The sequence below is a fragment of the Eulemur rufifrons genome, chromosome 4, assembly GCF_041146395.1.
Source record: "Eulemur rufifrons isolate Redbay chromosome 4, OSU_ERuf_1, whole genome shotgun sequence".
NCBI lineage: Eukaryota > Metazoa > Chordata > Mammalia > Primates > Lemuridae > Eulemur > Eulemur rufifrons.
The window spans coordinates 83246990-83319078 of record NC_090986.1 but is presented as its reverse complement, the minus strand read 5'-3'; the positions used below and the strand labels follow the sequence as shown (position 1 = coordinate 83319078).

Genomic DNA, 72089 nt, shown 5'->3' with positions numbered 1-72089 from the left:
AGTAATATGTGCTCCTGTGTGACTGACTTCTTTCACTTAGCATAATTTTTCAAGATTTATCTATATTTCTGCATGTATACATACTTCATTCTTTTTTCATGTGGAGTAATATTCCATTGCATGGATATGCATGTTAAAAATCTGTATATGGGCATTGGGTGGATTTCCTTAATGTCTACTGGGAATAATGCTTCTGTGAACTTCCATGTCCAAGTTTTTCTGCAGATATGTTTTATTGATTGTCTGAGCTCTGAGTCAAACCAAACATCCACAATACACTAGGAATGGAGATTTTTTTCAGGTAGTTGCTAGTTTGGCCCAAGTATTGACTGTCCTCTAGTGATATTTTGTTTGTGTAACAGCTTTACTGAGACATCATTGACATATTATAAAAACATATATTTAAGGTGTACAACTTGATGTGCATTGTAAAATGATCACCATCATTCATAATTAACATATATGTCACCTCAACATAGTTAGCATTTGTGAGAGTTATGAAAATTTAAGGTCTACAATTTTAGCAAATTTCAATTTCACAAGACAGTATTATTAACTATCAGTACCATCGTGTACATTACATCTGTGGTCCCCAATCCCTGGGCCGAGGGCTGGTACCAGTCTGTGGCCTGTTAGGAAGCAGCACACACAGCAAAAGGTGAGCAGCGTGCGAGTGACCAAGGCTTCATCTCTATTTACAGCTCTCCCGATCGGTCACATCACCACCTGAACTCCGCCTCCTGTCAGATCAGTGGCCCCATTAGATTCTCATAGGAGCACGAACCCCAGTGTAAATTGCATGTGCAATGGATCTAGATTGTGCACTTGAATCATTCCAAAACCATCCGTCCTGTCCCTGGAAAAATTGTCTTCCGTGACCATTCCGTGCTGCCAAAAAGTTTGGGGACCGCTACAGTAGGTCACAGAATTTATTCATCTTGCATAGCTGAAATAAAATTAAATAAGTAAAATTTGATGGCAGACATGACCGTGGAAGGAGTGGCAGTTGCACTCCCTGTGTGACCTGACTCGCCTGCCCTTGGCCTTAGTATGGGACTCCCCAAGCCCCTGAGCTGTGTGTGTGTCAACCCCAAGGGTGCCACCCATGGCCGTTCATCCTGGAGTCAGTGTGGCAGCTCCACTGGGCGCTCCCTACCCGGCCACCAACACTCCAGTCCAGGAGATCTTCCCACAGCCGTGGTAGCAGCTCAGCCACTGCTGCCTCGAGGTGGTCCCAGATGTGTAGCAGGCCTTTGAGTTGGGCCAAGGGCCCTGCACCTGATCTCTGACTTGGGTGGCAGCTGCCAGACCGAGGGCCTGGCCTAATGACTGGCCTCCTGGTGCCCCACAATTGCTCTATGCTGGAGGAGCTGCCTGCCGTAAACCACCAGAGCCCAACCCAAGGCCACGCTGGTCCACCCTACCTGGCATTTCTCATGATGGGTACAGCCACCCCACTGCTCCAGACGCTGGAACTGTGTCCAACCCCTGCCTCCATGCAGCCCGCGGACCTTTGCTCATGAGTGGCCGGCACTGTGTGGAGCGCAGCAGTGGAATTAAGAGGGTAAGAGGCAGTAGCCACCACGGGCCCACTGACCATAGCCTGTCCACCTGGGTTGTGGCCACAGGGCTGGGGATGGAAGGGGTGAGCAAAGGCTGCCGCCTGGAGTGCAGGATGGGGACAGCAGGCATGAGACCCTGCCACACACTGCTGGTGCTGCACACGCCCAGCCACTTGGGGGCTACTAGAGCACGTGTAAGGAGGAGCCGGCCCTGATTGTAGGAAGGTTTGTTGGGTTTCCAGGCCAACTGGTCTAAAGTGGTTGCAAGAACAGCAAGGGGAAAAAAGCCTTCTCTAGAACCAGAAGATGAAGTTGGGCCCCCTAAGATCAATGGAGAGGCCCAGCTGTGCATGTCCTGACTCCGATGTCCTCATTTGTGTCTCCTCTGCCACCCACTGCCTCACCTAATTCCCACTGGATTACACCCCCTGATGCAGCCCAGAACGGCCACCCCTGATGGCAGCCCTGACCTCAGTAGCAGACAGTGCAGGGGCAGTCATGCCTTGACAGCTGACCCCCAGGAGGAGTAGCAACAGTCTGCCTTCTGGGTACCAAACCGGACTGGGCCCCAGAGAAGTGGGGGACCAGGGGAGAGGGAGCACAGAGCTGGAGCTAGTTTGCCCTGCCAGCATCTCCGTCTGCTCTCTGGAAATGCGTGAAGGGCACGTTGCCAAGTGGGCACGAACCCGGGAAATACAACCAGGTTTACCCAGGAACATTATACCCTTAGAGGAATAGGAAATATTTCAATTTTGGATCTCTGTGCTGTGGCCCTCTGTCCCTTCACACAAGTTCTGCTTCCTTTCCTTAGACCACAAATCAAATTGCAGGGAGCTGGTAGAGAGGTCTATTGTCCCAGCAGAGAAAAATGCCCTCTTGTGGGCTCCAATATCCACTGGACCTTTATGCAGAGGAATTTTCAAAAATTATTTTTGAAGATTTGAAAGTGAAAAAAGAGAGGCTTGTAACTTTCTGGTTTCAGAAAAACCCAATGATTACCCTTAATTATCATTGCTTGAATTGTACATGAATTTCCATATATATGTACATATCCAAGACAAGGGAAATGCAGACTTCATATACACCACTGTATAATTTTGATGCCTTTTATGAGTACATCATACTTCTATATTTCTTACAAAAGGTATGTACTTATAAAGGCATCTTTGTGTTTTTTATCCTGGTGGCTGATACCATTCTATGTAGGCTGTAACTTGAGACGTTAACAGTACACGACACATCAGAAATGCAACTTGCTGTATTTTTATGCACTTATTTTATAAAGAAAATAAGCCAAATACATTTTCTGACATTGTAGGATTGTTTACACTGTTATTCCTTATTGCTGAACACTTTCTCAGGCCAGAGGGAAACTGGTGTAGAAGGAAAGGAAATGAGTGAAAGGGAGGGGCACTGGTGGGAGGCAGCCACCGAAAGGTGGCCTTACTGATGACCCATCTGACAGAGGAAAATAAACTCTCTCTCAAAGAGAAATAAACGCACAGCACATAATTGCCCCTTTGAAGAGAAAACTCACAACTACCCGCTTTGTTTGTTTTAATGAAAACACCTGTGGCTCTAAGAGTTTATTTCTCAGCCTTGAAGAGCCCCAAGGAGACAGGAGGGATGTGAGCTCCCTGCGCCAGCTCTCTGCCTCAGTTCCCAGCAGAAACACATTTCAAGAACACAGATAACCCAGCCTCACAGAGAAAACAGGAAAAATAAATAAATAAAGAGCACCTGCAACAGCTTTGCAGCCACTTCTGTTATCAACATATAGAAAAGAAAAAAAAAACACAATCACTTTTACCTTTTAAAAGGCACATCACCTTTTCTTCAACTACTGGCAACTTTCTACCTTCCTTCGTGCTGTGCTGTTTTTCTTCTCTCTCCCTCTTTCTTTCTCAAGACAGTAAATAAACTTTTTACATCTCTGTATCATAATCTTTCTCTGAGAAATCTTTCCCTGCCTGCATGTGAATTTCACACCCCTGCGGGCATCCCTCTGGGAAATGCAACCAGGTTTACCCAGAAATATTGTCCTCTCAGGGGAATAGGAAAATAGATTTTGAATATCTTTTGTTCCTAAAGTTCAGTTCTTGAGATATTGCTGACTGTCTGAGAGGATTTTCAAGATTGTGTGGTTGTTTGGGGAGTATTTTTTGAAAACCAAGTTGACTGCTGTTCTCTGTCCGCATGATCAGTTATGGGATTGCAATGCTGCATGGTAGTTGGTTAAATAAGACACAACTGCAGTGACAGAGGTGATAATGCCAAACCATGGTGTGGAGAAGATGGCAAAGCCCTCTCTGCAGATCCACTTTTTTTACACACCCTAGTGCTGTTTGTTGTTGCTGTTGTCCTTTCCTTTCAAAGGACAGATGAACTTGGAGATTGTTGGAGTGGTTTTGGTTCTGTTTTGTTTGTTTATCATTTCCCTGTACTGCTATTGCTTTGCATACAACCATCTACCCTCTTTTTCTAGAGGGTGCTAAATACTCCGGAATAATGAGAGGAACAGCCACCTTGTGCTACCAAGTCTGCCCATGGGCACAGCAGTGACAGCCCAAATGTGGGTGAGACAAACATGTAATTTAGTTCTTGTATGTCTTTGAATTATACTGTTCTCCCAGGGAAAAAATAATAAACTAGTGAAAATTAAAGAAATTAAGGGTTTTGTATAATAGGCCCATGTCCTAAGCTATTTTTAGAAGCCTTTTGTAAACTAATTTCTTTTGATCACCATTTTGCATTAATAGCATGATTTTTTTTTTTTTTTTTTTGAGACAGAGTCTCACTCTGCTGCCCGGGCAAGAGTGCCGTGGCGTCAGCCTAGCTCACAGCAACCTCACACTCTTGGGCTCAAGCGATCCTCCTGCCTCAGCCTCCCGAGTAGCTGGGACTACAGGCATGCGCCACCATGCCTGGCTAAATTTTTCTCTATATATTTTTAGTTGTCCAGGTAATTTCTTTCTATTTTTTTAGTAGAGACAGGGTCTTGCTCTTGCTTAGGCTGGTCTCGAACTCCTGAGCTCAAACGATCCACCCGCCTTGGCCTCCCAAGTGCTAGGATTACAGGTGTGAGCCACTGTGCCCAGCCAATAGCATGATTTTTAAACCAATAAATTATCAGTTATTAGAAAAAAATAAAATATGATGAATAAAGTGAGTGACAGTACGGAGGTGTCTCTTCAGCCAATAGGAGAGAGCCACACCCAGCTGAGAGGCTTCTACGAGGCAGGTCCAGCAGAACCCACACTCTGAACATGAACATGTGAGACAGAAGACCTTTCACTTTAGCTTCCACATGGAAATGGCCAGTGAAGCCCCTAACCCCACTGCCCCTCCAGCCAAGGCCCCACTGACCAACCCCCTTTCAAACAGATCTCTTTTACGGAAAGGGACTTAGATGAGGAGAAGAAACCATTTGAAGAAAAAAGCAACAAACTCTCTTCTCATTCCAGTGAGAACTACACCCAAAGGCAAGTCCTTGGGATGTTCCCATGGAGGCTGGAAGGAGGGTGCAATCAGGGTTACTGAGCATGTCTTTGCTAGGGTTTCATTCTGAAATTGGGGATGGGAAATGGCTTATAGCTCTCAGGGGGTTTGAGAAATGTGGCAATAATCTCATGAAATAGGATCCTTCGTGTTTATTCTTGACACTGGATAAATAGCTTTGGTTGAGAGAATGACCCACAAATATGGCTTAGGGATAGACTTGGGGCTTTGTGCCTAGGAAGAGGTAATTTACTTAAACTGCATTTTGGTCCGTATCAAAGCCCAATCCAAATTAGAAGAATTCCAAGGAAATGAAGCTCAAATACAGAAAATAGGACTGCTAGATTAGGTAAGATTTGAGTCTTCCAAAGTTAGAAAGGACAGAGGATGGATGATCCCAGTCTCCCCTGGGAAGGCAGCTGGGAACTTTTTAGCAACCAGGGCCTCTCAGATCTTGCACTCTGGAGAATGGAAGAGAACAAAGTATTGGTGGCAACCTCAGCTCCTGAATATTCAGGATGGACTAGGGATTTCAAGGTGTTTGGTTGGAGGCACTCACTCAAACTGCATTTTACTCTGGGATCATGCAATATTTCGTCATAAAAATGTAATTAATTGTTATGTTGGGAAAATAAGAGTATTTGGGTGTTTCTTTTGTTGCTTGTTGTAAAATTTCCATATTACATAGTGATGAAGTAAACATTAATGTATTGTAATTTAAATTTCAGATAATTATGCTTTTTATCCATATGGAATTTTTTTTTTTTTTTTTTTTTTACCACGTGTGGCTTAGTTAGAGAGCTGTATTCTCTTCACATCTGGTTCATCTCCACCCTGACCTCCACAGACCCCACAGCTGTTATTTTAGTTGGTAGATAGCAGATTATCATTCCACTAGGTGGGCCCAATTCAATGATAACATGCTACAAATCAGTTTAAAACCAGGACATGCCTTCAAAGCATACTAACAAGTGCCTGCATATGTACTGTAATCACTACAAGTTGCAGTTGGGGAGGGACACGAAACTACAAAAGGATTATTAAAGTAAATTAAAATGGAGACACATGTTGGAGACTCCATAAGGAGACAAAAAGTCAGGCCTCGTAAGTGACCTCAACCTTGCTTGCTTGGCAAACATAAGAAAAATTTAACTTGAGGTATTTCAATTTCTTGCAAAGGTGTATATTAAAGAATAACAGAACGTAAGCTCAAGCATTCAGTGATATCCATCGAACTTATAATTGTATAACTAGAGACTTTCCAGCAATGTAAACAAAAAAGAATCAAATAATTTTGTAACTTCAACCAATTATTTTACCTCTGCATTTTCCTAATCAATACTTGCCTCTGGTACTTTGTCATTGAAATACTAATCCTCTTTCATTGCATTGTTCTACAATGCATGAATTCCTTTATACTCAAATAAACTCTTACAAATTTTGTTATGCCTCAGGTTACTTTTTAAAAGGACAAAATAAAATAAATTACCTAAGAATAAATCTAACAAAAATGTTCTGAGGGGCCCAGCAGGTGCCTCTGGAAAGATTTCCAAGTCCTGGCTGGGGGACACATGGAGGATGTGTGTGTGTCTCTCTCATGTGTCTGTTCCATGAGCCAGAAGATGTCCCTGGTTTGGGCCCTCAGGCAAAACACTTCCAGGGTCCCCTTCAGCCCTCAGGGTTGTGCCACCATGACGGAAAAGGCAGAGGTCCCCAGGGTTCCACTGGTACCCTCAACCTGTCCTGGGCTGAGAAACTAAACATGAGGTGAACCTGGATGAGGCCTTTTTGTGTCCTCCAGCAAGGTCCACTGATGGCCTGGAGAGACTGTGCCTGCCTGTGATGGTGTCGTGTGCTGGGGAGAGTGGGTGATGGAGTGGGGGAAGGGCTGGGGAAGGCATGAGCAGCACCGGGAAAGTGACAACTGACATTGTTTCCTGGGGTGCTGGGTAGGGGCTGAGGTGTCAGGTGTGGGTTGTAGAATGTGTTGGCATGTCCTGAGGTTTTACCAATGGTAATTATTAGAAATATAAAAATAATTATTATGAAAAATCTAGTATATATCATTTACAAATTAATCATATTTATAAATATATTAATACGAACACATAGATAATTATATAAGTACAAGCATCAGTTATTGTTATAATTGTTATTGTCATAAAGACACTGAATAAAGATTATGTACAAATATTGTTAGTTTGAATGAAGATGACTAAGGGGTGAGATTTTCTATCCGCAGCCTGGAAAGGCCTTGACCCGGTACCGTTTTAGCAAATAGTCTGACCCCCTACACCTCTGCAGCCATCGGCCCCCAGTGGTCAGGACTGCACTGATTGCTTCCCTAATTTTTGTGGCAGCTTCCAACTTAGGACTAACGGAGCAGGGACAGCTAAACACACACCCTCACCCACCAGGTAGGGTGCCCCTCTCTAGCCAGCCCACCTCCAGCTTCCACAAGCAGACAACACCCTCCCATCAGGACCCTACTTCCCCACAGCTCCCCCTCTCCTCCACCTGCCTGGAAGTCCCTGCCAGAGCAAAGCAAGTGGTGTTGCCGGTGGTGGGGGCGGCAGAGCAAAATCTCTTGCAATATGTAGGAAGCTCTCCGTAAACACACTTGTTCTCATTGGGGTGACCTTCCTTTATCTCCTGAGAGGTGAGTAGCTTGAAAAGCAAATGAAGCACTCAGAATAATACCTGTGGCCTCACGTTAACACCCTCTCTATGTCTCTCTCTGATCCTCTCTGCCTCCTTGACATATGACTTACATACTAAAAAAATTCACCCTTGTAACAGTGTCAATGTAGCATTTTTTTCAGTCTATTGACAAAACTGTGCAGCCATCACCACCATCTAATTCAGAACATTTCCATCGCCTGAGAAAGAGACACCCCAACTGCACCAATTAAATGGTCACTTCACATTTGCCCTTCCCCAATCCCCTGGCAACCACCAACCAGCTTTCTTTTCTAGAATGTGACTATCTGGATATGTTATAGAATCGAATCATACAGCAGGTGGCCTTTTATGACTGGCTTCCTTCACTTAGTGAGATGTTTCCCAGGCTCACTCATGTTTGTATGTCTCAGTGCTCCGTTTCTTTGTCTGGCTTCATAAGTTTTCACCATAACTTTTTAAAATGGAATTGTTAATCAATTGACTCTCACATGGTACCATGTTTCTTTTTTAAAATTTCAAATTATGGTCAAAGAAAACCCTTAAAGAGGAAGAAAATTCTGACATATGTTACAACATGGATGAACCTGGAGGCATTATGGTGAATGAAATAAGCCAGTCACAAAAAACTATCTGATTCTATATCTGTGAGTATCTAGAGTCCTTAAATCTGTTCAGAAATGGAAAACGCAATGGTGGTTGCTAGGGGATGGGGGATGGGGAAATAGGGAATTACTGGTTCATTGGGAAGAGTTTCAGCTTTACAAGATGAAAGCGTTCTGGAGATTGCACAGCAATGTGAACGGACTCCACACAGCTAAGCTGTGTACTCTCAGAAATGACTAAGATGTGACAAAGACTCTTTACTTGACCAACCTAATATCAGGCTCCTACACCTTCTACTAGGCTAATCTGTGGACTTTTACATAAAATTTTTTTTTTTTTTAGACAGAGTCTCACTCTGTTCCCGGGCTAGAGTGCCGTGGCGTCAGCCTAGCTCACAGCAACCTCAAAGTCCTGGGCTCAAGCGAGCCTCCTGCCTCAGCCTTCCCAGTAGCTGGGACTACAGGCATGTGTGAGCATGCCCAGCTAATTTTTTCTACATATATATTTTTAGCTGTCCAAATCATTTCTTTCTATTTTTTAGTAGAGACAGGGTCTCGCTCTTGCTCAGGCTGGTCTCAAACTCCTGACCTCGAGAAATTCTCCCGCATCGGCCTCCCAGAGTGCTAGGAGTACAGGCGTGAGCCACCGTGCCTGGCCTACATAAAATCCTGATTTAGCAAAGAACCCTGCTCAGTCTAGCAAGAATCCCCTGCTCAATATCTGGTCAGTTTCCAGGTCTCTGGGAAAAGGATGAGGAAGAGGTGGCCACTGCTTCTGAGTCATGGAGGCCCAAGCCTGGGGCAGAGCAACATCATGTTCAGCTCTGATTCCTCAGATGTTTCATAAAATCTGACAGCAGGGCGTTGCCCCTGAAGTCTTGTGGCTTTATTAGGGTGTGCAGAGGGGAATGGTATGCAGCCTCCAGCCACAGCACAAGACTCTCCTCACCAGTTAAGAGAGGGGTGCCCAGGCCATGGAGGGCCCAGAATGAGGATTTTAAAAGGCCTGGCAGGGGCTAGAACCTGAAGCACAGGCCAAGTGGCCTTCAGGGCACCAATGCCTCCACCTGCACCAAGGATTCCCTGAGGAGGAGGCCCTCTGAGCCAAGGTGGCAACACTCAAGTCCTTGCAGATGGTCCTGTGACCACACCTGTCTCTATCCTATGGGTACAGCACCAATCCCAGTGGGTTCTGGCTGTCCTCATTCCTGGGATTTTACACTCAAGATAGATGGGCTTGATACTTACCAAAGTTTGTTTTAGGTCAGGTTCAAAGGCACCCTCAAGAGATCAGGAAATCCATTCAGTTTTCACAAAGCTCAGATTCTCCATGGGAAAACCACATTTGTCCAAGTGCTGTAATCCTCATTATTTCAACTTTCTTATTATTAATTGCTAGAAGCTTGTCATGCATGAGTATAATAACAAATTTTTTGAAGAGAAAGATTAGACTAAGTTGGAATCTACATAGAAAGGAGGTAAATTTATATTGAAAAACTTCTCCCAAGTCATATGGAGAAGTTCATCCAAGTGATAGGGGATTGTGCTGTATACATATACAAAGAATATACTTCCCAAAGTGGCAACTGCAGAAAGTAACTTTAGCAGGTTAACCACTCTGCTAGGGTGTGTGGGTACATCAGGAGAAAGACAGGAGACATGTGTGCAGATGACATGGGACGACCCAAGATTTTCTGAACATTTCCCAGACCTTGGACATTCTCAATATATTTTACTTATGGGGTGTCGTAGGGCAAACCCTCAGAGCAAGGTGGAAGGGCCAGGCCAAAATAACCTTGGGAGGGTGGTGGAAGAAAATATTAAGGTGTCAAGGGGGTAGCTTTTTCGATGAAGGGTATACCGAGAGACTTCTCTCAGTCCCAGGGCATCTAGCTGCCCTCCGAGAAGCTCCACCCCCAAACCTCAGGTTGTCCTCTGGAAGGAGATGGCCCAAGGCTGATACTCACCGGATCTTCCAAGAGACATGGCTGCTGTAGTCATCTTAGTTCATCCCCAGACAGTTCTACAATTCAGGACCAGAAAAAGACCAGAGAGTAGCTTGTGGACACATCACCCTGTAAAGTTTCCAAAGTGAAACCTCAACCTGAAGAACTTCTGATAAAGTCTCTGTACCTAGAGAAGATAAACGAAGGAGGGGCACAAATATTTTTTATAGTTGAGTGTTAGGGGATTATTCTCTGCTATCTCCTCATGTGACATATTTACATACAGAAAACAGACCTTTAAAAAAGTGTCATCTGCTCCTCTGTGGAAAAAAATGATTTAAATACCGTGTCTAAAATGTATAATAGAGAACAAATAGTCCACAATGTTATGACTCAGAGAGGGGAAGTTGGCATTCAGGAATGTCCAAATGGAACAGAAAATTTCAGATTCTTTTGCAAGCCTGAATTAGGCTTGGGGAACCGGGTGGTAAATTTGAGAGTCTTCTTGCCATACCTTTGGAAAATGCAGGGAAAAACTAGTCCCCTTGTGGAGTGTTAAAATAATTGAAAGAAGGCAATTAGACTGAAATGGCTCTAGTGCCCTGGGTTCCTATGTAACTAAAGATCCAAAATCTAAATTGCATTTCTTGTAAATTACTAGCTTAACGGGAAACAAAATTCAGGCTTGATGAACTACAAACCTGCAATTAATTTCTGATTAAACAACCAGGAAATTTCCACCTGGATAGGCCAAAGGCGACAATTTAATTATACCCAATCAACTATTTAAATTGATTGATTTAATTGATTTGATTATTTAATTATTTAATTTGGTTTCCTCGTGCACTTTATAAAAGCCTTGCCCTCAAGCCCCTCTAGTGAAACCGCAAACCACAAACCATGGCTGGGGGATTCCTCATTCATGAATCGCTGTTTGCTTAAATTCCATCGGGCCTCAGTTTAATTTCTAACAGGAGAACGGAGGGACCGAGCGAGTACCCGATAGCCCACAGGAAGCCTGCACACGGCGTGGGGATTCTTCCCCGAGTACCCTCTCGTCCGCCGCACACAGTCGGGAGACACGGAGCTGCCGGGCAGAGCTGCCCAGAGACGGCTCCGGGCCGGTGGGAAGTCACCGCATAGGGACGGAACAAGACGCCCAGGGTGGCAGCTCCGGGCCCGCCCCCCGCACCGTGGCCGGAGGAGACACAGGGCAGAGCTGCGACAGCACGGACCGACTCCGGAGCTGACCGCGGGGAGGACCCGGTCCCGCCACAGCCGGTTCTGGCCGGTTCCAGCCAGCCCCCTCCGAACTGGGGAAAACCAGCCCCTGACATACAACCGTTTTCTCGGCTTGCGCACTCTCCCAGCGTCCTCCCTATGACCTCCAAGTACCTGCAGGTCACAGGGTGACAGAGGCTGTGGCGGTCACCTGAGCCTCCCGGAGCAGAGGAGAAAGAACAGCGGAAACTGAGCCGAGTCTGGCGGACACGCCAGGTAAGAGACAAAAGCCCCGCCATGTCAGGGAAGGCCGTACTACCCGCTTCCTCTGCGGCGCCTGATTGGACAGTTCCCAACTCAACACCTCTGATTGGATAAGGCCTCACACTCCACCCCTTAGAGCCCTGAGTGACAGCTGATGAGATCCCACAAATTCATGGCTGCGTCCAGGGTTTGCTCTGTGCTCTGGGACCTGGCTTGGGGGACATTTGCATTCAGCCTTGTATATAAAGTGATGTCCACTTGTGAGTAATATATATGATATTCAAAATTGGAAACAGTATAATGACAATTATTTTTAAATTTCACATTTCATAACTTTCATGGCTACTGTTCTATAATGAGGCAGCCTGATTTTTTAAAAGAGAGAAAATCCTCTCAGGCTGTGATGTAAATGGAAATAAAATATAAGCCACGTGTGTCACTTTAAATTTTCTCGTACGAATATATAGAAGAAAATAACACTTGAAATTATTGTAATAACTTATTTAACCCAATAAATCCAAAATATTATTAATGAAAAAAAATTTGGGTACGAAATCTTTCACAGTCACTTTGTATTTTAAGTTTCTAGAACATCCCAATTCAGACAGCACAACTGGATGCACGTGCCTGGTTTTCACACTTTTATTTATATTAAGATTGATCAGTGGATCCAGGGAATGTCTGCTTGCTATTTCTGTTAGGTTTGTTCCAGGTGGGAACCCGAAAAGTATGTATAGGACACAATGTGGTTAATGCAAAACTTAGGCTTGTAAAACAATAGCTGCAAGTGTGTAAATCTAACAGACAGCTGCATCTTGTATTCCTTCCCCCCCCCCCATAGAGATGAAGTTTATCTCTCTCTCTCTCTCTCTCTCTCTCTCTCTCTCTCTCTGGGGACCACCCAGGAGCTGAAGGATGGATGTGACTGAGGCAGGGGTCCTAGGAGCTGGTTGTTTGACAATTTATTACAAGCAGCTGTTCTGGCCCACCTACTCCCCTGGAGAAACTCTCTATAAAACTGAAGGCTCTCTCCTTTTCTCTTGTGGATACTTTTTTGCCTCCACCCATCTGCATCCAGATGCTCAAAATAAACAGCATTTTGCTACACAGGAGGCATTTAGTTGAAAACAAAGTAGGTCAGATCATTACTTTATGGCTAGTTTTTACATGAAATAATCTTAGGTTTTATGGCTTGCTTTCAGAAAAAGAGGTTCTGGCTTTTATGACCTGTCTTGGGGAAAAGGGATTCTGATTTCTATGGCTAGTTTCAGGAAAGTATGGGACAAAGAGGCAGGAAGACAAGGGAAGAAGGTCTGAGAACTTTTGTTCCTGAGGCCTTTGTTTTAGAGTAGTTTTCACCCCATAAACATGATACCACTTGACTTTAGACTCAAGAAAAGGTTTAGCACCAATCCTTAGTACCTCAAACAATGACACAAAGTTGTAACATGTTTTCTTACATGAAGATCAAGATTAAGCTGTTTTAAAAATAATCTAAATAGTCTCAAAACATTTTCCAACTTGGGGGTACTAGACCCCCAAAGAGAGAAACTGAGACATGTAAGAGGGTGGAAACAACTCAGTGGTGAAACACTGTGGAGCCCCACCCACAATCAACACACTCTCATTCACTACACTAAACCCTAGACTATAGTTCAGTTGCTTCTTTTAAAGAAGAATGGGGGCCGGGCGCCGTGGCTCACGCCTGTAATCCTAGCACTCTGGGAGGCCGAGGCGGGCGGATCGCTCGAGGTCAGGAGTTCGAGACCAGCCTGAGCAAGAGTGAGACCCCCGTCTCTACTAAAAATAGAAAGAAATTATATGGACAACTAAAATATATATATACAAAATATTAGCCGGGCATGGTGGTGCATGCCTGTAGTCCCAGCTACTCGGGAGGCTGAGGCAGTAGGATCCCTTAAGCCCAGGAGTTTGAGGTTGCTGTGAGCTAGACTGACGCCACGGGCACTCACTCTAGCCCGGGCAACAGAGTGAGACTCTGTCTCAAAAAAAAAAAAAAAAAAGATAAAATATTTCCAAAGGGCATGAAAAATATGGATTTAAGAAAATATATACTTATATATTCCTTTGTTAAAAATTGTTATTTATCTTTTTCTTCCCCATAGTAAGCATTTCAGGTCTGTTCCTTCCAGGGGGTGATTTCAAACAGAATCCCAGGGCTTAGCTTTAGGAATGCTGCCAGGCAAAAAAAATGGGGAAAATCTGTCTTCCATTATGGCTGTAAAAATTATTATAAATATGTTTCCACAGGAGAGTGTGATAGATGAATTGGTGAATTATGTAGGTTCAGGAAAATATCAGTTTCTGGGTTTATTATATTTTCCTGGGTTGAGAAGTTGTGATAGTGGATATCTCCTTTCTGTAACCTGTTACCTAGATGTCTGAGTTTAATGCTAAATTTTTTTTTTTTTTAGACAAAGTCTCACTCTTTTGCCCGGGCTAGAGTGCCGTGGCGTCAGCCTAGCTCACAGCAACCTCAAAGTCCTGGGCTCAAGCGATCCTACCGCCTCAGCCTCCCGAGTAGCTGGGACTACAGGCATGCGCCACTATACCCGGCTAATTTTTTCTATATCTATATTTTTAGTTGTCCAGATAATTTCTTTCTATTTTTTTTAGTAGAGGCGGGGTCTTGCTCTTGCTCAGGCTGGTCTTGAACTCCTGAGCTCAAACAATCCTCCTGCCTTGGCCTCCCAGAGTGCTAGAATTACAGGCGTGAGCCACCGTGCCCAGCCTGCAATTACCATTTTATCTGTACTGGCCATGCTGGTACACACTAGTGGAGCTGAGACTATTTGTGAAAAACTCTGTCTTTGTCATTAATCCCCCAAATAATTGTAGGTTCTTAATCAGCATTTCCAAGGACACCATTGGAGTATGTGGAAGAGGCTCTTCCTTTTCTATCATTCTTGGAGGCAGACAGGCTGTCATGTGGGAGGGAGCAGGAAATGCTGAGGTCCAACACAAGAGAGGGCCTGGCAGTGAAGCATGTGTTGTACACTGGACTGTGCTGCCCTGAGAAGGATTTTTTTTTTTTTTTGAGACAGAGTCTCACTCTGTTGCCCAGGCTAGAGTGCTATGGCGTCAGCCTAGCTCACAGCAACCTCAAACTCCTGGGCCAAGCAATCCTCCTGCCTCAGCCTCCCGGGTAGCTGGGACCTAGCAGAATTTAACCTGCATTACTTATAATTTTAAATCATCAAAATTACGCATTAGTAGATCTTTTCAAACTTGTCAAAATGTTCTTTTTCACACTAATGAAAAACATGAGGGATATTCCTACTATTTGCAGAAACAGTACTAAAAAGCACAATATTGCTTATAGTATTCATTAAACTTTTATTGAGCTTTATCCAAGGCATTTGAAGATGGCAGAAGAAATAAAAACAAACATGTAAGAGTTAACTTGCAGATGATATATGTCTGGAAACAAAATAATTAGTAAAAAAAACCTAATACCACCCTGAGCAAACAAACATAATATAGCATCAATACACATAAATGGTAGCCTTTCCATGTATAATGCACATTTATAAATAAAGTATGAGAAGGATACAATAAAGATATAATATAAATATTTAAAAGTAAAACAAAATGACCTAGAACAAATCTAATGAAAAATGTGCAAAGTCTGTATGAGTAAAATAATAAAGCATTCTGTTTTTTTTTTTTTTTACCTGGAGCCATGCCCAGGAAGCCTTGAGCAGGTGGACTCCAAACATTCCTGAAATATGTGATTGAAGACTTAAACAAATGGAAAGTTACCTCTTGTTCTTGGATAGAAAAACTCAATAACATAAAGAAATCATTTACCCTAAAGCTATCTTCGACATTGTATGTTATCTCATAATAGACTCTCTCAGTTCCTTTCAAGGTAGCAAGGATTTTGTGACGTGTACATGGAAAAACAAACACATGGGAATAGCCAAAATCCCTAAAAAAGAAACACAATGAATACTTCTGTTGTTACATGACATTAAAACACATTAACACATTCTATAATGAAAGCAGTGTGGTGTTGATGCAAAAACAGGCAGGCAGACTGGGACAGTGAAAAATTCAGAAATCCAGCAAACTGGATAAAAGAGGTTACACAAATAAAAACTAGAAAGGAGGAGGCTTTATCCGTAGTGTTTGAGAACTGGATGTTCTGATAAAGAAGATAATAATTGATTTTTTCTTTATGTGCTAGAGTAAGATGAAGTACAAATAAAGAAGACATGTAAATGGTAAAAAATTGGAAACCTGCAAATAGCAGAAGAAAACATTGGTAAATATTTCTACAAGCTGTGAGAATAAATCTGGCTTGTGACTCAAATCAAGAAATGTTAATAAAAATAAGTTTGATACAGGCTTGGGCAGAGTTGGTCTCTCAGGGGCTGTCAGGGCAAATCCGGAAAGGACGAGGACTGACCTAAGACAGGGCCGCTTACCGTTGGCGCAGGGCTGGCCACAGAGGGCTGTGTCCGGGCACCATGCCCAAGCTCACGTGTAGCTGCTCTTGTTCTGATGAACGTTTTCTGCCAATCCTTCATGTGTTGGCGGAGAGACTCGGACCCAGAGAAGCTCTTTCTGAACCAGTTTTCCCCCACTCTTCCCCACTGGATCAGTATTAAGCTTTATTTGTTGTTTTTCCCCTCCAGTAAACTAAGAGCTGCTTTGGGACGAAAATGACTTATGTATCTGTAAAGACCGGACTCAGTGCCCTGCCCATAATAGTTACTAGCATTCACTAATTCAACAAATATTTATTGGTATTGCTTCTTAAGTAAGCTTTAGTAGTTTACAGAAATATCTAAATTGTTTATTGCAAATCTGTTAACAGTATTTCTTTATTGTCCTTTTAATATCTATAAAATTAAAATCTCATTACTGAAATTGGTAAAAAAAAAAAAAAGTTTGATAAAGTACACAATATAAAACCCGGATATGGTGCATGGGAGGAAACACTATAAGTCAGATAAAAAGGAATATACCAAATAGGACATCTATTTGTAAATTGTGTAAAAGATGAAAGAAAACATGCATATGTGTTTGTTCCAGAGAAAAAGAAAGTTCTCAAAACATGGTCTCATGGCACAAAGACACAGGAGGCAATGTGAAGTGTCCTTCACTGACCTAAGATGGGACAATTTGAACTCAAAAATAGATACAACTGCAGTGTACTGAATGCTATGAAATACACAAAAAGAATGTTAGGGAAAATATTATTTATGTGTCTTCCTTGTTTGCTGGGGTCACTTCATCATTGTTATGACAATGGATAAAAAAAGAATCAGGCCGGGCGCGGTGGCTCACGCCTGTAATCCTAGCACTCTGGGAGGCCGAGGCGGGTGGATTGCTCAAGGTCAGGAGTTCGAGACCAGCCTGAGCGAGACCCCGTCTCTACTAAAAATAGAAAGACATTATATGGACACCTAAAAATCTATATAGAAAAAATTAGCCGGGCATAGTGGCGCATGCCTGTAGTCCCAGCTACTCGGGAGGCTGAGGCAGTAGGATCGCTTGAGCCCAGGAGTTTGAGGTTGCTGTGAGCTAAGCTGATGCCACGGCACTCACTCTAGCCTGGGCAACAAAGTGAGACTCTGTCTCAACCAAAAAAAAAAAAAAAAAAAAAAGAATCAATCTGGGTCTGGCAAAAGTGAAAAATAAATAATTTAAAAGAAAAAGAGGCCGGGCGCGGTGGCTCACGCCTGTAATCCTAGCACTCTGGGAGGCCGAGGCGGGTGGATCGCTCGAGGTCAGGAGTTCGAGACCAGCCTGAGCAAGAGCGAGACCCCGTCTCTACTAAAAAATAGAAAGACATTATATGGACAGCTAAAAATCTATATAGAAAAAATTAGCCGGGCATGGTGGTGCATGCCTGTAGTCCCAGCTACTCGGGAGGCTGAGGCAGTAGGATCGCTTAAGCCGAGGAGTCTGAGGTTGCTGTGAGCTAAGCTGACGCCACGGCACTCACTCTAGCCTGGGCAACAAAGTGAGACTCTGTCTCAACAAAAAAATAAAATAAAATAAAATAAATAAAAGAAAAGGAAAATAATTAAAAGAAAAAAAAAACGAATCAAGCTTTTATCCTTCCTTTCCTGACAGGTTAGATTTGAGTGTAATGAAGAGCTCATGAGAAAATGCAGTTCTTAATAGAAGAATAAGAACTACTACATGCAGAGGATGATATAACAGAATTAGAAAACTAATATTTTGCAGCCCTCAGTGAAATTAGAAAAATACTAATCTATACATGATAAGCAATTATATGAAAGAAATAGGTAGACATTGCCTGGCTCCACTGGTCAACTGTAATATAAATAAAAGTGGGAAAGTCAAATATATACATCCAAATGTCCAGTCTTAATTGGGATGTTCTGGAAACTTAAAATACAGAGTGGATTTGAAAGATTAAGTACCCAAAACACTTTATTAATAATATATTGGTCACAAATTGAAATAATATTTTGGATATAGAGTTAAATTATTACAATCAAATTCATATTTGTTTTTCTTTTCTTTCACTAGTTGAGTATTTAAAATGACACACGAGACTCCTACTCTAGTTGTAGCAGGCGTTGCTGCCTGAGAAGATTGCCTCCCTTTGGAAAACTCAGGCTACCTCCTCAAAAAACCACAGGCCATGAAAGTTATAAATTATTTATTTCATTTAATTTTTTATTTATTTTAGAGTTTTTTGAATTATTTATTTATTTATTTTAGAGACAGGGTCTTGCACTGATGCCCAGACTGGAGTGCAGTGGCATGATCATCGCTCACTGCAGCCTCCAATCCATAGGGTCAAGGGATCCTGCTGCCTTAGCCTCCTGAGTAGCTGAGAATACAGGCATGCACTACTATACCTGGCTTTTTACAAATTTTTGGTAGAGATGGGTCTCACTATGTTGCCCAGGCTAGCCTCAAATTCCTGGCCTCAAATGATCCTCTTGCTTTAGCCTCCCAAAGTGCTAGGATTACAGGCACAAGCCACAGTGCCGAACCCAAAGCCTAAATTTTTTTTTTTTTTTTTGAGACAGAGTCTTGCTCTGTTGCCTGAGCTACAGTGCCATGGCGTCAGCCTAGCTCACAGCAACCTCAAACTCCTGGGCTTAAGTGATGCTCCTGCCTCAGCCTCTGAGTAGCTGGGACTACAGGCACATGCTACCTTAGGCAGCTTGGCCAGCTAATTTTTTTTTTTTTTCATCTTGCCTGGCTAATTTTTTTTTCTACTTTTTAGTAGAGATGGGGTCTTTCTCTTGCTCAGGCTGCTCTCAAACTCCTCACCTCAAGTGATCTTCCCACCTCGGCCTCCCAGAGTGCTAGGTGTTAGGGTGGTCTTGAATCTCCTAATTTTCTAGTAACGCTAAAGATCAATCTTGAGCTGTCCCTATTCTCTTTGCTGCTTCTCTCCCAAACTAGCAGGCAACCTGCTGGGAAAGACAATGCCTGCTTCCCAATCTTTGTAATTTTTAATTTTTTCCTTTTCTCATACCTTGTCTTTCCTTTTCTTACACGTATATAATAAAAAGGGTGGAATGTTAGGCTTAAAGAGCTCACCTTCCCCAAACTTTCTTCCAAACCTCCTATAAAACCCACCCGTCTCCGTAGGGGTGTTCGAGGCACAGAGCCTTTGCCAGACCCCTAGGGAGATAGGGAATGAAACGCAAAAGGGGAACTTACTTTCCTTATCCCTCCTGATAAGGACTATTTTTATGCCTCCAGGCTGTTACCCTTGAGAGATAAAGGAATGGAATGCAAGAGGGGTACTTACTTTCCTTCTCTCGCCCGGTTGTTTGAAAAGAATTTATTTATTCCCCCCCCCAAAAAACCCTCTGTAAAACCCAAGGCTCTCCCCTTTTCTCTCATGGACACCTTTTTCGGCCTCCGCCCATCTGCACCCAGATGCTGAAAATAAACAGCATTTTGCTACATGTGAGCCTTCGTGTGTCTCCCTCTCGCCTCCAGACCTAACACTAGGATTACAGGTGTGAGCCACTGTGCCTGGCCCAAAACTTGAAATTTTAAAATATTTATCATTACAAGTTCCAATTTTCAATATTATATATATCATTCATAATGGGTATAACATTATATACGAGGTTAAACGCGAATGGTCTCCAGGTAGTGCTCCACCCCACTAGGAAGACGAACCCTGGTTGCAGCTTTGAATAGGCGGGATCCCATTAGCTGTCACTCAGGGGATTGAGGGGCGGGGTCTCCTGTTCTATCCAGTCAGGAGCGCTGGGGTGGGAACTGTCCAATCAGGCTCGAAGCGGAAGAGGAAGGGGCGGCTTCTACCATTTGGCCGGGCTTTCGTTTCTCTCTTCAGCCCGCCAAGTTCAATCAGTATTTGCTGCTCCTTCTGCTTCTCTCGGGAAGGTCCAGGTTTCTCTGCCGCAGCCTCTCTCGCCCCGTGACCTTCAGGTACTGCAAGATCTGTAAGCAGGATGCCAGGACAACACGGAAGCCGGGGAATGGTGAGTGTGTGTGGCTGGTTGTCCTGGGGAGCTGGAACTGACCAGAGCCTGCTGCGGCGAGTCCCGGGCCTCCCAGCGTGGGCTCCAGAGTCTGCGGACAAGACTCCCTGCTGGTACCTCGGCCCTCAGACCCCTCTGGCCACAGAGTGGGAACTAGAAGCACAGCCAGGACCCTGGGTGTCCTGACCCTTCCACAGGTGACTTCACATGGCCGGGAGCCTCTCTGGGCAGCTCTGTACCCACAGCCCCGCCTCTCCAGATTGTTCAGTAAGGACAAGAGGGTCATCAGGGGAGCATCCTGACTCAGTTGCTGGGTCCATGGGGTCACCAATCTGTCCTTTCTCCCGTTAAAAATTAAACTAAGGTAACATTGAAATATTAAAGGGTTTACTAGAGCAAACAGTGTATCACGAGTCAGGAATTCCCTAGCCATGGTTTGTGTTTGGGGGTCCTCAGGAGTGGATTGAAGGAAGGGCTTTTGTAAGGTGCACGAGGAAGCAAACCAAATTCAATAATTGATTTGTTATAATTTTGTAGTCGCTTTTTTTGGAGTATGATGGTGGCTATCTTCTGGTCATGTAATCATGTCACAGTTCAGTCCATATTGTGAGGAATTGCAAGTCTTGGCCCTGTGCAACGGAGAGAGATGGCAGACACTCAGCAAGTATTCATGAATAATTTATTCGAGTAAAGTTTAAGGGTGCAAAGTGAAAAGTACATTTCCTAAGGGGAAATGGGTCTGTCTCAACAAGTGGAGAAGACACCATTTCTGTGTTTTTCCTTTTATATCTTAGGTTTAGGTAAAGGTTAGTTACAGCTATTCATAATTATACGTCACTGTTTTGGGGACTGTAGTCTATGTTTCGCCATAACTTAAAGGTTATGTTCTAGTAATTCTTTCTAGTATATGTATGTTGGGGAAAGTTCCATAACTGTTTATAGTGTTTTCTCATTCCCTGGTGGTCAGGTGTTCGATGGCCTAATTACCCCATTCTTTAAGGCTGAAATAACTGTTTCCTCTTTTTATTTTTTTGCAGCCATTTCCTCCTTACAGTTTTTCTATAAATGTTTTCTCATTTTTGTTGTTTTGATTTCCATTATCTTTCACTTGTTTTTCTGTCCCTAACAATCAGAGGTTAATTGGTAGTTTGTAGCTGGTTAAGCATAAATTTTGTTTCTAAGTTAGTAATTTACAAAAACTGCATTTGCGTTAGATTTCAGTATTCTTAGGTAGGAAGCCAGGGCTCAAGAGTGAGTTTAGTCTAATTGCCAACCATTTAGTATCGTAACACTCCACAGAAGGACTTGTTTCTCCCTGCATTTTCAAAATATATGGCAAGCAGAATCTCAAATCCACCACCCTGTTCCCCCAGCATGACTCTCCTAGGGCTTGCAGTAAAATCCTAAATTTCTAAGTTTCTCCCCCTCCACATTCCCAAATATCAACTTCCTTTCACCAATTCACATTATCCACTATTGGTCCTTAATTATACTTTTCAAAGAGCTGGAGTATTTTAATTGTTTATACTTTTTCACAGAGCAGTGGGTGGTTCTTTTAAAAATATTTGTGCTTCTGAACATTTCACATGAGAAAATCAGAGAACATTGACTGGGCATTCTGGTTTAACAGTTCTTTGCACCTCTCCGTCTTATCTTCCCTAGGCACAGACATCTTAGCAAAACGTCTTTGGGTTGAGGTTTCTCTTTAGAAAGTTTATAGGGTGTTGTGTCCTTAAGCACCCTCCTGTTTTTTTCTGGTCCTGGGTTTCACAACTGTCTGGGGATGACACAGCAGCCTTGTCTCTTGGAACGTCTAGTGAATACCAGCCCTGGGTATTTATTCTCCAAGAAAATAGCCCGAGGTATGGGGCTGGAGCCTGTCAGGGGAGCGTCAGGATGCCTTGGGGCTGAAAGGATTCTCCTGTTATTTTCTTCATCTAAAAAGCTAAGTTCTTGAGACATTAAGATTTTCTTTCCCAAATCCCAGTTTTCATTTTTTAGAGGCATGCCAATTGGGTGCTGGCATTGAGGAAAAAAGGCAAATGATTCCTGCCCTCTGGATTTTCTCACACTTGTGAAGGGAGAAAAACTGTCCCAAAGGATGAGCAAAACAGACCCCTGAGGTGGTGCAAGAACCTGCAAAGCAAAATGCACTTCAGACACAAAGGAGGGCACAGTGCAGTGTCTCCTGGGAGAAGGGTCTTCTAGTACTTCAGTGAGTGAGATGTGGGGGGGTGAGCAGATGTGCCAAGAGATGACACTTGAGTCACACATTTCTGTGTTTCTGTCAGCACGGCCCTTCCCTGGGTTTGTCATCTAGAAAATATTTGTTCACTTATTTCAGCTTCAGTTTTTCTTTAACTGTAAAATGAATTTTAGCAGTACACCTGGAAAGATAAGAATATTTTCTTTCCTCTCTGTCTTATATTTTGGGGAGAGTTGGGAGATGGATTTAATGACCTTATTTTGGGCCATCTCAACTCACTCAGCCTGGCAAAGCCCTGGGTGTGGTTGGGAGGGTCCCGGAGGGGGCATGGAATCTGGATTTGGCTTCCTCTGCTCTGGTCTCAGGCCTGCTCCCCTCTGGGGTGAAAACCTCTCTCGAGAGAATACCTTCTCTCTGTCCCTGAGCGGATCTGGAGCTGAACAGAAAAGTATGACTCTAGCATTGGGGGTGGGAGAGCCATTGTGGTGTGCTCAGGAGACCAAGGAGAGTGAAAATCTGCCCTGGGGCTGGGGGCTAAGCCTGACAAAATATTTTCAAAGAAACATGAAAAACAGATCTCAGGAAAAAAAACAATCTGATCATATATTCCACTTGTTAAAAATTCTTTTTTTTTTTTTTTTTTGAGACAGAGTCTTGCTTTGTTGCCCTGGCTAGAGTGAGTGCCGTGGTGTCAGCCTAGCTCACAGCAACCTCAAACTCCTGGGCTTAAGCGATCCTACTGCCTCAGCCTCCCGAGTAGCTGGGACTACAGGCATGCACCACTATGCCTGGCTAATTTTTTTCTATATATATTTTAGTTGTCCATATAGTTTATTTCTATTTTTAGTAGAGACGGGGTCTCGCTCTTGCTCAGGCTGGTCTCGAACTCCTGACCTTGAGCGATCCACCCGCCTCGGCCTCCCAGAGTGCTAGGATTACAGGCGTGAGCCACCGCGCCTGGCCTTAAAAATTCTTATTTACCATTTTTCTTCACCGAGTGAGTATTGTAAGTTTCTAAGGTCTGTTTTTTATTTGGAGGTGATTTGGGAATTCCAGGCCTTAGCTTTAGGAATGTTACCTGGGAAAGGAAATAGAAGAAAATCTCTCTTCAATTTTGGTTGCAGAAAAATGAATACATTTTCACAAGACAGTAGAGTAGAAAAACTGGTGAATGACAAAAGATTCACCAAAACATCCATTCCTCTCTTTTTTGCAGGGTAGAGGATTTGTGACAGTGGATAACTGTTTTGTATCCTGTTCTCTGGATGTTGGAGTTTAACCATAAATCCTATGGGAATTTGGCAACTCCTAAATGTGTTTACCAAGTGATTTATCATGCAAATAATAATTAAATGACCTGTTTATTGATTAAAAGGGATACATACTTTTATTTTTCCTCTTGAAGTATGGCATTTTAGTGCCTTACAATTTCTGCGATATTATAATAGATATATTTTGATTTTTTTCCCCATGATTCCTGGTGATCAGCTCCTATAAGCTTTGTTATTTCCTAAGTGATTAGAGCAATAAGAATATCCTTTGTTAGATTGTTTAGTCTTTTGTCTTTGGTTTCTGAGGTAGCTACTGACCTGCACAGGTGAAAGATAGTCTTTTGCTATTTATAACAAAGCTATTTAAAACCCTTGAGCTTACATTAATAAGGGGATTTTTGGAAGGCCCCTAGAACTCACTGGATGGGAGGCTGGCTGCCAAGGGAACCAGACACATTCCCAGAGGAATGGGATTTTTAGTTCTATCCCCAACCTCCAGGGAGGAGAGGGGACTTAAGATTAACTTGATTACCAATGACCTGTGATTTATGAAATATGTCAATGAAATGAAGCTTCCATAAAACTCAAAAGGATGGGGTTTGGAGATCTTCCAGATAGCTGAACACCTGGAGGTCCTGGAAGGAGGTGAGTCTGGCAAGGACGTGACTGCTCTGAACCCATCCCCCATCTCCAAGTAGATAGTGTTGGAATTGAACTGGGTTTGAGGACAACGACTTGATGTCTCCTCCAAAACTGATTGCTTGCTTCTTGATAGGGAAAGGTCTCCTCACCTTTGGTTACAGAAATCTTCCGTGTTGACTGTTGTGTTGTGAGAGCAGAGGAAAAACGCTTATGGTTTGAATTTTTCTCTCTTAGAATTTCCTCTTATTCTATAAACATAAACACAGAGTTTGAGTGAGTCTGCTGTCTTCTTTAAATACTGTGCATTTTCTTATATAAAATTATGTAAATAATCCTGACCTAAAAGTCGAGGCCTGAGCCCAGTGACTCCACGTTAAGGCCAGTCTTGAGCCTGCCACGGGAGGTCGCTGAAGGCCCAGTTAGTTCTTCCTGGGGGGCCACACTGCGGGTTTCCCAGCCTGCTCAGGCCAGCCATGGGAGGAGCACTTTATAAAATCTTTTTGTGGTATAATTCCTGTTTTCCCAAGTAATTAAGGATTTTATTCCATGGTTGGAGTTTAAGCTCTTTATTTTCTTGGCTGAAAATATGAGTGTGCTAAGTGACATGGTCTGAACAAGCAAAGGTCATTTTTGAAGTAAGTTGTTTGTTTTATGCTGAGCTAAAAAAATAATGTAATCACGCATGAACTCCCACACTCCTGATTCTTTTCCTTTTTCTTTGTAACTTAACCATCTATTTATCATAAAGCAGTGCTTCCCTCAGTTTTGCTTCTTTTGAGTTTTCAGTACCGTAATGTTACTATTAATATACCATCAACATTATGCTGAAAAGGTGTTTTTATGGTTTCTGTGCCTCATGCTGTTGCACAAATGCTGCTGTTTGAGTCTGTGGGTCACCCAATATATTCCCCCATTCCATAGACTTTAAGCCTTGAGTTGTTTCAAGTTTATGTTTTGATGTTGCTAATAATGTCCTTGTTGGTTTTATTCTCAAGTGCTATCACTTTATAAATTTGTCAACCCAAAGAAAGAAACTAAAGCACAAAATATATTTTTAAGGTGTTTACTTGAGCCAAGTTAGGGATAGGTGCCTGGAAGGCTCAGATCCAAGTAACCTTGGATATGAGCTCCATTCTTGCTTTATTACAAGTATGTTTTTCAAGGAAAAAAGAATTGGACCAATAAAAAAGTTATTTGTCAAGAATTCTCACTGGTGTGCCCAAGCATTGATTAATGATTGGCGGTACATTGTTGAACTATAAGGTATAAGTTATGTTGTTGAGGAAGCAGCATTGTTAATTTATAGCTACTTGTTTTTTTTCGTAAGTCTGGAGTCCATATAGTGAGCACCTTTAAGAGATTATTACTTAGCTGAAGGGTCGGAAGTGGAGTGGGACATGACTGCTGACTCTTTCCTGTCACTGTCTGGGCTTTATAACTTAAAGGAGGCTTGTATTCCTCAAAGAAATAAAAAAGTTTCTTTTCTTTCTCATGTTCCCCTTTTGATCAAAATTCTTCTTTTGAAAGCATTGATGATCAAAGTGTAAGCGTCAGAGTAAGCTGGTCATGGAGAGCTAACAGCTGGTCAGTGCTTCCCCAGGTAGGCTTATTCTCTCTGCTGACCCACACAGGCAGCCTGTGTGTCTTCTGTTTGGATCACCATGGGGGCATCAGTGTGTCACTAGGGCTTTCTCTATCTTTATTTTTTTGAATCAATCTTGCTCTGTTTCCAAGGCTGGAGTGCCATGGTGTCACCATAGCTCATAGCAAACTCAAACTGCTGGGCTCAAGTGATGCTCCTGCCTCAGCCTCTGTAGCTGGGACTACAGGCATGTGCCACCATGTCCAAATTTCTTTTTCCATTTTTAGTAGAGATGGGGTCTTGCTCTTGCTCAGGCTGGTCTCAAACTTCTAAGCTCATGGAATCCTCCCAGTTTACCCTCCTGGAGTGCTAGGATTACAGGCATGAGCTACCACTCCCAGCCACTAGGGACTCTCTTAACAGGATCTGGGAGACTTTGACATACTGGGGATGTTCTGTGCAGAGTGGGTTTAGGCTGACAAGGTTTAATCCTGATTCCATCTCAGAGGGAGAGAAATGAATGAACCAGGGTTTGTTTCTCTCCTCACAGAAGGAATCTCCTTGGTTGGTGCCCAGATGGGAGTTACTCCGATGTCTTGGTACTTGGGTAAAGAACAAGGAAGTGGTCTGGAGATGCAAACTGGTAGATAAACCAGTTGCCTTTGTTTCAGTGGCCATGAGAAAACCAGATGAAGCAGCCATAGTTTTGAATGTCCAGAAACTTTCATTGTAGGAAAAAACAATAAATGCTTGCACTTAGCATCTTGTGTTCAGCACCAAAAAGGGAGGTTTACAGGGAACTTGGGCTTTATTTGCACCACTTTCCCTTATGTTGTCAGTGCTGATGTCACCACTGAAGGGCAAATCATAGACAGAAGAGTTATTATGGTTATTGATCCTATTGTCTTTACCTTGTTAAGAATAAATATTAAGCTTCTAATATAATTTTCCTAGAAAACCCTATATGTTTGGGTTAAATTGTTTGTTATTGTATATTACAAAATAAGGATAGGGTTTAAAAAATTAAAATCAGGCAGGGTGCAGTGGCTCACACTTGTAATCCTAGCACTCTGAAAGACTAAAGTGGGGGACTTGCTTGAGCTCAGGAGTTGAAGCCCAGCCTGAGCAAGAGGGAGACCCTATCTCTACTAAAAATAGAAAAAGTAGACAGAAGTCATGGTGCACAACTGTAGTCTCAGCTACTCAGGAGGCTGAGGCAGGAGGATCACTTGAGCCAAGGAGTTGGAAGTTGCAGTAAACTATCATGATGCCCCTGCACTCTACCTGGGGTGACAGAGTAAGACTCTTTCTTTAAAAAAAAACAAAAAAAACGGAAACTAAGCCCCCGCTCCTCACTCCCTGTTCATATATAAAACTACTTTAAAATGTAACTGGGCACATAGAATAAATGGAACAAAAACTGAAAAAAATAAAAGGCTCAGGAATGATAGCTTTTATTTTAGTTAGTATCTTTGTGTGTGCTGTGGTCTCCGTAGTATGTTTAAAAATCACTGACATATTTTTAATTTTTTACAATGATATTTACACAAAATGTTCTGCTCTATGACTTTTAATGTGTATATAGTTAACATTTATATGTATTTGTATGCATAAAATGTAAGCATTATTTGGTCAATTTTGTTTTGCTGCCTTCTTGTTTTCATTAGTCTTATCGCTTAGGAAATATGCTCTGATATTTGGTTGGGGTTGTCTCTGTATATTGGCATGTATGTCCCTTTGAAATAAATTTTAGGTCAGATAAACTGGGGTAAAACCAAGTGCTACTGTTTACTGGATAATTGGCAAAATATTCTCATAAAAGATGGGTACTGTGCTCGCTTCGGCAGCACAGATACTAAAATTGGAACGATACAGAGAAGATTAGCATGGCCCCTGTGCAAGGATGACACGCAAATTTGTGAACCGTTATTTAAAAAAAAAAAAAAAAAAGATGGGTACTGTTGTTTTTGTCATAGATTATTTTTGTGCTTTTAAGCACAAATGTTCAAAAAGGATTGCTGCGGCTGGGCACAGTGGATCATGTTTGTAATCCTAGCACTCTGGGAGGCCAAGGCTGGAGGATCACTTGAGGTCAGGAGTTTGAGACCAGCCTGAGCAAGAGTGAGACTCCATCTCTACCAAAAATAGAAAAAATGAGCTTGTACCAAAAATAGAAAAATTTAGCTGGGATGGTGGCATGTGCACCCGTAGTCCTGGCTACTGAGAAGGCTGAGGCTGGAGGATTGCTTGAGCCAAGGAGTTTTAGGGTGGGGTGAGCTGTGATGGCACCGCCACATTGTACACAGGGTGACAGAGTGAGACTCTGTCTCAAAAAATATATATATAGGATTGGTGCTGTGATTGCTATTATGTTATACTCTGTATATTTTATAAAACTCTCAATTCCATGTCTTCCATAAATTCTTCCCCCAGAGTTCTACCTCTGTGCTGTTCAAAGTTGTGGCTTTTAGACCTGAGGCATTGACGTCCCTGGTGAGCTTGTTAGAAATGCAGAATCTCAGGCCTCACCCAGATGTCCTGAACCAGAATCTGCCTCATAACAAGATCTTCGGTTCATTGTTGTACCCAGTAAAAATTGAGAAATATGCTTCTAACTCACCATGGCTTTTTCATCTGAGGAATACATACAGGTAATTCTGTATGATGTAAATATAGCACTAAAAGATGTATATTTTTGTGTTGATGCTGTATTTTATATTTCATATTCTATATAAGCATAGCATCAACACTAATTTTGTGGAATCTGTGTCATTCTCTTTGCACAGAGGTAGAGAATACCTTAAAAATATTACTGTGTTTAAACATATCTTCTTTTGTAATTCAGGTCACTCATATATGTCAGAGCCAGTAGTCTTTTCTTTTTTTATTTTATTTATTTATTTATTTTTTGTGTGGCAGAGTCTTCCTCTGTTGTCTGGGGTATAGTGCCATGTCATCAGCCTGGCTCACAGCAACCTCAAACTCCTGGGTTCAAGCGATCCTTCTGCCTCAGCCTCCCGAGTGCTAGGATTATAACAGGTGTGAGCAACCACACCTGGCCCCCGTAGTCTTAACTTCCTCATTTTATCTTGGGTCAAATTAAGAACCCTACCCATGGCCACATGGTTGGTTGGTTGTTTAATTTATTTCAGGGACTGTTGATATTTAGTTATGTGGGCATAGAATTCTCTCTGGAAGAATGGGAATACCTCTACCCTAAGAACTCTGCCCATGGCCACATGGTCAGTGTGTAATTTATTTATTTATTTATTTATTTATATTTCAGGAACTGTTGACATTCAGGGATGTGGCCATAGAATTCTCTGCAGAGGAGTGGGAATGCCTGGACCCTGCTCAGCGGGATTTGTATAGTGATGTGATGTTAGAGAACTACACAAACCTGGTCTCTGTGGGTGAGAATAACTTACCTCCAGAATATGTAATATGCCTCGAGGGATTTTATTTCTTTCCTTTCCAGCATGTCTCTTGGGAGTTTGTGCTTTGTATGAATGAGTTTCAGATTCCTGCTTCCAAGAGAAAAAAAATTAAGGATTTGTTAATATAAAAAACATCTTTTATCTTTGACCTCATTATTCACCTTCTTTCTTGAGGTGATTTGCAAGTTTTACTCTAGTAGTGATTCCAGGAATTCAGTGATGTAAAATATTTTTGTCTACACCTTAAAATCCAATTCTTTTTATTTTTGATTGAATCATACTTGAAAGTGAATGACAGGATCCACAAATTTACAATGCTTCTTAAATATTCTACAATGGCTGTCAGGAAATAGTATTTTGTAAAATTATTTTCTGCAGTCTTCTATAATAATTCTCTCTTCTCTGCTAAGTACAGCACTAAGTTGAAAATTGAACACCAAGCAAAATTCATGTGCCTTTTTCTAATAAAATAGAACTTGCTGTCTCTAAGCTGGACCTGGTCACCTTTTTGAAACAAATGAAAGAGCCCTGGCATGTGAAGAGAGAGGAAACAGTAGCGAAATACCCAGGTAGGTGCCAGTGCATGAAGCAGATGACACAGGTGATAGGTCCAAAGGTCAAGGAGGAAGCCAGACGTTAAAGTGTGGATTCAGAAGCTCTGGCACAATGAAACTACTTTTTTTTTTTTCTTGCCCCAAGTGTGTTCACAGAATGAAACTACTTCTTGAGAACCCTAGGTTTATTTCTCTTGCTCTCACAGAAGGACACCATCTTTCTCATGTTCTTTAATTATCTGAGGATTGATTCTTATTAAGATGGTGAAAAATATTATCTGAGGATTCCCTTTGCCCTTCAGTCATCTTCCATCAGATTGACTGGGAGAGCCAAAATCCTCTCCGTGGTCTGTGAGGACCTACATAATCTACTCATCCATTCCCCTTGGAGTCCTGGAAAAATCTGCATATTTCTGACTACCTCTACGTTAAACCATTTTTTAAGTTCTGTTTTTACCTCATGTCCGAAGTATGTGAACATAGTAGTGGACGTAGTAGTATTTGGTTCAGAAGTCCCAGGAATACTGTAGACAGATGTGAAATATTTTGTTGTTTCAGTATCCAATCCTATAGAGGTTTCAAAGGTGTTTCTACAGAAATTGAGACTCTGTAAATTCATCAGAGTACAAAGGATCTCCCTTTGCGTTTGTGGTCTAGTGGTTAGCATAGCAGCCTTCCAAAGTATCTCCCTTTAATTAAATATCAAATTACGTATTAAATATTAAACCTTTATTAGATATTTAATTTTTAAATATTTATTTTCTTTCCCCATTCAGAGCAGATTGGAGAACCTGATAAATGTTTATTTTAATATCTAAACATATATTTTACTTTAACAGTTCTTTTTTCCTAACCTGAACTAAGATTAGAAATTTAAACTGCATATATACAATATCCACATGTGTAAAATAGTTTAATGTACTACTTTCCATATAGAGTCCTTTTTTTTTTTTTTTCTTTTGGAGACAGAGTCTCACTCTGTTGCCCAGGCTAGAGTGCTGTGGCGTCAGCCTAGCTCACAGCAACCTCAAACTCCTGGGCTCAAGTCATACTCTTGCCTCAGCCTCCCGAGTAGCTGGGACTACAGGCATGTGTCACCATGCCTGGCTAATTTTTTCTATATATATTTTTAGTTGTCCAGCTGATTTCTTTCTATTTTTAATAGAGACGAGGTCTTGCTCTTGCTCAGGCTGGTCTCAAACTCCTGAGCTCAAACAATCCGCCCGCCTCGACCTCCCAGAGTGCTAGGATTACAGGTGTGAGCCACCACACCCTACCTACTTATTTATTTCTGATTTGAATATCTTTTGTTTCTTTTTATTACCTAATTGCTTTGGCTTGATCTTCCAGTACTGTGTTGAATAAAAGTGGTGAGATTGGGTATCTTTCTCTTGTTTCTGATCCTAGAGAAAAAAAAAAATTAACGCTTCATTATTAAGAATAATAGTACCTGAGGGCTTGTTAAATATAACCTTTATTATGGTGAGGTACATACTTTTTTGTATATTGTTTCAAGTTTTTACTTTGAAAGTGTATTGAATTTTGTCAAATATTTTAATAAATCTTGAGATCATATAATTTGCATCTTTTCTGTTTTTGTAGTATATCATTTTTATTTATTTGTATATGTTGAAACATCCTTGCATCCCAGGTATAAGTCCTACTTGCTCATGGTATATGATCTTTTTAACGTATTGATGAATTTGGTTTCTAGTATTTTGTTGAGAAATTGCTTGTATCCTCATCAGAGATAATGGTTTGTAGTTTTCTTTCTTGTCGTGTCCTTATCTGTCTTCAGTGTGAGAGTAATGATGGCCTCATAGCATGAGTTTGGAGGTGCCTCCTCCTTCAGTTTTTTGAAAGAATTGGGGAAGAAATGACATTAATTCATCTTTAAATGCTTGATAGAATTCACCTCTGAAGAAGTCATTCAGCCTTGGGGTACACTTTGTTGGATTTTTTTTTTTTTTTTTAATTACTGCTTCAATGTCTTTCCTCAGTATTGGTATGTTTAGTATTTCTACCTCTTCATGATTTAATCTTGGTGGGTTGTTTTGAGGAACTTATTTCTAATTTATTCAATATGTTGTCATATAATTGTTTACAGTATTATTGTATTATACTTTGTATTTCTGTGATACCAGATATGAGTCTTCTCTTTTAATTTTCTTTGGTCCTCTCTTGTTGCCTTTCCCTTAGTTAATCTAGCCAAAAGTTTCTCAATTCTACTTTCTTTAGGAAAGTTACTTTGATTTATTCTATTCTCTTTCTAACCCTTATTTAATTATTTGCTCTAATCTTTATTATTTCCTTCATTATGCTAATGTTGGGATTATTTTATTCTTTCTGTTCCTTGGGGGTTAAAGTTGGGTTGTTTATTTTAAGAACTTTCTTTTTCTCGTAATGTCAAAAGTTATCCTTATAAACTTGTCTTAGTAATACTTTTGTTGCATCTTAGAAGTGTTCATTCGTGGTGTTTTGAATCTTACTTGTCTCAAAATACTTTCGGATTTTTTTTTTTTTTTGGTACCTGCCTTTTCACATCTCCAGTTGCATTTTGTTGATGTCACAAATTATATCTTTTTGTATTGTGTATCCATTAACAAAAATTTATGGTTATTTTAAGGGTTCGTATTTTTACATCTATAGCAGAATTAAAAGTATTTTATTCACCATCATTATGATATTAACAACACAGAATACCATACGTAGCATATAATTACATTTACCATGGAACTTTATAAGTTCACATAACTGTGTGTTTAGTATTTTGCTTTTCGATATGAATTACTGACTCTCATTGGCAATTTGTGTAAGGTATGTCTCTTGGGTATGGCTTTTTAAAGCTTTTTTTGATCTTTGAGGATTTTTGTTTTTAACTAATTTTTAAAGGACAGTTTTGCCAGAAATAGTGTTCTTGGCTGGTAGTTGTCATTTTTTTTTTTAAGCATTTTGAATATATTATAGCTTTTTGGCCTGCAAGGTTGGTTGGTTTGTTTTTGGTGTAAAATCTGTTGATCATCCTATAGGAGTGCCCTTTTACATGCCAGGTTACTTTGTGCTTGCTGATTTCAAGATTCTCTTTGTAACTCTTCAATCTTTGATTAAAATGTGTCTGATTTTGGGTCTCTTTTTGTTATTCCTAGAGTAGGTTCAGCTTCTTTAAATTTTATGCTTCTTCCTCCCTCAGCTTTAGAATATTCTCAGACATTATTTCTTCACATAAGCTCTATGCCCAGTTTTCTCTCTCCTCTCGTTATAGAACTCCCCTTATAAATATTTTGGCACGCTTGATGGTAGTAAGTCCCTTAGGCTCTCTTCACTTCTCTTCATTGTTTTTATTTTTGCTCTCTTGACAATAATTTGGAATGGCCTATTATCAATCCTACTGGGTTTGTGTTTTTCCTACTTCATCAAGTCTGCGTTGACCATATCTAGTGAATCTTTAAATTCAGTTATTTTATTTTCCAGTTCCGTAGTTCATGTTTGTGGGTCTTTGTTTAGTTTTAATCTGTTTGTAAATTATTTCATTTTCTTTAAGCATTGTTTTCCTTCTTTTATGTAGTTGTCTGTGTTCTCATTGAGGTGATAGAACATCTCTAAGACAGATATTTTAAATGCTTTTTTTTTTTTTTTGAGACAGAGTCTCACTCTGTTGCCCAGGCTAGAGTGAGTGCCGTGGCGTCAGCCTAGCTCACAGCAACCTCAAACTCCTGAGCTCAAGCGATCCTCCTGTCTCAGCCTCCCGAGTAGCTGGGACTACAGGCATGCGCCACCATGCCCGGCTAATTTTTTCTATACATATTTTTAGCTGTCCATATAATTTCTTTCTATTTTTAGTAGAGGTGGGGTCTCGCTCTTGCTCAGGCTGGTCTCGAACTCCTGAGCTCAAACGATCCGCCCACCTCGGCCTCCCAGAGTGCTAGGATTACAGGCGTGAGCCACCGCGCCCGGCCTTTAAATGCTTTTAAAATTACTTCATAGATCTTCCCTTCTGTAGGGTCACTTAAATATCTTTGTCTTTTCATTGGATTATATTTCTTGGTTTCTTTGACGTTTTTTCATTTTTGATGAGATTTTGGTCAGTTTCATCCTGTAGAGAATGGCTTTGTTCAGGGGAAATTTTAGCACCATCCAGCCACTCCAGACATTCTGGGCACTTCTCCAAACTGTTGGCAGGATGTGCCTTCTATGGAGTACTCTGTATATTTTCCCTCTAAAAAGGCTGCCTATTTCTTGTTAAAGGCTCTTAATCTTTACCTTCCATGATGAAGTCCATATGTTCTGCATTCTTTCTGTTGCTGCAATAGTTGCTCATCTTTGTTTCCACTCAACTCAGCATGTCATTTAAACTATATCTACATTTCTTTTCAGCACTACATATTAAAGGAAGCAATAAGCAGGCTTTTCAAAGCCCCAGAGAAACCCAGGACATTCGATACAGGATTGGATTAAGTGTTCAGTCAAATATTTCTGAAGATCTGAGATTGAAAATTGAAGAGGATATTTCTAAATGTGATCAATTGGATGAGTCCTTCATTAAAACTTTATTATTCTTGCACCAACCAATAATATCATCAAATGCCAAAATGCACAACTATGATCAGTATAGTAAGGTGTTAACCCAATCATCATTGCTTACTCAATACCAGGGAATAAATAATCGGGACAAACACTATATATGCAAAAAAACTTTGATGTCCTTTTTCCAGAAGTTTACCCTAAATAACTACCAGAATATTTATATTGATGAAAGAAATTGTCAATGCAATAAACCTGAAAAAATCTTGAGCCAAGTCTCATGCTCTAGAAAGTATCAGAAAGGTCAGTATCCAGAGATTCAGTGCAAATGTAAAACACGTAGGAAAGTCTTTCATCAATGTTTAAAGGGCATTGGCCATGAGGATACCCATGTTCAAGGGCATTCCTGCAGATGTAATGAGCGTGTAGAAGCTTTTGCCCAGTCAGGAAAACATTCTGAACATCAGGGAATTCATACTGAAGGAAACTTATGCACATATAATAAATGCGAGAAAGTTTTTAGTCAGTCATCCAATTTAAGAAAACAGAACATAATCCATCCTGAAGATAACCTCTCCAGTAAAGAATGTGGCAAAAGCTTTAACCAAAGGTCACAGCTTAAACGCCAGAAAGTTTACGCTAAGAAGAAATCCTACAAATGTAAAGAATGTGGGAAAGCCTTTACTCAGTTTTCAATCCTTAGACAACATGAGATAATTCATACTGGAGAAAAACCCCACAAATGTAATGAATGTGGCAAAGCCTTTAACTGTAGTTCACACCTTATTCGACATCAAAGAATTCATACTGGAGAAAAACCCTACAAATGTGAGGAATGTGGTATGTCCTTTTCCCAGTCAGGAAACCTTATGAAGCATCAAAGAATTCATACTGGAGAGAAACCCTACAAATGTGAAGACTGTGGCAAAGCCTTCAACAGAAATTCAAACCTTACTGAACACCGGATCATTCATACTGGAGAGAAACGCTACAGATGTGAAGGATGTGGCAAAGGCTTTTACTATATTTCACAGCTTACTCAACATCAGAGAATTCATACTGGAGAGAAACCCTACAAATGTAAAGAATGTGGCAAAGCCTTCAGGTGTCGTTCAAGCCTTACTGAACATCAGAGAATTCATACTGGAGAGAAACCCTATAAATGTGAAGAATGTGGCAAAGCTTTTAGCTGTCATTCAACCCTTACTCGACATCTGAAAATTCATACTGGAGGAAAACCCTTTAATTGTGAAGAATGTGGCAAAGCATTTAACTGTCGTTTGACCCTTAATCGACATCAGAAAATTCATAATGGATAGAAATCCTGCACATGTGAAGAAAGTGGCAAAGTCTTTAACCATAGTTCATACTTTACTCAACATAAGAGAATCCATAGTACAGAAACCCTATAGATGTAATACATGTGAAAAGAGTTTTATCCCAGATATAAAACTTAGAAATCACCAGAGAGTTCACAGAGAAAGAAATCGTATGGGAGCAATAAATTTGCAGAATAACCAAAATTTTAGTATAAGTGCATCAGGGTATTCATACAAGTAAAAACTAAAGAACACTTTCAGATTTTACTGTAATCCAGAGTATTTATTGTAGAGAACAATGTGAAGTCAAAGCAATTAGATAATTGATCTGATCATATTTTTTCAAAAGAGCAAGAACATTGATGTTTGGACAGGTGCAATTATATTCCATGTGTACTTTGTATTACAGTATTTGAAATTTTTGGAAAGCTATTAATATTGATACAATTCAGTTCTCAAATTAGTTGGTGCTATACCATCCTTAATGTTTATATGAAAATATATGATTTGTTATTTCTTCATTAGAGCTATGAGAGGCCATTTAATATTAGATGAATGAGATTAATTATTCTTCCATGAAAGGTTAATGGCAAATGTAAAATACATTAAGAAAATCTAAAGAAAGATGCTTTTTGTGTTTGAGTCATGAAACAATGAGGCTTGTAAGCATACAATATGTGATCAGGGAATTTTTCTTCTGTATTAAGTAGGAAAGCCTGTCAATCAGTTAAAGTACTGACATATCTTTTTAGTAGAATGAAATAGAAGTCTTGAATGTTATTCAATGTGATAGAGGATGTAGAAATCTTGAATGTTCTTTGATGTAATAGAAATAAAAATGTTTTCACAGATATCAGATGAAAGTGAAAATAACTCCTATCTGAAAGGTTGGATATATAGTCAAATCAATGTGCACTAAATTATTAGCCTTAATCTTTAAGATTAAAGAAAGCATAAGATCACTATACTAGACAGAAGGTAATGCTTCTTGAGTGCTTCTGACCAAGGAGCGTATGGTGGATTTTAAAATGCTTTATTTAGGGTATGGGTTAATTAATTAGTTTTCATTAGTAATACTAAATGGTTTTTAATGTTTTCACACTGATGTGCAATGAATAAAATATTATTCTGACACCAATGTTAAACTATCTTATCCACATTGTAGTTAACAGATGAAAATAATGTTCCATTTGGGTAACACAGTGGAATAACTTCTTTTATAATCCCCTTTCCCTGAGGACCTAAACTTTCAATAATTTGGAGAATATTGTTCTCACAGTTACTATTTTGTGTCCTTCTCTTTTGTGTAACTATTGGGATGTTGATGTGGTTATAATAAAGATTATATGGGAGTATAATTTGTAGCCATACCTTTATATCCTACATCAGTATTCAAAAAATTTTACCCAATATTTTTTCTTTGCACAAGGCCCTTTTCTGGGCCAATCGAACACATAGAGATGATTTAATTTACATTTAATGCAATACACAGTGATATATTAAGCTAAAAGTAAACTTTGTATGTGAGAACTATAAAGGAGACAAGCATGTGTGTATACCGATAATGGAAATAGTGGATCAACACAAATAATTTCAAAAGAGGTGATGATTTACAAGCAAACTAGATGTGACAAATTCTCAAAGCAAACTTAGTTTTAATTTATTTCTTACAAATCTCATGTCTCCAGGGTACAGAAATCCCCTATACAAATCCTGTCTTTTTTGCTTGTCATCTGTTCTGTTAGAGTAATTATGACTTTATTGTCCTTCAAATTGTTGTATGGAGATGGGCTGTCACATGCTCACACTTTAGGGTGGGGCAGCTTCCATCCTTCAAGCTGCACAAAACAGCAGGGTAGAGTTTCCAGTTGCATCTTCTCAGTTTCAAAGTTACCCACAAAGCTAACTGCTAACATGGAAGTGGAGGTTTTCAGATTCTTTTGTAACAGTAATTCTTCATGTAGACTCTTTACCTTCTTAGCTGGTAAGTGGCTTCTGTGGCCACTTGAAATGTTCATGGTAATGGCCAGCCCACTGTTAATGCCACGTAGTGATTTTCCTCACCCTAGGGGTTGGTTAATCAAGTTTTCTACTGACAAGTTTCCTAGTATGTCTTCCATTTTGGGGGCATCCCTGTGCTCAGTAGTCCACATGCATGTCACAAATGGACAACACCACTCCACATAGATGAGGAGTAACACCCCGGATTTTCCACTCCAGTTTCTTCCCCTTGACCATACTTTGGTTAGTTGGACTTGGGCTGGTCAGCTCACCAATTGTTTAAAGGTCCATGCGTGCAAAATGTTGCTCAAATGCAGAAGGAGCTAAGAAACCACAGAAGGGCAAGTCCAGTTTGTCAGAGGGTGATGTACTGGGGAATTTATGGACAGGTGAGCGTGGTCATGAGTGGCAACAAGACAGGTGCATCTCCATGCTATTACATCCCAGATACAAGGCTTATATACTATAGGAAGAGGGTATACATGTTAATGTGCAGAACAATTAAAGTTGACCTTCCAGGAATTCTACGTGCTTGATAGTCTGCAACTAGTGCAATAACATTAGGGTTACTTTGACCTAAGGGCAGGATTTATGATAATATGTGCTCTTACACAAGGAATAGTTGATAAAATAAAAATCTGAGAGGCATTCCCAGAATGGGTTAATCAGAAGTCAACATGACATGTTGGCACCCAAGAGGGAGGTACTTCAGCCTCTACAAAGCTCCCTCTCCGGTTCCATGAAACACTTAGGTTTCAGTGGGGCTCAGTGGAAACTCTCAGCCAGGCAGTTTGGATCTGTTTGGTTCTCGTATTTAAGGTAATTGAACTCGCACAAGTCCCCGTTGTGCCCAAATTTATTCCTTTTTCTTTTCCCTAGAAAAATTTTCACAAAACAAAACACACTAAGCAGGGTCAGCTCATCAAGTAAAAGTGGAGGCCAGAAGACGGAGAGCTGGGATTTTAACCTTGTGCCGCAGTGGAGGAAGCTGAGGCATGGGGCCAGTAAGTGGCGAAGTCAGAAAGACTCTGTGATTGGGAAAAGCCCCCGTCGCCCAGCAAGGCCCCTCCAGGACTCAGCACCCCTTGGGCTGCACCCAAGCTGTTCTCAGCACGAGGCACCTGATTGGGTGCAGCACCTTGTGGGAGTTGGGGTGTTGGCAGGAGCAGAAGCTGTGGGAACCAAAGGGGGAAAGGGACATCTTCCACCCACTTGCACCCTCTCCTGCACTGCAGGTGCTCCATCGGGAGCTGAGGAAGATGGGACAAGGCTAAGGACACAGGGGAGACCAGATCCCAGGCACTCAGGGCTGGCCAGGTATGGAACCTGCTTCTCTCCCATTACAGCCTGCCCTCAACAGGCAGGTGAGGCACTGGGGCCTGGGGGATCATCTCCCTGGGGTCACACTGAAGGTCGGTGTCCTCTCGGGAGGGAGGAGGGGCTGGGCCATTGAGATGGCTCTGGATACCTGGGCCTAGGCTCTGGGTGGCAGGCTGGGCCTGGGAGGGGGACGCCCATGCTGCAGATCGGAAGACTGAGGTACAGGGCTCTGGGGGTCCCAGGAACAGTGGGTAGGCGCCGGCTTGCCTATGGGGACTTTGGTGCTGGCCCTGGATGAGATGGCCACCACAGGTGGGTACAACAGCGCACAGGGGCTCAGGTGGCTGCTGTGGGGCAGGTGGAAGGAGGGGTTAAGGGCAGCAGCAGGTGACTGCCCCAGCCCAGCGGGAGGGGAGGTGGCTGTGGGGCTGTAAAGGGGGAGCTGGCAGCTTGTTTTGCAGTGGTGGGCTGTGGGTGTGAGAGAGCAGTCAGGGGACAATGCCGGGTTTGGCCTGGGACAGTGGCAGGTGGACTTTGCCCAGCCAGGGAGGGGCTGGTCGGGACGTGGGGCTTCTGGTTTTGGAGGAGCTGAGAGATGTGCACGTGAGGGGTGTCATGGGTTGTACTGGGGGGACAGTTACAACTTGGGGACCGATGTGTGCAGACTGAGCCCCTGTGCCCTCTGGGGTGAGCGGGCAAGCGGTTGGGGAGGACCCAGCCAGGGAGATGGAGCTGGGGGAACCAGGGGAGCAGACCCCAGGGGAGATGGAAATGTCCCAGCCCAGCTGCCCCCTTGGCCCTGCCCCCAGCCACACACTGGAGTGTCCACTCTATGAGCGCCTGCTTGTTCCTGTCCTCATGGCCGACCCAGGCAAGTGGTTGATGTTCTTGCCTTGGCGGGGAGTCAGGCTGTGAGGGTCACTGGGGGCCCGCGTCACTGGGGGGGCACCTTTTGGAAAGCACCGTGTGACAGTGGGCAGTGTTAATTCCTTGTAGTCTCCCAGGCCTGTGAAACAGCCCCTGCCACAGCCTGCTGCGCTCTCTCTGCGCCTCTCTTTGGGCTCTTCCAGGAGGCCTAGGAGGGCAGCGCAGGCTGTTTGGAGGTGCCTTTTCTTAGGGTCTCTCCACACTGCTCCCACCTGTGCCTCAAGATCCTCCTCTGAGAGATGAGTGTTTCCCGTGGGTGGCTGGCAGCAAGGTCACCAGGGAAGGCGGCTGCCTCCCTCTGCTGGGTCCCTGGTGCCTCCCTCCTGGGGAGTGGCAGGTCAGCCTCCCCTGAAGTCCTACCAAGAGGCAGCCCCCACTACAGTCCCCAGGCAGGAGAAAAAGCAGCGGGGCTTGAGGGTGGTGGTGGCAGCCCTGGACACCTGGATGGGGAGGAGGTGGGGATGACATCTCACAGGTGCCCACCGGGCCCTGAAGCTCTGCGGAGCCTGGTTTAGGTTTCAGATTCTGTCTCAGGCTCCTGGCTCTGCAGACAGCTCAGTTCCCCTCCTGGCAAAGTGCTCCCAAGGCCTGTCCTGGCTCATCCGCCCAGCCGGGCTGCCTGCTGGCACCTGGGCCTTCCCGCTGCAGGGCTTGTCCCAGTGTGCCTCTGGGCTGGGTGCTGGCTCCCCTGGGAGATGCCTTTAAGCTCTGAAGGCCCCCAGGCCAGAGTGGAGCACCCTGGACCTCTCAGCAGAAGCAGAAGGGAGGGACATATGGCCCACCTCTGAAGATGCCTGGGGTGGGGTTGGGGGACATGGTGTTGAGGCTTCTGGGAACCTCTTCCAGCCCAGGGAGTGGTCCTAGAAAAGCCATCACTCTGTACGCAGGAGGGGAAACTGAGGCTGGGGTTGGGCATGGGCAGCTATGGAATGGGGGGTCTGGTCTGATGGGCATCTGCTCCCACCTTTGTTATCACCTTGATGTGCGTGTCTGCTGGCAGGGCCCTTACCGGACTCAGCCCCAGTGGATGGACAAGAAGCTGCTGGCCACACTGGCCACCCAACCTCACTGCTGCCATCTGGCTGACGAACTACAGGGAGTTCCATGTGTGGCATCACATCACGGCACCAAGGTGGGCCTGGTAGCAGGGCCAGATCTTTGGGCCTCAGAGGAGGTGGGGATGGGGCCTGGGCCAGGGCCTGTGCTTCGGCCCTCCCACCTGGGCGTGCACCTGCTCCTGAGACAGCAGCAGTGGAGCCTGGTCATGGAGAGTGAGGTGCCCTTGGACTTCGGCCAGTCCGCCTGTGTGGTGGAGAACACGTTTGGCAGCATCTGGCAGTATGAGCTGGTAAGTGCCCAGGCAGGGGCAGGCGGGGGAGCCCCAGCCCCACCCACCCTGGCAGAGCGCTCTCCTCGCCAGTGCATCCTGCATGCAGGGCTGCCGGCCAGCCGGCTGGCGGTGCTTGGCAGTGAGGGGAGCCCGCTGCCAGGTGTGCAGCGACTTAGCAGGTGGAGCTGAACAGCAGCAAGGGGGACCCAACGACACTCCCCACCTCCCCATGCTGAAGGTCAGCACTGCGGTTGGCTGGGTGTATGGGGCTGAGCGGGCTGGGGGCTCCACTGAAATCTACCAGCATTATAGAGCTTTTGCAGTAGCCTGTGAAAGACAAAATATGGCACCAGCCAGGGAACAAAATCCTCTGCAGGTAGCAGATCTCCTGGACGTGAACTTGCATAGAACTTTAAACAGATGCAAAACAATCTATTATATACAATTTGTTTAGGCCGGGCGTGGTGGCTCACGCCTGTAATCCTAGCACTCTGGGAGGCCGAGGTGGGCGGATCGTTTGAGCTCAGGAGTTCGAGACCAGCCTGAGCAAGAGCGAGACCCCATCTCTACTAAAAATAGAAAGAAATTATATGGACAGCTAAAAATATATATAGAAAAAATTAGCCGGGCATGGTGGTGCATGCCTGTAGTCCCAGCTACTCGGGAGGCTGAGACAGGAGGATCCCTTGAGCTCAGGAGTTTGAGGTTGCTGTGAGCTAGGCTGACGCCATGGCACTCACTCTAGCCTGGGCAACAGAGTGAGACTCTGTCTCAAAAAAAAAAAAAAAAAAAAAAAAATTTGTTTTATATAAAGAATGAGTAGTTTGAGTTTGATGATGACTTTGAAGAAGATTCAGGTCTGCATCGTGGAAACCTTGCGTCAATCAGCATTTTCACGTGTGGAGGAGGATGTGCTGAGTAATCAGAGTCAGCTACCGCAGCAATGAGACAAGGTCAGATATCAGTTACTATTTTCAAACGTATTCATTACTACTATACCGCTTGCAGCCGTTATAGGACAAGAGAATAAAAAGGCAGTGCAGTATAATTTTACTCACTGTACCTATAAACTCTCTTCAAATGCTAATGTTTTAAAAGCTTATATAAAACTTACATTTTACTCTATAGTGTAGTTGCATTTATTTTAATATAAAACACTTTAAGTTGCTTGCTATAGAGTAAAATGAGCTCCCCAGGAATTTATGTCATGTTTATCCTGTAACTTTGCACATTCCTATAAATGTAACCCTCTACCATGCTAGTACTAATGAAAAGTTCTGTATTTGTGGCAAAGTAATGGCATAATTTTTCCTCAGGATCTAAAAAAACTTTATGACCAGGAAGTCAAATCTGGAACGCATGGTGTCCTCCTGAACTCACTGCAGGTAAGATGTCAACATGCTGTCACCTTTATGCACTAAATCTGGATAAGTGTTCCACGTGTAGCACATTTACTATGAGATAAAAAGCCTCTCTAGAATTTAATGCAGTAAAATTTATACTCACTTTCATGATCCTATCACAATTTATGTTGCTGAGTAGATCATGAATTCTAAACAGTTTCTAGAACCTAAAATTATGTGTTAAAATTAAGAATAAATTCCATTCCATGAAACCACCACTCAGTTGCCATTTGAGCCACATTTTATCAAATGTGTCTCACTCATTCTTATACTTCACTTGTACCTTCCTTGCTGATAAAATATACTCATGTTCAGGTCTTAGTTTGAAGAAACAGTTCTTAAAAGAGGGCTTTCCCATATTTAGGGCTACATATCTCTCTCTATTTACCCTCTTTGATTGAGATCCTGTACCCGCTGTTGTCTTTCTGCCTTTCCTGCCAGACTGTAAATTCTATGGGGGTGGAAGTGTGTCTGTTAGTTACTACTGTGTCTTCATGATCTCGAACAGCACTTGGCAGTTGTTCCATGCTCAATAAGTATTTTAAATAAATCAGTGATCACTGAGCATGGAAGTTCAACTTGAATCATAGTGATACCAGGGATCAGAGTATTATAATAATACAATAAAAATAAAAATGAAAATTTAGAAATCTGCTTTGAACACCATCTTTTTTATAGTTGTAATCTAACATGAAATGAAGACTATATAACAGAACATTCATCAGAGATCCTACACTTTATTCATATTAACATGTAAAAACGAGAGCCTTTATGTTGTCCGTAGCAGTTACAAGGATATTTACAAAAATATACTGAAATAAAGTTAAATTCTTTTTTTTGTTTTGAGACAGAGTCTCGCTCTGTTGCCCGGGCTAGAGTGCCGTGGCGTCAGCCTAGCTCACAGCAACCTCAAACTCCTGGGCTCAAGTGATCCTTCTGCCTCAGCCTCCCGAGTAGCTGGGACTACAGGCATGTGCCACCATGCCCAGCTAATGTTTTCTATATGTATATTTTTTAGCTGTCCACATCATTTCTTTCTATTTTTAGTAGAGACGGGGTCTCGCTCTTGTTCAGGCTGGTCTCGAACTCCTGACCTCGAGCGATCCACCCGCCTCGGCCTCCCAGAGTGCTAGGATTACAGGCGTGAGCCACCGCGCCCAGCGTATCATAATATTTAAATAAAACACATAAACATTTTAGTGAAAATGTCTAACGTACAGAACACCAGCCCCATTCTGTAAGGAAGAAAGGCCATCTTCTTCCTGCACATTGTGATGATGGATTTTGAGGATCATCATCAGATTTGGGTGTGACAATTTCAGGGGAATAAATGCAGCATTAGAATTGGGAAGAGAGCACTCTAAATGTCTCTCCACGTATGGACAGTGGTGCTACCAAAAATCTTTGTGCAGGATTGTCTCCATGGGTGTTACTGAGAAGTGTCATTCTTACCTAATGACACCATTACATTTTCCTAACAATCTGTGTATTACAGAAGTGTGTCTTCTTCTTCTTTTTTTTTTTTTTTTGAGACAGAGTCTCGCTTTGTTGCCCTGGCTAGAGTGAGTGCCGTAGCGTCAGCCTAGCTCACAGCAACCTCAAACTCCTGGGCTTAAGCAATCCTACTGCCTCAGCCTCCCGAGTAGCTGGGACTACAGGCATGCGCCACCATGCCCGGCTAATTTTTTCTATATATATTTTAGTTGGCCAGATAATTTCTTTCTATTTTTAGTAGAGACGAGGTCTTGCTCTTGCTCAGGCTGGTCTCGAACTCCTGACCTTGAGCGATCCACCCGCCTTGGCCTCCCAGAGTGCTAGGATTACAGGCGTGAGCCACCGCGCCCGGTCTTGTCTTCTATAAGTTAATGTGGAAGGGCCCCTGGCCTGGCAGCACATGCTCTACAGCCACCAGACCACCAGGTGCCCTGTGTGATGTGCCAGGCCCCATGCCAACATGCTGAAGTGCTACTCAGGCACAGGGCAGAGACCAGTCAGATCCTTACCCACTGGTGCCTATGGGCTTCATGTCCCCTGTTCCCCAGGCCTACCATGAGCTTTCTGCAGCTTTGTGCAGGCCACAGGAGGAAGAGGAGCTGGGGCTGTGCCCACCAGTGTGGCTGCTGAACACAAGGCCTGCCACTGGGTCTGTATGTGGGGGCCACTAATCCCTGGAGGACCTGGATGCCCTTAGCAGATTTTAGGCATTTCTCAGAAGCCTAGATCTCACACCTAAGCTGCCGGTCACAGAGATCGCATGTTTTAAGTGTATATTCCACGCTTTGTAGTGTATTTGCAGAGTTATGTAACAACAATCTTGGGGTTTTCCCCTCCTGGAGCCCCATCATTTTTTGCTCAGTATATGATTTCTGGAAGGGGGATGGGCCCCCACCAAGCAATAGGTACAAGTGGTGGTCCACCTGTGGGCACTTCCTGCTTACAGCCCACTGTTCTCTCTTGGGACACCATCTCTCCCACCCTCGGGCCTCAGAATAGATGATGGTAGGTAGGGGGTGTTAAGTTGCCTCTGACAATAAAAGCATGGTTCAGGCCTGTCACCTCTTTGAGGTCGGGGAGTCAGAGCCCTCAGAGCTGCACTTCACTGTGGCAGCCACTGGCCACACGGGGCTACTGAGCACCTGCTACGTGGCTGGTCTGAACTGAGAGGTGGCACTTGCTTAAAACATAGAGTGAGTTTCAAAGACAGTGCAAAAAATACTTCATTAATAATTTCATATTCATCAAATATAAAAACAATATTTTGGATATATTGGGTTAAATATACGATCACAATCATTTTTACTTGTTTGTTTTTCTTTTATGGGGCTACTAGAAAAGTTTACATGACACCTGTGCCTCACGTTTTATTTCTATTGCACATCACTGCCTTAGAGGCCTGCCTCCATCTTCAAAGCTCAGGCTGCCCCCTCAAAAGGTCAGAAAATAGGAAGGTTACAAAATCTCAATCCTTAAAAAATTGTTATTATGGTATTCCCATTTCTGAATAACATATATTTACTTTATGTGTATGTATATTACACATAAAATTCACAAAAGGATATCATTTATATTTCTTTATATTAAATATAAATGTCCCCCAGGCAGGGCCAGGTCGCAGAGAAGGGGCAAAGCCCTGTCTAATAAGAGCTACAGCCAAAAACCTATTATTCTGGCCTCATTCAGGCGCTGTCTGACCGCGTCTTCTGTCACTCATGGCCAGAGGGGGTGGGGCCTAGGGCATTATCCAATCAGGGGTGCTGTTGTGAGAGCTGTCCAATCAGGTACACGGCCAGAAAGAAGGCGGCGGCTTCCGGGATCTGGCCGAGTCTTTGTTTCTTGCCCGCCCGGCACCGAGCCGGGGACCCTTCTCGGAAACCCTTTCCAGGGGTGCCCAGGTGTCTCTGCCGCAGCCTGTGTCACCCGTGACCTGCAGGTACTGGGGGTCCCTAGGGAGGACGCGGGGTCGCCCCGGGAGCTGGGACAGGGCGAGTGTGCGGTCGGTGCTCCGAGGGGGGCGGGGGCCGGTCGGGCGGCCGGAAGCGGCTGTGGGGACGCGGCCTCCCGGCTTCGCCTCCGGAGTCCGGAGACCGAGGTTGGCTCCTGGCGCGCCGGGGCCTTCGGTCCCCTCGGTCCGCGGGCCGGGGCCGGGCGGGCAGCGGGGACCCTGGGCGTCCCGTCCTGTCCTGGCCCTGCGTTTCCTGCGGCCCCAGCCCGAGCCTCTCCCGGCGGCCGCTTGTCCCCAGGTTGTGCGTGGTCGGCAGGGACCTCAGGGGAGAACCTCCACTCGGTGTGCGGGGTTCGTGCGTGGGAGAAGCTGGAGTTCGTGACGTCCCTGTACTTCTTTCTCCTATTAAAATTTAACCTGAGGAAGCGTGAAAACTTAAAAGAATTTATTTGAACAAATGGTAATTTGTGAATCTGTGAGCCCCCAAACATGGTTGGTGGTCTTGGGACCACTGGACCGGCTTGAAGGAAAGGCTTTTATCAGGTGCCTGTGGAAGCAAAAACTGCATTCAGTAATTGATTGGGTACCGTTATGTAGTGGTCTTATTTGGACTGTGCACGTGGCTATTTTCTGGTTATGTAATTAGAACTTTATTGGCAGTTTGTAGTTGTTTGCCTAAGTTTTGTTTTCCTCCAAGTTGTAATTTACAGGAAATGCATTTGAGTTAGAATTAGGTTTCCATAGGTAGGAACCCAGGACGGTACAGCCACTTGAGTCTAATTTTCCCCTCTTTAACGATGTTAACACTTTCCAGGGGGTCTGGTTTTCCTTGCCTTTTGCAAATGTGTGGCAAACAGTGTCTTAGATGCAAGACTCAAAGCCAGTTTTCTCAGGGTAACTGTTCTAGGGCCTATTGGAAATCCTAAACTTCCAGTTCCTCCTCCACGTTCCCAAAAGCCTACTACCACTCTCCAACTCATAACATTATCAACTGTTTGTCCTTTATCTGTTTTTCACACAGACACAGCATTTTAATTTTTGATCTTTCTTTTCCCACAGCGCCGTGAGCAACTCTTTTTAAAATATTTGTTTTCTGTTTCTGAACATTTCATATGAGAGGAAAACAAAGAATAATCACCTGATAATCCCTTGTAAAAAGTCTTTGTGCTTCTCCTCCTTTTATCTTTCCTAGGCACACAGGCCTTAGCAGATTATCTTTAGGTTGGGGTTACCCTTTGGAAACTGCATGGTCAAGTGTTCCCGGCCGTCCTCCTGTCTTTTCCTGGCCCTGGTTTCAAAGCAGGATGACCAGAGATGCCCACAGCAGCCATGCCTCCTGCGGTGTCTAGTGAGTATCAGCCCTGGGTCGTTTGTCAGAGGACAGCCTGAGGAGAGGGGCTGGAGCCTCTCGTGACAGCTGCATGCCCTGGTGCTGAGAGGAGTCACCTGTTGTACCCCTCACCTAAAAAGCTAACTCCTTGGGACATTGTTTTTCTTTCCCCAATCTCAGCTTCCATTCCATGTAGACCCATCGGTGCTCAGCCAATAGGACACTTGTTTTGAGAGGAAAGAGCAAAAATGACTCCTGTTCTCTGGATTCTATCAGACTTTTGAAAGGAGAAAAAACTATCCCAAAGGACGAGGAAATCTCACCCAGGCGAGGCAGTGCAAGAAAGCAGTTTGTGTTTCAGGCGTGCAGAGGCACAGAGCAGCGTCTCCTGAGATGGTGGTCACTGAGTCCTTCAATGAGCAGGGTGGGGATGGGAGCATTTCCCGAGTGGTTGGATGGTGTGATTTGACACTGGAGTCACACATGCCTGTGCTGCAGCCAGCACCGCCTCTCCCTGGACTTGTTACCTTGGCAAAGTTTATTCATTAACTATAAAATGTATTTTATCAGCAAAGCCTGAAAGACAATAAAATGTTTCCAAAGAGGTGGCTTTTAGGGGAAAAATTTAGTCTTGTGTTCCATTTGTTGATAATTCTTGTTTAACCGTTTTCTTCCCCACAGTGAGTACTATAAGGTTCTGTTGTCTGTTCTATTTTGAGGTGATTTCAAACAGGATTCCAGGGCTTAGCTTTGGGAATGCCACCCGGGAGAGGAAATAGGAAAAATATCTCTACCATTATGGCTGCGCAAAAATAAAAAATTTTTCCACAAGAAAGTGTGGTAGATAAATTGTCGAATTATAAATATTCACCAAAGAATGCATCAGTTCCTCTCTATTGTAGGGTGGAGAATTTTTTTTTTTTTTTTTTTTTGAGGCAGAGTCTCACTCTGCTGCCCAGGCTAGAGTGAGTGCCGTGGCGTCAGACTAGCTCACAGCAACCTCAAACTCCTGAGCTCAAGCGATCTTCCTGCCTCAGCCTCCCGAGTAGTTGGGACTACAGGCATGTGCCACCATGCCCGGCTAATTTTTTCTATATATTTTTAGTTGTCCAGATAATTTCTTTCTATTTTTTAGTAGAGATGGGGTCTCGCTCTTGCTCAGGCTGGTCTTGAACTCCTGACCTCAAGCGATCCTCCTGCCTCGGCCTCCCAGAGTGCTAGCACTACAGGCGTGAGCCACCGCGCCCGGCCCAAGGGTGGAGAATTTCTGACAGTGGACAACTCTGTTCTGTGTCCTGCGATTTTGTTGTCAGAGTTTATAGCTAAATTTTATGTGACAGGTCTTGGCAGTTACTAGAAGTGTTCATGTATGATTCATTGTTTACTAAATGATTTGTTAAAATAGAAGTAATTAAATGACACGTTTATTGTCTGAAAGGAATAGATATTTTTACTTTTCCTGTTGAGATGTGAAATGTCAGTGCCTTATAGTTTTCTTCCCTTCTATAAAGATAAACACTGAGTTTTAGTGATTTTGCTGGATTCTTCAAACACTGGCTGTTTTCTCATTTAAAACTAGGTGAATAACCTTAACTGGGAAGCAGAGACCTGGGCTTGGATACTCCAAGCAAAGTTCAATCCTGACCTAGCAGAAGGAGGTCACTGAAGGCCCAGTGAGTCCTTCCTGGGAGCCGCCCCCTCCCCCCCAGGTGTCCCAGTCTGTTCACAGCCACCCTGGAAGGAGCCCTTTATACTGAGAGAAGCTGCAGAGCCCTGGGAAGCTGGGGGGCCGCAGGCACATGTGGTCGGGGTGGACGTGGGGGCTGTGATGTCCTGTCTGAGGGTGCAATTGTTGTTGTCCTGGGCCCGTTTTTAGACATTATCAAATAAAATAAATTCTAATTTAAGTTAAAAATAATTTTATTCTGAAAAATTATTGCAATAGAGTAAAAGCACCAACTATATGATCTGCAAATATTTCAAAATTTAGACAGACAAGGGCTTTTTTTAATAGCGAAGAGCAAACAAGAGTAGAATGAAGGTGGGAGGGAGAGCAGGATGGGGCTGGCACAGTCAGGTCCTAGATTAGAGAATGTTTCATCCTGAAGTCAGCCTGTTCTCAGGAGGGGCATACAGAGGGTTTGTATGTTGGCTGAGGGTTGGTCAAAGTGCAGCAGCCTGGGAGGAGAGAAACAGAAGGAAAGTTTGGTTAACAAGATTTTTGTTCTGATCCCTAAAGATAAAACTGTTCAGCAGATTTATGAGGTAAAAATGCAAATTTGCAGAGTCTGTTTCAGGCTTTGTGATACATGAAAAAAAGAGCATCATCTAAGTCATACTGGGAAGGGTCTTTGTCTGCAGTCGGCTGCTCTCACTGAACATACAGGCTGTGGGATTTCTTTACTCCCAGCTGGTCACCGTGTCCATCCTCTTCCCCTGCCACATTTCCTCGTCCCCTACGGCTCTTTCACTGGGTTGTTCCTGAGCCGTATCCTTTACAGTAAACTAGTAACAATAATGATAATGTTTTGCTGAGTTCTGCGAGTGACTCTGTCCAATTGTTGGACTGGAGGCGGGCGATGGAAGCCCCTGATTTACAGGCAGTTGCTGGGAGGCGTAGATGGGCCCCAGGGCTTGCCACTGGCACCTGCAGTGGGGACAGTGTTGTGGGACTGAGCCCTGAACTTGCGGGCTGTGTGCGGACTCTGGGTGGCGTCAGAATTGAATTGCTGGCCACGCAGTTGGTGTGGAGACTTGGCTGGTGTTCAGCAATCCCCGCACACGTGGTGTTGGAAAAAAGGCATCGCAGGTCAGACCTCAGAATGACTCTCGGTGTTTGGCTGCTGGTGAGAACTGTGACCCTGGAGGAGGCTGTGTTTCCACACTGCGAGGAGGGGACAGGATGTGTGGGGCTCCCAGAGTTAAATTTCCCAGCTGTTGAGGTTTCTCTCTCTGCCTAGGAGGGAGCCACCCTGGGCTACATCTCCACGGTGAGAGTGGTCCCCAAGCTGGGGACCTTGGTCAGCCTACTGAGTGTGGGGTTCCTTGTGAACTGTGGAGGAAACAGGCTGCTCACCTGAGCTGATTCCATTTTGTTTCTTTTATAAAATCTTGCTGCCATGTACTTTTAGTTCAGCAAAGCATTTAACAATTTTATTCCATGATTTCAGTGTAAGATTTTTATTTTCTTGAAAATCTGAGTGGATTGATTGATATGGTCTGAAGAAGTGAAGAAAATTCTTGAAATTGTTCTATGCTGAGTTTAAATAATGAGGATGCAATCCCCTGTGGACTCGCCGTCCTTGGGCAGCTCTGGTGTGTCTCCCAGATCTCACCTGCCTTCTGCACCCCGAGGTGACTGCTGATTCTTATTCTTTGTAGCTTAGCAATCTACTTATTGTGAAGCAGTGTTTTGCTCAGGTTTTCCTCTTTTGAGTTTTCAGTGACTGAATGTTACTTTTAATATTCCATTAATGTTATGCCAAGAAAGTTTTTTGTGGTTTCTGTGCCTCGCTCTGTGGCTCCCGTGCTGTGGTCTGCAGCTGTAGGCCACCCGGTTTACTCGCCCATTCCACCGCTAATGGGACTTGAGCTGTTTCAGATTTATTTTTAAATGCTGTTGACAGTGTCATTCTTGCTTTTGTCCCTAAGTACTTACACTGTATAAATTCTTTGAAGTAATGCAAGAAACTGAGGCACAAAACATAATTTTAAAGAGTTTACTTGAGCCAATGTGAGAACAGTTGCCTGGAAGACTAAGACCAAAGTAACCTTGGATGTGAGCTGTTTGGTCTTTGTCATAGCACATTTTTAAAGGTAGAAAGGGAGACAAGTGGGTCAATATGAAGTTGTTTGTAAGGAGTTTTCATCAGAGGAATGACGTTGGTTAGTGTATAGCTACACACTGCTGAGCAGTAGGGATGAGTTAAGGTGTTTAGCATGTGAGGTTGTTACTCCCTGTGGTGTTAGTCGTCGTTGACATAGCAAACAGGTTTTCGAGATGATTTCTTAGCTCAAGGGTCAGCACGGGGAGTGGGACATGATGACTGCTGCCTAATTCCTGTGCCTCTCTGGACCTGATCATTTAAAGGAGGCTTGAATTCCTCAAATAAAAGGGTTTTTTTTGTTTTTTTTTTTATAATTTCTCCTTTTTGATCATAATCTTTCTTTTTAAAAGCATTGATCAAAGTCTAACTATCAAGATGTTCCTTGTTGCCAGGAAGTCTCATTCCCATATAATTCTGTCTGACATTGGGACAGGAAGAAGAGGAGACATTTTAGTGAGGAATTTTAGGAGCACCCAAAGCCAAATTGGGATGGTCTCACAAAGTGGCAAAAGTGAGACAACTTCAGTCAAGTCATTGATTTACATAGCTGCTGTTGCTTGTTTTAATTTTTTTACTCTTTGGAATACTATGATTTTAATTTTCTTGGAAGAAGTAAAACAACAATACATAGCGTTAACAATTTGAATAATATACATGTAATGTATATAAGCATAAAAAATTGTATGCCAGAAAAATAACAAAATACCTATTCCAATAGGAAGCCAACTAAAAACATCATGGCAAAAATTCAATCCAGGTTCCCCTTTAGAGATTTGTTTCAGCCAAGTGACTTCTTTTCTGATTTTTTCTAGATGAGATTCTACTTCGTGGGAACTATTTATGAATGCACAACAAAAAGTGTTTGCCACCACACATACACCTCCTTGCTCGGGTAATGTATAATCTAAAGCAACGTGATTGCCTAGTACCTCCTCAGCCAGTGAATCAGTAGCTTTTTATTGTGCTGAATGGAGGCTGTAGTTTCATTAGCAATTTTTTCTAAGATTGCAGAAAGACTTCTAACCATTTAATGGAAGAGAAGTAACACCAACTAAGGCAAAAGTATCTCCCCAATGGAACACATGGAGCTATTGTCTTGGTGGCCAGGAAGATAATTAGCCCTTTTCCTCCAATGCAATCCCCATCTAAAATAGACTGGTGCTCATGCCTAGAGAAAAGTTTGCAGGAACTAGTAGAGTGCTGGGTTTCTTCAGAGCTACCTATAGATAGAGGGGTGACAAAATATCGTAAGAGACAGTGCTCTTTAATTTAGCAGCACAGGGATTGTTCAAGAATACCTGAGACGATTCCTTCAAACAGTGTTGGAGGGAATTTTTTATTTGGTGTTTCCAATAAACAAAGTTTCCATGTTGGAGGCCATGATCTTTGACGTTTACATCACCAGGGAGTACCCAGTTCAAAGAATCTTTAATTAATTTAAAATTTTTAGTGAGGAGCTTTATAAGGCCTTGGCAATAATGAAGAATATCTCCTTTAAAGAGAGCTGGCTGTAGGCTACTTCATCCAGGTGCCTGCCCCTTCCCACTATGATTTTAAAGGGAGAAAGCTGATGTTTTCCAAACAGGGTAAAACACAAACAATACCAACGGAAAAGCCTGAGGCCAGGGAATATTAAGAGTTTCTGTAAAGTTTTCTAATCGATTTTTTTTAATCAATGGAGAAAAAGACATTATCTTTATTTGCTAGTGGTACAATTATGAATACAGCTTACTCCAAAGGGTCAACTAAAACAATATAGTAAGATGATAGATTTTTTTTTTTTTTTTTTTTTTTTTTTTTTTTTTTTGAGACAGAGTCTCACTCTGTTGCCCAGGCTAGAATGAGTGCCGTGGCGTCAGCCTAGCTCACAGCAACCTCAAACTCCTGAGCTCAAGCGATCCTCCTGCCTCAGCCTCCCGAGTAGCTGGGACTACAGGCATGCGCCACCATGCCCGGCTAATTTTTTCTATATATATTTTTGGCTGTCCATATAATTTCTTTCTATTTTTTTAGTAGAGGTGGGGTCTCGCTCTTGCTCAGGCTGGTCTCGAACTCCTGAGCTCAAACGATCCGCCCACCTCGGCCTCCCAGAGTGCTAGGATTACAGGCGTGAGCCACCGCGCCCGGCCAAGATGATAGATTTTTAAGATAATCAAAGCTTTCAGAAATATGAACAAAAACTAATAGCCAATTACAAAATGGGCAAAAGACATCAGTAGACATTTTACCAGAGAAGATATACAAACGGCAAATGAACACACAAAAACTACTCAATATTATTAGCTATTAGAGAAATGCAAATCAAAACTGCAATGAGACATCACTGTACGTGTATTAGAACATCCAAAAAAAAAAAGGCAATTTCAAATGCTGGTGAAGATGTGAAGAAACTGAATCTCACAATCAGTGCATAAATGGTATAGCTACCCTGGAAAGTAATCTGGCAGTTTCTTATAAAACTAAATATGTAATTGTCATATGATCTTAAATCACTTCTGACATTTATCCCAGAGAAATGAAATGTCTCCACAAAAACCTGTACATGCTCACAGCAGCTTTATTCGTAATAGCCAAAAACTGAAAACAACCCACATGTCCCTCAGTGGGTGGATTCTTAAATGTGGTATATCTATACAGTGGAATAAAACCCAATAACAAAAAGAAATAAACTACCCATACTTGGAAAAAAAGAAATGTTAAAAATAGCTTTTATATATACATTAATCATACCAGTTAGAAAATGTGGAAAACAACTCAGATTCCCATTAGCAATGGAAATACAAAATGGTAATTTTTTAATAAGCATTGTGCATGAGACACATGGAGAAAATGACAGTGATCAACTGGGAAAAATAAACATAGACTTGAATAAAGGGGAAGCATGCCATAATACTGGTTAAGGACACTCATGTTTTAGGCTGGGTGTGGTGGCACACACCTGTAATCCTAGCACTCTGGGAGACAAAGGCGGGCGGATCGTTTGAGCTCAGGAGTTCAAGACCAGCCTGAGCAAGAGTGAGACCCCATCTCTACTAAAAAATAGAAAGAAATTATCTGGCCAACTAAAAATACAAGAAAAAATTAGCCGGGCATGGTGGTGCATGCCTGTCTGCCTCCCGAGTCCCAGGGCAGGAGGCCGGCACACACAGGACACACAGGATGCAGGAGTCGAATGGGCTGCATTCCAAAAGTCACAAACCTCTGGAAAAGATGGGAGGTGAAAACATTTTTTAAAACTCCCAGAAAGACACCAGCAATCATCTGACGTCCCACAGTATACAGAGCAATACCCTCTTTTCCTGACACAACAATATTGGTGGTAATTTTAAACAAGCATTTTGCCGTAAAAAGTAATATTTTCCATATACTTTTCCAAATGAACTTATAATTTTCTTTTCGAGTCAGAGAGCAGTTGCCTGATGTACATTTCTCTGCGGGGAAGGAGGGTCCTGCGTGCGGATCTGTGCCTGTGGATGTGTGTGCATTAGCGAGAAAAAGACCCTGCTGCTACCAGCAGTCACTTCTGCCACTAGGAAATGGATCACACAGGAGTGGGGCCTTTTCCCTGCCCCAGCTGTCATCACAGGTCCCCTTTGTAGTATGGCATGAAGCCCTCTTCCTCTGCAGCCTCTGTCTCCCACTGAGTGAGAAGCCCAGACTAACTTCTAACCTGCCTTCCCCAGGAATCAGACCCCAACCTCCCAGGGACTGAAACAGTGCAGGCCTGACTCCTGCTGAGAAATGTTTTCTTGAAGGGGAGGGGAAAGAGGAGAGGAAGAAAGGGCGTGAGACTCAGGGATTTGTGGACTGATAGGAAAACAAGCCACCAAACCAGCCCTGGTTCAAGGTTGCAGATTTATGGCAGTAAACCTCTTTGTTTTGTAAAATTGCTATATTCACCAGCATCACCCCAATACAGGTCAAGAAAAACCCTTCAGGTTTCCAAATTGGTGACTCTCCTCTATCCATAGTTCTATAACATTTTTTTTTTCTAAGTCCAAATGCACTTAGAAGTCATCAATCCCAGTCGCAGCTGTCAGAATCTGCCCCAGTACTATTAATATCATGGCGCTGACTGTGAATGACTCTACTCTCAGTTCCCGGCAGCAGTTAAAATGAGGCTGGGCTGCATCACCACATGCATTGTGTAATCTAGTGACCTTCTTGGGTTTTTACATCGGCTAGGAGTTTCAAGTGTAAGGGACGCTGTGCTGTTCCTGCTGTCTCTAGCTGAGTGCTAGTGGTAACAGGTCAGGGGAAGCAACATCAGCATTCACAGGGACTTGTTAATGGAGCCCATGCGTGGGTCCCGTCCACACCTGCAGAGTCCCATGGCTTAGACTGGGGCCTGGATGCCACATGCTTCTATGCACACGGCAGCTTGGGAGGCAATGCTCGGTAAGTGCCTCTCAGCCCGGGCTTCCAGGTAGGACGACAGGGCCAGTCTGAAGAAACACCCTCAGCTGTCTGCGCCCTCCCCACACAGTCTGCCTGTTGGTCAGGGTGGGAGCATCCATGTGGTTTTAATTAGGTGCCCCACATCATTCTAAGGTGAGGCCAGGGTCAAACGTGGGCTCTCAGATCCATTCATGAGAGTTGAGTCCAGCCTTTTTTCCAGAGCGAGATCGCAGGGCTGCTCTGCTTGCGTTTGGTGGGGGTGGGTCAGTGTGGCCCGTCCTCCCTCTGCTGCAGCGGAAATTGCCGGTGTCTGTGGCAGGGGAGGGCACCTGAGGGCAGGAAAGGAGAAACGCACGTTTTGGTCTGTCTGTAGGAGCTCGGTGTTCCTGAATCTCTACTGCGACAAAGTACGGATGAGTGTGGCCTTTTCTGCACTTCAGGGTCCTTCCGCCTGCGGGTGTGTTGGTAGCAGATGAAGGGGTCGTGCTGATGCCTTGAAATGCATATTCTCAAGATGCGGCTGTGACTTGTGCAGATGACCTCAGCTGAGAAGGAGCCTTAGAGAGGCTGGAGGAAGAGGAAGAAATGGCTGGTTCTCAGGTAAGAGTCTCCCAGGTCAGGGGCGGTGTCGACTTTTACTCCTAGAATGTCATGTATTGAGGACTTGCAAACTGTTCTTTCTCTACTTCTGAGGTTTCTGCCTAACAAGCTTGTCTCAACTACTTAATTCCCTTTTCTTACGATTTTCAAGGGATTGTTTAAATCCTTTTCTCCTACATACCAGAACCTTCTCTCCATTCTCTCCATCCAGACTTTTTACATAGTAAGAACAATTCTTATCCTGAAACTATTACCTGTGCTATTGAAAATGTTTCTTTTACACATCAACATCGGGAGGTGTGGATACCCAAGATTCCTCTGGGGTGTGGGGCTGCATCTCCAGGTATCAGTGAAGAAGGAAAATAGGTGTTGTTGAGGTTCTATCTGGATGCCTCATACCTCTATGTCAAATAAGATTTAAAAATGCACACTTAGGGCTGAGCACAGTGGCTCACGCCTGTAATCTTAGCACTTGGGAAGTCCAAGGCAGGGTGGTTGTTTGAGGTCAGAAGTTTGAGACCAGCCTGAGCAAGAGTGAAAAACCAGCTGGACATGGTGGCCCACACCTGCAGTCCCAGCTACTTGGGAAGCTAAGGCAGGAGGATTGCTTGAGCCCAGGAGTTTGAGGTTGCAGTGAGCTGTGGTGATGCCAGTGCAGTCTAGCCTGGGCAACAGAGAGAGACCTTGTCTCAAAAAAATGCACATTTAAAGAGGATGACATTAATTGCCCAAGGTAACTCTCACAAAGTTCTAAGAAAGAGATAACTTAGAAGAGATGTAATCTCTAGGATGCTAAAGAAAGACTTTAAATACACTACTAGAGGTTACAGAACATGAGAAATATATGTGGTTTGAACTTTGCCTAAAACTGATGTTAACATTCAGATTATGATTCACTTCTTTTTTTGGCCAATCATCTCACAGCAGGGATGTGTCCTGTGTGCATCAGGACCTCACACCAATCCGTCCTCCCACAGCTGATGGGCATTCACTTGGTTAAGGTGCGGTCTGACAGATTCCTCCACTGTAAACTTAGTTATTCTTCATTTTATCATTAGTAAGTATCTTGGGGAGTTTTACTGACTGATGTACATAAATCATCACAGTTAATCTGGACGTTCCCCTTCTTAGTTTCTCTTTGAGTACAGTGTGCTTTGGGAAATGAAGGCTCTCATCTTTGTTTAGTGGTCAGATGAACTAGGATAAAACTCAAGCTCTACCATTTACTGTATGTTTGACAAAATATACTTTTGGGGCCAGAAGAGTTGGCATTGCTGAGAAGTTTGTTAGAAATGCAGAAACTCAATTTCCTCTCCAGATCTCCTGAATCAGAATCTGCAGTTTAATACGATCTCCGATTCACTGCAGTGCACATTAAAATTTTAGAATTGGCCAGGCACAGTGGCTCACGCCTGTAATCCTAGCACTCTGGGAGGCCAAGGTGAGAGGATAGCTCAAGGTCAGGAGTTCGAGACCAGCCTGAGCAAGAGCAAGACCCCGTCTCTACTAAAAATAGAAATTATATGGACAACTAAAAATATATAGGAAAAATTAACCAGGCATGGTGGCGCGTTCCTGTAGTGCCAGCTACTCGGGAGGCTGAGGCAGGAGGATTGCTTGAACCCAGGAGTTTGAGGTTGCTGTGAGCTAGGCTGACGCCACGGCACTCTAGCCAGGACAACAGAGCAAGACTCTGTCTCAAAAAAAAAAAAAAAATAATGTTACCCTTGGCTAATTGGCAAATATGTGTTTTTTTTCCAGGGATTGTTAACGTTCAGGGATGTGGCCATAGAATTCTCTCTGGAGGAGTGGGAATGCCTGGACCCTGCTCAGTGGGATTTGTATAGGGATGTGATGTTGGAGAACTACGGAAACCTGGTCTCCCTGGGTGAGGATAATTTCCATTTAAGATTTCTACTACACTTTTAGCATTTCATTTTCTTTCTTTGTGGAGTTTTTTTGGGGGGGAGTTTCTGCTTTATATGAATGAGTTTCAGATCTCTGCTTTCAAGGAAAACTTGGGGGCTTGTTGGTGTAGAAAGGAAAGTCGTCAAGATGTTTCATCTTGAAATGAACCTTCCCCTTGCTTGAACTGATCTGTACATTTCACTGTAGATTGGTGACAATTCTAGAAATTCAGTGGTATAAAACATTGTCCAGACCTTAAAATCCAATTTTTAACTACCAATTTTTAATTCAGTAATACTGGACAGTGGAGCTAATGATCCACAAATTTTAAATATTCCCTGAGTATTCTAATGGTTCTGTCAGGAAACAGTATTTTTAGTTTAATTTTTTAAAATGTTCTGTAATGTTCTCTCTGCTCTACGGAGCACAGTACTACATTGGTACTTGGAGAATCCTGGCAAGAGTCATGTTACTTTTTTCTAATAAATAGGTCTTGCTGTGTCCAAGCCGGACCTGATCACCTTTCTGGAGCAAAGACAAGAGCTCTGGAGTGGGAAGAGACATGAGGCAGTAGCCAGACACCCAGGTAGGTGGGAATAAGTGAAGCAGATGACACAGGTGAGAGGTGCAAAGGTGTAATCTTAGACCTTAAAGTGTGGTTTGGGAAGCTCTGCTCCAATGGAAACGGTTTCTGAGAAGCCTGGGCTTCTTTCTCCTGCCCTCACCTAGGGGCATCTTCTGTCCCATGCTCTAACATTCCCTGGGGACCCTACTTCCCTTTATGACCTTCCCTCAAGGTTATAGTCAGAGCCAGTGTCCTCTTCATGGCTTATAAGGGACTGCATGATCTGTGTGCTCTTCCATTTCTTTTGAGGACTAAGATTATTTGTGCATATTTCTGAGGGACTCTATTTTAAACCTTTTTTTTATTTTTCCTTTTTGCGTCATCTGAAATGTGTGTGAGTAGTGGTGTTACTGATGTTTGCTTCAGAAATCCCAGGACCACCAGGGACAGATGCACATTTTCTTCTTTAACATTCTGTATCCTGTGGAGGTTTCCGTCATCATTTTGTAGAAATTTGTACTCAGTAATTTTATCAGAACACTAAGAATCTCTCTAAATGTACAAAGAAATCTCATTTTATTTCAAAATTTTATTTTTAGTATTTACTGAGATTAATAATTGAAATTCTATATTTTCATATGATAGATTTCCTAGATTTCTTAAATATGCTATGTCATTAGGGATCATAAAACATTGCTGAACATATATTAAACTCCCACTTGTTACCTTATATTTTTAACAACTCATTTCATAAGTATCTCTTGTTTAGTATGAAGATTACCTTGACTGTATCATTCATATGTAGATACACGAGCGTGTGTGTAATATGTAGATTTGTTTAAATATATATTGTATATAGTATGATAATTTGATATTTATAGATTGTAAAATGAGCAACACAATCAAGTTAATGAACACTTCTATTACCTCAGTTACTTTTCTTTGTACTGAGAACACTTAAAGTCTACTGTCTTAGCAATTTTTGGGAAACAAAATATTATCTAGAGTCATGGTGCTACATGTTATATCCTCAAAACTTTCCTGTCTTATCAGTGAAAGTTTGCGCTTTTCTGTTTTCCCTGCCTCCAGGCTCTGGCAGCCACCTTGGTACTCACTGATTCTATGAGCTCAACCTTTTTAGAGGCCTCGTATAAGTGAGAGCATGAAATATTTGCCTTTCTGTTTCTGACTTATTTCACTTAGGTCTATCATGTCGTGTAAATGGCAGGATTTCATGGTTTTTATGGGTGGATACTATTCTATTGTGATATATATACTGTATTTTTTTTTATCCATTCAGTGTCTACAAACATTTAGATTGTTTTCATATTTTGGCGATTGTGAGCAATACTGCCATAAGGTACAGGTGCAGATAGTTCTTTGAGATTTTATTATATTTCCTTTGGTTATATGCAGAGAAGTAGGAATGCTGGATTGTATGGTGGTTCTATTTTTTTTCTTTTTTTAAAGAGCCTCCACACTGGTTTCCATAGTGACCCTACCAATTTACAGCTCGACAACAGTGCGCTGCATTTCTTTTTCTTCCTGTCCTTGTCAACACTTGCGATTTCCCTTCCATTTCGTATTAGCTGTTCTAAGAGGTGTGAGTTGATATCTCATCATTGTTTTCATTTGCATTTGTCTGGTGATTGGTGATGCTGAGCACCTTTTTTATTCCTGTTGGCCATTTGTATGTATTTTTTGAAAAAAACATCTATTTTGTCTTTTTTCTATTTTTCAGTTTGGTTATCATTATTATTGTTTCTGTCTTTGATTTGTATGAGTTTCTTATATACTTGGGATATTAAACTTTTATCAGCTATGTATTTGCGGATGTTTTCTTGCATTCTGTGTTTTCTTAATTTATTGTTCTCTCTGTTGTATAGAAGCTTGTTCATGTGATGCAGTCTAACTTGTTTATATTTGCTTTGCTGCTGTACTTTTTGTGTCATATCTGAAAAAATTATTGCCAAGACCAATATCAGGAAAATAATCCATGTGTTTCTTTTATGATTTTTAAGATTCATGTTTTCATTTGTCTTTATTTTATTTTGACTTTAATTTTAGGTATGATGTGAGAAAAAGTGGTCTAATTTCATTCTTTTTTTTTTTTTTTTTTTGAGACAGAGTCTCACTCTGTTGCCTGGGCTAGAGTGCTGTGGTGTCAGCCTAGCTCACAGCAACCTCAAACTCTTAGGCTCAAGCTATCCTTCTGCCTCAGCCTCCCGAGTAGCTGGGACTACAGGCATGCACCACCATGCCCAGCTAATTTTTTCTATATATATTTTTTAGTTGTCCAGATCATTCCTTTCTATTTTTAGTAGAGACGGGGTCTTGCTCTTGCTCAGGTCACGAACTCCTGACCTCGAGCTATCCTCCCGCCTTGGCCTCTCAGAGTGCTAGGATTACAGGCGTGAGCCACCATGCCTGGCCTAATTTCATTCTTTTGCTGTTGGATATACAGTCTTTCTAGCACCAAATATTGAAGAGACTATACTTTCTGTATTGTGTATTCTTGGTGCCCCTGTCAAAGATTAGTTGATCTTTTATGCCTGGGTTTATTTCTGGGCTTCCTCTTTACTTCCGTTGGTTTTTGTTTCAGTTTTAAATGCACATACCATCCTGTTTTTACTACTATATTCTTGAAAAATTGAAATCTGAAAGCATCATGTTTCCAGCTTTGTTCTTTTTCCTCAACATTGCTTTGACTGTTGAAAGTCTCTTGTAGGCCAGACATGGTAGCTCATGCCTGTAATCCTAGCACTTTGGGAGGCCAAGGTGGGAGGATCACTTGAGCTCAGGAGTTCAAGACCAGCCCGAGCAAGAGCGAGACCCCGTCTCTACCAGAAATAGAAAAAATTAGCATGGCATGATGGCAAGTGCCTGTAGTCCCAGCTACTCAGGAGGCTGAGGCAGGAGGATCACTTGAAACCACAGTTTGAGGTTGCTGTGAGCTATGATGATGCCACTGCACTGTACTCTGTTTCAAAGACAGAACAAAAAAATCAAAATCTCTTGTAAATTTATATTAATATAAATTTTGGATTGTTTTATCCTATTGTGAAAAATACTATTGGAATTTTGATAGAAATTACATTAAATATGTAGATTCATTTGCATAATGACACTTTAACAATGTTAATTCTTCCGATACACAAACATGGGATATTTTTACATTTATTTGTGTCTTTTTCATCAATATCATATTTGTTCAATGTAAAGATCTTTCATCTTTTTTGGTTAAATATGTATCTATGAATATATTATTTTATGATATTGTTGATGAGATTGTTTTCTTCCCTTTTTTTTCAGATTGTTATGAGGGCATGGAAACACAACTCATGTTTCTAGGTTAATTTCGTATTCTGCTAATTTACAGAGGTCATTCATTAGTTTTAACAGATTTTTGGTGTAACATTTATGTTTTCCTATATATAACATTATGTCATCTACAGTGACATTTTTACTTTTTTCTTTTCAATTTAGTTGGCTTGTTTTCGTTTTCCTGCCAAATTGCTTTGCCTAGGACTTCCAGTGTTATGTTAAAGCAGAAGCATTGAAAGAAGGCGCAATATAACCTTGCACTGGTGTGTGCAACTTTCATAAGCTGGTTTCAGTGGGTGCAGGTACTCTCTTGTTGGTTTCTCAAGCTGAAGGGATCTCTTCTGGGTTTGCAGTGGAGAGAAGCTGCAGCTTGGTCGCAAGGCTGCAGTGGCACCCAGCCTTGGTGAGCTTGTTAGCAGGGGCTTGGCGGCTGTGAATCCTGTCTTGTTTTTGTGCAGGCTGGATTGCCTTCATGACTTTGATCTGTCGGGCGGGCACTTACCCAGGGTTCTGCAGTTGGATGCACATATGTTGGACCTCATACCAGGTGTGTGGATGAGTGTGGCTCCCACCGAGTACCTGGGAGGGTTTTATTTCAGGTCACTCTATGGGTGCCTGGGTGGGCAGGACTCGCCAAGGACTGTGGTTAAGAGGGCTGGAACTGAGTCACAGAACTGCTTCAGAGAGCACAGTGAAGACCAAAGGCTGCAGGCTGCCCCTGTGATTATAAATGGGCATCTTGCCCAGGCCTCTGGATGGGCAGGACCTCTCCCAGACCGGCTGGGAGGAGTTGGAGATGGTTACAGAGTGGCTTCAGAATTCTCAGTGGGGCCAGTTTCTGTTCTGTAGTCAAGAACAGGGGTTCTGTCCAGTTTGCTACCTCGGTTAGGGCCTGGTTTCTCAAAATGACCTCTTGTGGTCTTGAGTTTTAGCGGGATTCACAACCCTCTCCCTGGCTCCCAAATGTGTCCTAATGCACTTTTGTCAATGGATGGTGCCAGATTCTAGATGCTGGGGGCGTGTGCAAGTGAGGGGTTTCCTGTTGTTCCTTCTTGCTGATGTCACTCTCCCTATATGTTTTCACTTTCTGACTCGCTTTGTTTCAAATGTGTTTATAATGTAGGTTCAAAGATGCAAAACAATGTGCTTGAATTACACATCATGGGAGAAGTTAGATAATTAGTAGGCACTCAGTGTTTATTATTAGGTCGCCTTGTAAGTTTGCTTACTGCAGGTAAAAGGAATTATTAAGATTTCCAGCCACTTTCCTCAACCTGTAACTAAATGGTAACATGATTTATTCCCAAATGTTCATTTTATATAGCAGTGACTCTTTTTATATTTTATAAAATTTATATATTTTCTTTATTTAGAAGAGTAAATCACATTGAGAATAAAAAAAAAGAAATGTAAGGTATTTTGGGGGGGGCTTCTAAAGGCCTTTTCATTTTGTGTAAGAATAGCATCCATATATTAATAACATAATAAAACATTATCTTTAGTGTCCTTTAAATGCTTATTAAAATTTTCTTATTAGTGCCTTTTCCTAATAATCTTAATGCATTTTCTTTTTTTTTTTTTTTGAGACAGAGTCTCACTCTGTTGCCCGGGCTAGAGTGAGTGCCGTGGCGTCAGCCTAGCTCACAGCAACCTCAAACTCCTGGGCTCAAGGGATCCTCCTGTCTCAGCCTCCCGAGTAGCTGGGACTACAGGCATGCACCACCATGCCCGGCTAATTTTTTCTATATATATATTTTTAGCTGTCCATATAATTCTTTCTATTTTTAGTAGAGATGGGGTCTCGCTCTTGCTCAGGCTGGTCTCGAACTCCTGAGCTCAAACGATCCGCCCACCTCGGCCTCCCAGAGAGCTAGGATTACAGGCGTGAGCCACCGCGCCCGGCCTTTTAATGCATTTTCTGTAAAATTTTATGCCATACACTGCATGCCAATGATTCAGAATTCCCAGTCCCAGTGGGTGAAAGAGTCACAGTTGAATATTATAGTTTCTAGAAAAAAATTTTTAATGGTACATCAATCTTGCATACAGAATTTTATGGGTAAAATGTTTCTTTTATTTATGTTTTGCAATACTGTATTACTGTGTTTCTTTTGGGGGGTAGGGTTATTGACATCAGTTTACGTTTTTGATTTTACCTATTTATTGTAATTTTCAATAAAAATTTGCAACTTTGTATATACACTGTAAATAAATGTTATATTTAATTTAAATATGAACAAGGCATAGGTATATCACAATTAAATGATATATGTATTTGTTTGTATCTATAAATACGGTTCCAAAATTGTTCATGCCTTATCTTGTATTTTTCTTCTTTTGGCTTGCTTGGCAATGGCTGTTTTATCCTGTCTAGGTGAGTAGTCATGGGAATAGTCTCCATTTCAATATATGTTCCTTGATGAATCTGTATTCTCTTTGTGTAAGAAAAACATGTGGTTTCAGGTTCATTTTTGGAAAGCTTTATAACTCTATCTCTTTTAATTATTTTTTAAATAATAATTATGATAAAAACACATAACATAAAATTTACCACCTGAAATCTTTTTAATTTTAAAGTTTAATAGTGTTAAGTATATTCACATTGTTATGCCAGAGACCTCTAGAACTTTTACCTGATACCCATTAAAGAACAACTGCCCATTTCACCCTTTTTCCAGACCTTGAATAAAATTCTGCTTTCTGTTTTTATGAATTTGGCTACTAAAGATATCGTTACCGGCTTATTTCAGTAGACATAATATTCTCAAAGTTTGTTGTTATCATAGCCTGTGACTATGTTTTCTTTTTAAAGGCTGAATAATATTCCTTTGTATGCAAATGACACATTAACTGTTCATCCGTTGAGGGACATCTGGGTTGCTTCTACCTGTCGGCTTTTGTGAATAATGCCACAATGAACATGAGTGTACAAATATCAATTCCAGGTCATGTGTTGCAAACTTCGGATACATACTCAAAAATGAGATTGCTGGAGCATATGATAAGGTTTTTTTTTTGTTTGTTTGTTTGTTTTGAGAAACCTCCATACTGTTTTTGGTAGTGACTGCATCATTATTCTCCTCAAAGGTGTCAATTTCTCCACATCCTCGACAGCATTATTTCTTGCTTGTTTTGTTATGGTCATTTTAATAGGTGTGAGGTAATATCTGTGATTTTTTTTTTTTTCCCATTTTTCTAAAGGCTAGTAATTTTGAGCATATTTTCAAATGCTTTTTGCCCATTTTTATGTCTTCTTTGGGGAAATAATTCTTAGTCCACTTTTTAATCAAATTATTTACTTTCCGTTGTTTTTTAATTGTAAGCATTGTTTATACATTCTGGATATTAACACTTATCAAATATGTGATTTGAAAATATTTTCACCCATTGCCTACAGGGCATTTTCACACCACTAAATGTGTCCTTTGATATGCAGAAGTTCTGGAGTTTGATGTAGTCCCAGTTTTATGTTACTTTCTTTATTGCTTATGCATTTGATGTCAAATTCAAGAAAATTGTGCAAAGATCAATATCATGATCTTTTCCCTATACGTCTAAGGGTTTTATAGTAATATTTCTTATGTTTAAATATTTAATCCATTTAAGATTTTTTTTTTTTGGTATATGCTACATTGGAAAGGTTTAACTTTTTTCCATGTAGATATCTACTTTTCAACACCATTTTTTGAAATTTCTCTCCTATCCTATTGTATGGTCATGGCAATCTTGCAGAAGATAATTCCATCATATACTCAGGGTTTAATTTTGAGCTGTCTGTTCTGTTCCATCATCTGTTTATCTGTCTTTGTGCCAGTACCACGTTGTTTTTATTTCTGTAGCTTTGTTTTGAAATAACAAAGTATAGTTCCTCTTCATTCTTTGTTGTGTTGTTTTTTTGCAACAGTGGCTAGTCACAGTCATGGAAAAATTTTTAGGAAGTTTTTCTGTATTTTTGTAAAAAAGAATACCATTGAGATTTTTTTGAGGAATGTGAGCAAATGTTTTTTGTCATTTCTTCCATTTGGAGTACTCTTTGATGACATCCATAGTTTGAGTTTCTTTGCGATATCGTGCACTCTATGGGGCTTCCCTCTCTGTCAGGTTTACAGAGGTCTACCGATTCCCCTTTCTTGTCAGCAGCCTTAGTTAGGTTGATTTGGTGTTTAGCAGAAACGGCCTCCACCAGCTTGACATAAATAGACTCATGATAGTTGGATGCAAGTACACAGAGATGGGCTTGGTGCTTGGCTAAGACTCTGGCAACTTCCCGAATTCCACACGCAAGGCCTCGTGGTTGACAGCAGCCTTCAGCACCTCTTGTAAAGCAGTAATAACGTCCATTACACCTCCATCAGCAACACCGTCCTTGGCCATGTGCTGGGCTATGGGTGAAGCTCAATCTTGAACACCTTCCTGTAGCTTGGCGGTGGCAGAGAAAGACGGCATCACTGGGATTTTGATAGAGATTACACTGAATCTGTATGTTGCTGTGTGTCATATTTCCATCTTATCAATATTAAATCATCTGGCTCTTGAGCAAGAATATATTCAAAAGTGACTCTAATTTTCCCATATTTGTGGATTTGCCATTTTTGTTTTTGATTTCTAGTTACATTGTATGATTTCAGTCTTCTTAAATTTGATGACTTGCGATTCCTAAGAGAATGTACCATGAGAATATTGTGTGTTCTGTTGCTTTTGACTGGAGAGCTCTGTATATGGCCGTTAGGTCTAATTGGTCTATAATGTTCAGATTTTGTCTTCTTATTTATCTTTTATGTGATTTTTCTATTTATTATTGACAGTGGGGCTTGAAGTCTCCTATAATTATTGTGTTGTTATGTATTGCTACCCTTTTGTCTGTATTTGCCTCATATATTTGGGAGCCTTGGTGGGGTGGGTGGGGGTGTGTGTGTGTGTGTGTGTGTGTTTTACAGATTTCTGGTAAATGGACACATTTTACCATCATATAATATCAATATTTGCCCTTGTGGCATTTTTTTAACTTAAAGTATATTTTATCTAATCATGGCCACCTGACCCTTTTGTGGTTATTATTTGCATGGAATATTTTTTTTATCCTTTTATTTAAAGTATAACTGAAAAAATGAAGTTATTAACATTTTGTCCTTTGTTTTCTGTGTTTCTTGTAGCTATATTTCCCATCATGTCCACTCCTAGTGCCTTCATTTTTGTTTTGTTGATTTTGTAGTGACAAGCTTTGATTTCTTTCTTATTTCCTTTTGCAAACCTTTTACAGGCATTTTCTTTGTAATCACCTTGAAAAATGGAAATTACATAAAACATTAAAGTTATAAAAATATATTGTAATCTCATGACAACTTCACTTGTATTGAATATAAAAAAACTACTTCTTCACATTTCACCACTTTATCAATGTCATGAATTGTAACTTTTTATATTTCATATCTATTACTGAAAATTTTTCCCCTTTTATTTTTTTAAAATTCTGTAGCAGAATTTTAAGGGTTTTATGTGCCATCCTTATGATAGTAGAGAATTCTATATCTGTGCATAGATTTACCTTGAACATGGAGCTTTATATTTTCATATGGTTTTATGATGCTGTCCAGCATCATTTCATTTTTCAACATAATAGACTCCTTTAGCATTTTTTTGTAGGGCTATTCTGTTAAACTCTTATCAGATATATTTTTGTCTAGTCCTTGAGTTGCTTTTTCGTGGTGTTCTTTGTTTCCTCTCTGTGCAGAATCCTTAGTTTTAGGTGGTCCCATTTGTTTTTGTTTTATGTGCTTTTTGTGTGTGATATCTAAAACATCATTGACAAGAGATTGTTCCCTATGCTTTCTCCTAGAAGTTGACTGGTTTATGGTCTGGCAGTTGGTATTAATACAGTTTGAATTAATTTTTGTATAAGTGTTCTTTATGCATTTTCTTCCTTTTGTTTAGTTGCATGTGTTCTTGTTTAGCTGATTGAACATCTTTAAGATAGGTATTTTAAATTCTTTTAAAAATAATTCATAGATCTTCACTTCTTTAGGGTCACTTGAGTATTTATTTTTGACTTTTTAGTGGACCATGTTTCTTTGTTTCTTGACGTATTGTGATTTTTTTGAGATTTTGATCATTTAAAAAACAACTACCTATCCCATCCTTTGCAGGATGGCTTTAATGGGAAACAGTGACACCATTGAGCCACACTAGGGGTTCCTGCAACCTGATAGTAATGTGTGCCTTCTCTGAACTGCTGTTTTTCGGTTAAAAAGGAGTTTCGCTATGCTTTTTCTTGAAAGCACTTAATCTTTTGTTTACATTGGCAAATGTCATTGGTAGTGCAGTCTCTGTTGCTGTAACAAGCATTCTTCTTTGTTCTCAGTGGACTGAATCTATAATTTGAACTATATCTCTGTGCGCTTTAGCACCTCATATTAAAGGGAGAAATAACCAGTTCTTAGATAGCCCCAGAAAAACTCAGACCTTTGGACACATGTTCAAACAGGGGGTGCGAAGTTTTTTTTTCCTGATTCCTCTCTGCTGTGGTTCACAAATATACAAACTTTTTTTTTTTTTTTTTTTTTTTTTACTTAATTTGTCTCTTCTTAGCCTTTCACTCACAGGGGGTACTGCAAACTCAATTGGTTTTTCTTTAGCATATTTTTATTAAGTTTATACATCCGGGGAGTTTAAACAAGGGCCTCAGATTTTTGATTCAGCCATCATGATGATATTCTCAGCTTGGTACTATTTGGCATGTTATTGTTGTACAATCATCCAAATATGGTAATTGGAATTTAAAAAGTTTTTGATATCTTTCAGATATATTTTCTCATTACACCCAACGTCTGCAGAAAAAGCAATCCATAGAAGCTCCATTCCAGAAAGTCATATTGGGACTATTTGAGAGTTGTGGCCTTGAAAAAATACACTTAAAGAAAGACTTGGAAAGTGAGGCTGAGTGTGAAGGACAGAATGTATGTTATGATGGACATAAAAAATGTAGGACAACTACCTATAATGAAAACACCACTGACAGAAAAGAACAAATACATAAAACATTTTGGAATAAATCTCCATTTATTTCAGTTACTTTTGCTGAACCACATGTCTCTGTAAGTAAATATCAACATCAACATTTGGAACATAAAGTTTATCAGAAAGAAAATTTGGAAAATTTAAATAGTGACTTAGGCCATATTCAAAATAATGATTTGGATCAATTAAAATGTAAAATTGGGTTAAATGGTAAGTCAAATATTTCTGAAGATCTGAGATTTAAAAATGAAGGAAAGATTTCTATATGTGATCAATTTGATGGGCCATTTTTTAAAACTTTATTATACTTCCACCAAAACCATGCCAGAATCTACAACTTTGATCAGTATGGGAAGGTCTTTATCCAGTCACCATTGCTTCAGCAATATCCAGGAACAGATAATTGGGAAAGACATCACACCTATAACAAGTCTTCAATATCCTTTAGCCAGGGCTCTACCCCAAGCTATTACCAGGATATTTATCTTGAAGACAAAAACTATCAATGTCCTAATTCTTCTGAGCAAACCTCTAACCAAAGCTTTAGCCCTAGAAAATATCAGAAAATTCATTTTCCAGAGAATCATTGCAAATGTAAAAAATGTGACAAAGTCTTTCATCAACACTCAGAGCTTATTTTCCATCAGTGTATTCAAGTTCAAAAGAAGTCTTACGAATGTGATAATTGTTTAGAAGCTTTTACCCAGTCATCAAATAATACTCAACATCAAGGAATCTATTTTGGAGTAAACTTATACACATATAACAAATGTGAGAAAGTCTTTAGTAATTCATCAAATCGAAAAAAAAATGAAATAACCCATACTGAAGAGAAACCCTACAAATGTAATGAATGTGGCAAAGCCTTTAATCATAGTTCACATCTTACTGAACATCAGAGAATTCATACTGGAGAGAAACCCTACAAATGTAAAGTATGCAGTAAATCTTACACTCATTCTTCAAGTCTTATTCAGCATCAGAGAATTCACACTGGAGAGAAACCTTACAAATGTAATGAATGTGGCAAAGCCTTTAATCATAGTTCAAATCTTACTCAACATCAGAGAATTCATACTGGAGAGAAACCCTACAAATGTATAGAATGTGGCAAAGCCTTTAACCGTAGTTCAGATCTTACTGAGCACCAAAGAATCCATACTGGAGAAAAACCCTACATATGTAAAGCATGCAGTAAATCTTTTACTCGTTATTCAACTCTTATTCATCATCACAGAATTCACACTGGAGAGAAACCCTACAAATGTATAGAATGTGGCAAAGCTTTCAACTATGGTTCAAATCTTACTGAGCACCAGAGAATTCATACTGGAGAAAAACCCTACAAATGTAAAGCATGTAATAAATCTTATACTCATTCTTCAAGTCTTATTCAGCATCAGAGGATTCACACTGGAGAAAAACCTTACAAATGTGAAGAATGTGGAAAAGCCTTTTACCTTAGTTCAACTCTTAGCCGACATAAGAGAACTCATAGTAGAAAAATTCTATAGATGGAATAAATAAGGAAAGCATTTTATCAAAAATACAAAAGAAATTGCAAGAAAGATCATAGAGAAAGAAACTTTTAAGATGTAATAAGTAAGGGAAGTCTTTAATTAAAACTGACGTAATTGTATCAAGGGATTCAGAAAAAAGGATTAAAGCAGACACTTTAAAACTTTACACCAAACCAGAGTATTTATTACTGAAAACAATCTAAAGTGAAAACAGTTATATAATTGATACATATGTTTCAAAGAAGTAAGAACATTGATATTTGGACATTTACAATTATACTGAGATTCAAATACAATAAATACTTTATTTGTATTGACAGTATTTGAGGTGTTTGAAAAGTATTATTGATGTAATTCAACTCTCAAATCAGTGGATGTTATGCCTTAATCTGTTGAGTTTATATGAAAATATGTCATCTATTGTTTCTGCATCAGAACTAGTAGACAACATTCTATATCAGGTGGACATCATTAATATCAATTTTATCATGGATGGATAATGGCAAATGTAAAATATGTGAGGAAAACCCAAAGAATGTGCTCTTCGTGTTTGGACTGTAAAGCAGTGATGCATCTGTGCGCAGGGCACGTGTCCAGTGTATTCTTTTCCTGTATCAAAAAGGAGAGAAACATTCTGAATTTTCTAAGTAAATTCTTTTGCCAATTGTTCTTCAAGTAGCAAAATCTGGCCAGTTGGTTAATATATTGAGATGTCTTTATAGTAGAATGAAGTAGAACACTTGGGTATTATTTGATGTGATAGAAAACATAGTAGAAGAGGTGACTATCATTGGATGTGATAGAAGTAAATACATCTTCACAGGTATCAGAGAAAAACAAAGATAATTCCTGCCTGGAATGTTGTACATGTATTTCATATCAACAGTTAATAATTCGCCTCACTCTTTTAAAATGGAGAAATTGTAACTCAAATATTACTATATTAGAAGAGAAGTAATACTTCTGTAGTTCTTGTAACTGTATTTTAACCAATAAACATATAATGAATTTTCAAATGCATTTTATAGACATTGTGTGAAAATAATTTGTCTTATTAATAAAACTAACTTTTTTAAAATGTTTTAACACTGATGTGCAATGAATGGAATGTTATTCTATCCATCTTAAACTATCCTATCATAGCCAACATTGTGGTTAATAGATGTAAATAATATTTTATTGAGTAACACAGTGGAATGATTTTTCTAGTAATCCCTTTTTCCTTTACCCAAGGAATTAAAATTCCTGTATTTTGAAGACTATGTTTCTCATAGTTACTATTTTATATTCTTTTCTGATTTTTGTAATTATTGGGATATTATGATGGTTATAATAAAGATTATATTAGAGTATATTTACAGATGCAAATTTAAAACATACTTTTTAAATTCTA

At 41.6% G+C, this 72089-nt stretch overlaps 1 protein-coding gene and 1 pseudogene across 2 annotated transcripts; both read left to right on the top strand.

The window, feature by feature from the left end:
* Positions 1 to 27787: 27787 nt before the first annotated feature.
* Positions 27788 to 27888, top strand: LOC138383064 (U6 spliceosomal RNA; annotated as a pseudogene).
* An 18217-nt stretch (positions 27889 to 46105) lies between these two features.
* On the top strand, positions 46106 to 70954 carry LOC138383006 (zinc finger protein 519-like). 2 transcript variants are annotated; one of them, XM_069467775.1, is made up of 6 exons: positions 46106 to 46198; positions 52180 to 52259; positions 56206 to 56365; positions 58127 to 58253; positions 58764 to 58859; positions 68961 to 70954. In XM_069467775.1, the coding sequence occupies exons 3-6, from the start codon at positions 56351 to 56353 to the stop codon at positions 70688 to 70690; spliced, it is 1968 nt and encodes a 655-aa protein (XP_069323876.1). In that variant the 5' UTR covers positions 46106 to 46198; positions 52180 to 52259; positions 56206 to 56350; the 3' UTR covers positions 70691 to 70954. The 2 variants fall into 2 exon arrangements, with proteins under 2 accessions (XP_069323876.1, XP_069323877.1); XM_069467776.1 differs by lacking the exon at positions 52180 to 52259.
* The last annotated feature ends 1135 nt before the right edge of the window (positions 70955 to 72089 follow it).

What these genes read in the sequence shown, in the direction of transcription:
- LOC138383006 (XM_069467776.1), top strand. An exon ending in CGGAAACCTGGTCTCCCTGG is followed by an intron (nt 58,254 to 58,763) that starts GTGAGGATAATT and finishes TCTAATAAATAG; the next exon opens with GTCTTGCTGTGTCCAAGCCG. An exon ending in GGCAGTAGCCAGACACCCAG is followed by an intron (nt 58,860 to 68,960) that starts GTAGGTGGGAAT and finishes GATATCTTTCAG; the next exon opens with ATATATTTTCTCATTACACC.